This window comes from Setaria viridis, chromosome 3, assembly GCF_005286985.2.
Source record: "Setaria viridis chromosome 3, Setaria_viridis_v4.0, whole genome shotgun sequence".
NCBI lineage: Eukaryota > Viridiplantae > Streptophyta > Magnoliopsida > Poales > Poaceae > Setaria > Setaria viridis.
This window is the reverse complement of record NC_048265.2, coordinates 43825280-43889741: the sequence shown is the minus strand read 5'-3', so window position 1 is coordinate 43889741 and position 64462 is coordinate 43825280. Positions and strand designations below refer to the sequence as shown.

At 42.9% G+C, this 64462-nt stretch overlaps 5 protein-coding genes across 5 annotated transcripts; 4 read left to right on the top strand and 1 right to left on the bottom strand.

The window, feature by feature from the left end:
* The first annotated feature begins 4325 nt into the window (after positions 1-4325).
* LOC117847533 (glutaredoxin-C15) lies at positions 4326-5054 on the top strand. The gene has a single exon (XM_034728748.2). The coding sequence runs from the start codon at positions 4461-4463 to the stop codon at positions 4773-4775; it is 315 nt and encodes a 104-aa protein (XP_034584639.1). The 5' UTR covers positions 4326-4460; the 3' UTR covers positions 4776-5054.
* Positions 5055-21955: 16901 nt separating this feature from the next.
* On the top strand, positions 21956-22810 carry LOC117847807 (putative glutaredoxin-C14). Its single transcript, XM_034729093.2, has one exon. The coding sequence runs from the start codon at positions 22091-22093 to the stop codon at positions 22406-22408; it is 318 nt and encodes a 105-aa protein (XP_034584984.1). The 5' UTR covers positions 21956-22090; the 3' UTR covers positions 22409-22810.
* A 5962-nt stretch (positions 22811-28772) lies between these two features.
* Positions 28773-29597, top strand: LOC117847435 (glutaredoxin-C15). The gene has a single exon (XM_034728650.2). It carries the CDS (start codon positions 28874-28876, stop codon positions 29186-29188), a length of 315 nt encoding a protein of 104 aa, XP_034584541.1. The 5' UTR covers positions 28773-28873; the 3' UTR covers positions 29189-29597.
* Positions 29598-49459: 19862 nt separating this feature from the next.
* On the top strand, positions 49460-55066 carry LOC117847445 (uncharacterized). Its single transcript, XM_034728661.2, has 17 exons — positions 49460-49799; positions 50316-50430; positions 50969-51047; positions 51142-51300; positions 51393-51470; positions 51559-51663; positions 52022-52088; positions 52169-52230; positions 52311-52450; positions 52609-52735; positions 52820-52934; positions 53071-53159; positions 53364-53447; positions 53678-54040; positions 54112-54549; positions 54627-54686; positions 54796-55066. Exons 2-17 carry the CDS (start codon positions 50393-50395, stop codon positions 54877-54879), a joined length of 2088 nt encoding a protein of 695 aa, XP_034584552.1. The 5' UTR covers positions 49460-49799; positions 50316-50392; the 3' UTR covers positions 54880-55066.
* A 342-nt stretch (positions 55067-55408) lies between these two features.
* LOC117847444 (golgin candidate 6) lies at positions 55409-62133 on the bottom strand. Its single transcript, XM_034728660.2, has 18 exons — positions 61823-62133; positions 61512-61564; positions 61246-61373; positions 60952-61151; positions 60790-60863; positions 60636-60705; positions 60078-60131; positions 59892-59987; positions 59697-59747; positions 59519-59608; positions 59285-59398; positions 59130-59201; positions 58835-59020; positions 58331-58428; positions 58032-58080; positions 57856-57921; positions 56663-57421; positions 55409-56103 (listed from the first exon to the last, which is right to left on the bottom strand). Exons 1-18 carry the CDS (start codon positions 61877-61879, stop codon positions 55549-55551), a joined length of 2772 nt encoding a protein of 923 aa, XP_034584551.1. The 5' UTR covers positions 61880-62133; the 3' UTR covers positions 55409-55548.
* Between the last annotated feature and the right edge of the window lie 2329 nt (positions 62134-64462).

Sequence of the window (64462 nt, the reverse complement as noted above, 5' to 3'; positions counted from 1 at the left end):
ACGTATAACTAACCTATGGTTCTTGCTGCTGTTTGACATCAAATGCATTATGTGGTGATAGTTCTTCGTTAGCTAAATTGGTCTTGCTCATTAAAATACACACGACTGGTTATATATCTCTATGCTTGCATTTTGATTACTAGTGCTTAGGGTGTAGCAAGCGTGCATACCCATCCCTATCACTTGTGCTGATCAAGTGAGGTCGTCCTTTGCTTGCTACTCTCGGTGATCTGCCTGATTGCATCCCTAGATGGCTTGCATTGGTGGCGGTGTTGATTCTTCGTAACCTTTCAAGGAGGTGCTTTGTGGAAGTACCATGAAGTGTTGTGCTCAATCGGTTTGGAATCCGCTGATCCAGTGTGGAGAAAAGATTATCACTAGAGATTACTTGGTCCTCTTGTGGACCATGATGGAGTGATACACTTCTGCAGGTAGTCCAAGTAGAACCTTGAGATTTTTTTTGGATTTTCTAACCCTCTCTTTACACTACTAAAAAAGATTTGTAGGGCTGATTGAAATGGCATTTGCAGGGGTGGATGTGTCACCCACTCTTACTTTTCGCAGCTACAAATAGTTGTTTACAAAAGTGGGTAACAAGTAGCTAGAAAGAGAGAGATGCAAGCAATCATCTAGTAGTGGCTAGCCCTCTGAGAAGACACCAATGCATTGTACAGGTTATCTTCTCCCAATGACGGTGTTGTCTATTCAAGTGCACGCTCATGATTTGTTGTAGCGATGCTCCTTTTGATGAGGAAAAATTCAGCAATGATGCGCAAACCTGGCTTGCACGCGCACAGCCCATACCGAGCCACACCCGCCACTGGACATAGTGCCAACCATGATGTGTTGTGTCTGCTGCTGGAGCCGACCTGCTAGTCTCGCTGACCGCCACGCCCTAACCGATCGAAAGACGAGATTGAGAGAGAGGGAGGAGATACGAGAGTCAATGAGAGAGAGGTAGTTCGAATAAGGATGCCTGCCATTTTTACACTACAACCCTTAATAGAGATAGAAATCAACGAGAGGTCTTTTAGATCAACAAGAAGGTAGGAAATAATTAAAATAAAAATGTAACATTACATATACTCCTTCTGACATGATTGTATTCTCCTACACGGCATACATCAACAAAATAGTATACTCCTTTATGTATCCATGCATGAATTAAATATATATAGTTTGCAGGAAGCATATAGACAAACCATTGTATGAACTATATGTTTTGCTGTCGCACTATGTTTTGCTATCTGTGCGACGTGGTTACGCGTGCCCTTAGTAGTGTTAAGCTCATTTATTAAAAGTCACTTGTTGATACTCCTGCCATCCACGAATATAAGAATTTCTAATGATCTTCATTTGTTCATGAATATAAGCACCTCTACAAACTAAACTCCCAAACAATAATTATTCCTATGGAATTTTGTCTAGTTAAGCCAATCAACTGTGCTCCCTTCTTGATGTAAATTGTACATCATATTTAAACAACCTATTAGTGTTGTGGAAAAGCCCAAAAGGTGGCTAGAAATACGGCAATTTGGAGTGCTTTTGCTTGTTTAATAAGGGGTATAATAGATTTTCTCCTTGTTGCTTAATTAGTTTGCCTAAAATTGCTAGAAATTCTTATATATTTGTGGATAGAGGGAGCTGAGTAAGCTACTTGGTTGGTAATAAAACTTGAATCCATTAACGCAAACAAAAGGCAAGCACACAAGTTATGCATGAATGATTATTCTGTCTCATAATTGTAACGTCCAAAAGAATGAGGTTGTCCAATCTAGTGAAGCTATTTTACGTTGAAAAGCATGACAGTTCTTTTGCCCAACAGCTAGGGGGCTTTTCGTTATGACCAGGGCAGCCGATTAATTTGATATTGTACCGTGATATTTGTGTATTGCATATATGTTAGTAAGGGAAAAATGTTTGCTATTATCCAAATCAAAACAAACTAAGAAATTCAAGAATAAAGAAAGAAAGGGATACTACTATTATATGGAAAGTAACCTTTATTTATTTCTTGATTAAGACCTTAAAATAAATAATTAATGGGTGCCTATAGTCTTTATTCCCTGATTTGGTTCCTCTAATCACATATGCATAAAGCACTTCCCACAAATGGAACTAAAGTCCCATGGCAGGATCTTTCTGTTATGTTGGATCAGATGGTAATAATTAATTATCGCTCCACTAGGTAAGAATAATCATAGCGTGATTGCTGAATTATATACTCATGCTCACAAGTTATAATATATTTAACAAAATCCTAGTCAAATCAAAATGTGATTTGATGATTACTTTTAGCAAAAGAAAACTTCATCATTTAAAAAGGCCTAATTTAATAAGAATGTCTTTGGGCCGCGATTAATTGGATGAAAGCTGACAAGACATAATGTTTATATGTATATTGCTACAATTTACACAAAGTGGTGTATTGCAGGCTTTGAAATTTTGAAATGTAGATAAGAAAAATGAGCTGGACATATACATGCAACTACAACTTTAGATAGCTCTACCGGTGACAGTGGATAAAAAGATGACACATGCGTGCATGGATATGTGATAGGTCGACTGCAATCAGCAGCCTAGCTCGGATCGCAGCATCACACGCATATATACGTACGCACTAAAACCTTGTGAGGTCAGAGAGATGCCTCTACCTAGCTACTTGGTGACTACACACTTTATCTTTTTAATTGCAACACGGTGGCTTTGTTTTTCCAGATTCCAAAACCACACTGGGATGTTGTGAAGATCAGAGCAAGCTAGCCAAAGGTGACGACGTGGCCTGTTGGATGCCACATTGTGATCGAGCTATGGGAGCGAGAGTCCAAATTCCAATATGGTTTGGTAGGACCGATCCGCTAGTGTGGAATAATACCTTTAGCTTTGACTTTTGTATTTTTTTTTCTTTTTATCATTTTGTTGCAGAAAACCTATTTTTTAAGAGATGCACATAATCTAAATTGATTCTATTATGTAATACATGCGATGACTGTTTGAGCAGTCAGTACTAATGTTGAAGTGCAGTGGTACACATGTACTCGATTCTCATGTCGTGTTATGCGCATGTACAATCGAATCCATGGTTCAACTATGTAGTAGATATCACTGTCACGGATAATATCTATATGTGTTTTTTAGTTTGGTTTTATATTTCATATTATTATTATATGCATAATTACTATACTAAATAGGGTGCATGTGTGCGTATTTTGTACAAATTGAACATAGCTACTATAGTACTATGTGAACAAAATTAGATTGGAATATAAATTTAATTTAATATAGCAAGGAACAAATTCTTCACAGTACTGTGAGCATAAAAGTGAAAGAAAATTGCCAAAGTTTGGTCTAAAAAATGTTTTATGGACGCAAGATGAGATGTATTATAAATTGAGTTTGTTAGATATACATAGACAAATCTTTATATATACTACACTGCAGTGAGAACAACGTTAATAAATTGAATTTGTTAGGTATGCACAAATGGATCGATACATATACTACACTGTGGTGACAACAAGCTAGTAATAGTTTATTCATGAGTTCTAGTTTGCCCTTTAATTTCATCTTCATTTGTGTATATAAACATAATGACACAATATATATTTGTAAATATCTTTTCAAAAAAGTAAATTCCACATGCATTTTTATATTAGGTACATTTTAATATTTAGCATAATAAGAACCTGATTGCATAACCTAATAATATCCAAGTGATCGATCTAACTGATGAACACTTTCTTTTAATTATGATTTAATGCGAGATCTAGGTATAAACATTATACAAACTGATCATTATGATGAGTATTGACTAAAGAATAGGTAAACACAAATAGTGATGAATTGAGTCGCAGATTACCACATCATGGTCTCATTTTTTTTCATTTCATCACTCTACTGTTCAAGAATGCTATTAGCTTAGAATTGATTTGCATGCATAGCTTAGCTCTTTGGCTCACCTTGTTTTTGATTCGTGCCTTCACAATTGTCAACACACACATGCACACATTACAAAATTAGCCAATTGCAAGATTAATGGGCTGTGCAAGACATAATACAATTGGCCACTAATTTAAAAAAAATACAAAATCAAGCGTACAAAAATTAATGAAAAAGAAACTAAACGACAGAGACAGTATTATGCCTTATAGCACTGCTTATTCAGAGCGTGCAACACACACGTTGAAGATTCTTATGCCCATTATCTACAACATCTCTCTCTAGATTTTTCTCTCTTTTCTGCGAATCTCTGTACTCTATCTCTATACAAGCACCCACTGTTCTCCTCTTCCTCCATCCGGTGAATACTATAAAAGGGCATCACACCCTACACTCCCAAAGCACACAACCAGAGACACTTCAGCGCATAGCCAAACACTTCACACGCTAGCAAGCTAAGCATCCTCCTAGCTCATTCTCACTCCGTTCCAAGCTCGATCTAGAAGTACAGAAGAGCGGCGATGGCGGAGAGGGTGTCGAGGCTGTCAACGGAGAAGGCGGTGGTGATCTTCACGACGAGCCAGTGCCCGATGTGCCACACGGTGTCGAGCCTCTTCTCCGAGCTCGGCGTGTGCGCGGCGGTGCACGAGCTGGACAAGGACCCCCGCGGCCGCGAGATGGAGCGGGAGCTAGCACGCCGCCTTGGTCGTGTGCCGCCTGTCCCCGCCGTCTTCATCGGCGGCAAGCTCGTCGGCTCCACTGACAGGGTTATGTCTCTTCACCTCGCCGGCAATCTTGTGCCCATGCTCAAAGGCGCCGGCGCCATATGGCTCTGAATCCATCCACCCATCGGCGCAGCGACTATATATTTAATCACTCACAACCCTGATTTTGCTGGGTTTATATATAAATTTGCACCTTTTGCACGGATGCAAATTAATCAAACTGCAGGGTGCATCCAACAAGAATATTCGAAAAGTTTTGTTTTGCGGCTAGAGTAACCTCGCAGATGAAAAGAGTGAGCGAGGAATGTGTAGCGCTTGTCATTGAATGTAAATGGACATGTAATCCTGTCTTTTCCAGTATTTCAATGGGATATGAATTTTGATATTTTATTTCTTTGCAGCTCAGACTCAGACTCAGACATTCACATTTACACATATACAGTTCACTCCAATAAACACACGTACACATATTTTTATTCCCAAAGACTAGACCAACCAATCTTTAAGATTAATGATGGGCACTTTATATACCATGGTAAGATGTGCGGTGTTTAGAACTTAAACTTTGGTGGACAAGTTCCATCGTAAGAAACCTAAACAACAACTGAGTCTCTCCTATTATTTTGACATTGTGCTTTGATACTGAGGACAGGGTTGATGCATCATTTTGTTCATAAAAAAATATATCTATCTACCAAGAAGCCTAAATGACTGATACTTGTAAAGGTGAAAAACAAGGATATTCTTTCGTTTACCCTATAAATTGAATTAAATCAGCATAGTATGTGCTTGTTCTGAACAAGTTTCTACTTCTTATTGTTCTTTTCAAGAACGCTAATTCCACGAGTTTGTTCCCACATCTTAAATTTGATGAGTTTTTCCTCATCACAGAAGAGGAAGTAGTCAGTCATACCCACAAACTAAACATCTCTTTCTGGCATCCCAGTATTGACCTTGCGTCCTTTTCACCAACCATCACCACAACACATCAACACCTTCAATGTATCCACATGTCCAAAGACAGAATGCCCTGGTATAGCAACATATGCCAGCTAGGGTTTTTGGGAGCCTTGATTGAAAGTTGTAGCTAGGGTTCCAGGTGACGTATTTGTTGCAGTCACAGCCCCCATAATATAGACTCCACTAACGGGCGCTGCCACATTGGAGGCTAGTTAGTTCTCTAATTCCTCAAGGATCATTCATTACTGCACAAATGCTCAAATTGAACCTTTCTTTGTCACGGTCTGCCTACAACTGTGAAAGATGTTTTTTTTTCATAATCCGTAATACCAGCCATGGAAGATAATTTATTTGTCATAAATCTATTTCGCCATACTTATTTTTGATTATATATCATCCCTGGCAAAAGAAAAAGTGAAGTACCTTTCATGGTGATTTTCTAATTGTGAAAGATATCCAATGAGCGAGTTGTGGGGGAGGAACCAGAGATATAAATACAAGTATTAATCTCCGCGTACCAAAACAACCATTGGAGAATTACTCCTCCTCCTCCTACTACTACTACTACCTAGCATTTGACTCTCCTTGGCCTCTCCTTTGGCATTGCACAAAAAAACCTAGTCCTTCCATCCACCACCACTGCTGGGGAAAGTGTCTTCAGTATCGGTTTCTAACCCCCCTTTAGTACCAGTTGTGCAACTCGTATTGCTACTTCAGTACTAAAGGGGGAGCCTTTAGTACCGGATCAAATAACTGGTACTAAAGGGGGACCTTTAGTACCAGTTGGTATAAACAACAGGTACTAAAGGTCTTTTATCTATTTATTTTCTTATTTTCTTTTCTGTTTCTTTATTCTATATTAGTATTTCATATTTGTTTCCTTACGTATACTAGTTCTAATACGCTAATATATATAAAGTTGTATTTATCTATAATAGTACATTTGAGATAATATTATATATATAGACATATTGTACATACACATATATGAATAATATTAATTGCATCAACTTTCCAAGTTCAACATTTTGGATCAACTATTCTGAACCCGAGTCCCGACGGTGATGCAGATTTGATCCATCATTATGGAACTCCCCCACTAGATTTACTACCTTATCCAGAAGAAATCCACTGAGTTGTTCTTGAATTGCCCTGATTTTTTCGATCTCGAGGAGTGCTTCCTTCACGTCTCTTATCTGTGTCATTGGCAAATATTATTATATAGCAGATCAATGGGTCTGCACAACTAGAACTAATTTATTGTTAAGAAATTTGTATACGTACTCTGAATTAGTGGTCGGTTATATGCTTGGCACCTACAAAGACATGGATGAACTCACATGCGTAGTATTCGCATAAATTATTCCTTTAAGTCCATCTCAAACACTATATATATGGCAAAAGAAGTTATGAAATATTTGTTATGTTCAAGAAAGTGTCACGAGATGTGGAAATTCAACACAGACCAGGAATTCAGGCTTGAAATCAAGTTCCTCCTTGAATTCACTTGCGTGATGTCGACAAAAGCGAGCCCATGCTTTGTTAAGAATGTCTACGAGGTTTTTGTATTGATCTCTTGATTTCCTCAAAGAGTCCATGATATAGACCGCAATTCAATCAATCGCGATAACAAGGAGTATCCGGTGGAAGCTGTACAGATATGCATAGCCAAAGCTAGTTAGTCTTATGTTTAGCTGCTAGTTCAAAAAAGAAAAGAGATGGGAAACACGCTCCCTTGAAGTTGTATCGTAGAAGTATGTACTTCTTGTAATGTTGGTTGTCTAGGAACTTATATACGTTCTTCAAGATCTGATTTGGTCTATCTCTTAGAGTTGACCCGTTTATAATATCCGGGTCCATGAAGCCAATATCATAGTATCCTTTCCTCCAGCAAGTTTGAATCTCCATCCTGCATGATACAAAATCAAATAGGAGTTAAGACATCACACAATGACTAGAGCGCGGATTTTGAAATTAGAGCAAATTAAAACTTACAAAACCCAGGAACTGATGAGTGACTTGTTAAGCGCGTCTTGATTGTAAAGGAAATAGAGTTCCTCTAGCGGCACATTTATAATGTCTTCCCCACGGAAATAATGTTGATCTCCAATCCGAACTTCAAGCATGAGAAAACCGTTGGTGAAGCCTCCATGTACCATTGGTGCAATTTGTACATCTTCGTCAGAAGACAGTCTACCAACTGCAGCCACACAAGCAGTTTCCCTAACTCAAATTTCCATTTAGCCACCCCAGGGTGCTTTGGGACGTGATCCTCCCCTTGAAGTTGAGCTGGGATGAGATTTGTATCTTTGGTGAATAGAAGCATGTTCTTATCAAACTCTGAAAACACCTGGAGCAGGGCAATGGTTGGATTAGGTTCCGAGCTGTGGAATACTTGACCCACTTTTTTTTCTTCTTCTGAAAAGCCTTTGTTATTAAGCGGTTGTAGTCAGATAGCGGTGGTTTCTCTGCCTTTTTCTCTCCATGCTTCTAATGAAAGCCCATAATTTAACCTTATCAATTGGTGGATCTTTCTTCACGGGAGGCTTTGGTGTGAAGTGAGCTTTAACCTGAGCATCCACTACTGCATGGAGTTCCGCATCAGTCATATCATAAGGTTTATTTGGCTCTAGTTGCTTCTCCTTTGGCTTATTCTGCTTCTTCTTCGTAACCGCAGTAGGTGGAACTGAAGGCATCTTTCGTCGTGTAACCTTGCTCATGATAGGGGGAGGTGGACTCATGCTAGGATCCCTAGCTGGTAGAGAGTGTGGACTCGTGCTAGGATCCTTGTCAGCTGGTGGACTCATGCTAGGATCCATGTCTGGTAGTGGAGAGGGTGCCCTGGCAAATGGTGTAGGTGAGCTTGCCCTTGAGCCTTGAGGAGATGATCCCAAGGTCGGGGGATTCGGCTGCGTAATCCTTATGTAGCACTTGGGCCATAGAATCCAACCATGGATGGCTTCTCCTAGATTCTTTTCCTTATCACGTTCAGGGATCTCTAGTTCTAGGTCATCCCAACCGTCGACCACTCGGTCCACCCCAACTTTGGCATAACTGCGAGCTAGAATCTCCACACCATGAATTGTTTGGGCTTGTGCCAGTTGTTCAGCCACACCATAAGCCACCACGATGAGCTTGGTTTTCATGGGAGTAACAAGCTCACAAGGCGCTCTCCCAGTGATGTCGTCCACGGGGTGGTGTTGGTTGTCGTCAAATATGTTAGAAGATTCTCAAGCTGGGGCTTCCGTGGAAGCGACGTTGCTTCGTCGTTGAGAGGGGCTTACGTCAACATTAGCCCCTGATGATGCAGCTGCTTGTTCAGTGGCTTGTTTGCTAATAACTAGAGCCACACGCCGGTCGATTGCTTCCTCCATTCTTGCCTGTGTCAAAGCTATATATTCTTGCAACTCTCACAGCTGTCGTGGGTGTTCAGCCTTACTTCTTTGGCGACTTCTGTAGGAATTAATATGCTCACAAAAGGCAAACTTCCATGGAATTACTCCTTTGCCTCGGTAACATCCAGGGTGTTCTGGATTACCTAGTGCCGTAGTTAGCTCGTCCTTCTCTTGATCAAGCATGGAAGATCTTCGATCGTTGCCTTTATTAACTCAACAAGCCTCATAGCCACTTCTCTTAATTCTTGGCTGAACACAAATGATCCATCTTCAAGATTGAGCGTGCCACCATGAGCATAATACCAATGCTTTGCTCACTCCAGCCATTTGAGAGTTTGCGGTACTATTCCCCTAGCAATTATGTCATATTCCATCCTCTGCCATTTTATGATCCCCTTCTTGTAACCTCCTAGCCCAAGATGACGAAAGTATTTCTTCTTCTTAGCATTGTCGGTGTTGATTTTAGTTTCCTTAGTGCTCTTATGCGACTACTTGACCTGCACAAATGAATTCCAGTGATCTCTTAACTTTGGGTGCTTCGTGAAATCTGGTGTAAGACCTTTCTTTATGTAGTCTTTGTTCAGATTCTTCTTGTACATCTGAAAAGCAATTGCACCCTTTCGAAAGCTCGAATATTTCACTTTTGCTTCATCTACACCTTCGAATGTGAAGTTTTATTTTATCTATTCCCATATCATTTCCTTCTCTCGCTCAGGGACCACGCTTATGAAGACCATGCTTGTGGAAGCGATGCTCTCATCGATTTCAGGGCTTTTCAAATTTTGAAAACATATTGGGATATTATCTCTAACAAGAAACCCAATTTGATTCACCAATTTGATCTTAGCATTGTGTGGAGCAATTGGTTCACCATCTTCATCGATTTCCATGATGATGATATGACCCTCTAACTTCTTGCCTCGTTTTCATTTAGGCCTCCTGCTCAATCCATATGGCTGAAAAATGAAAGAACTATTAATTCCCAATAATCTTGATAAGTAGAGAATTCAAATCATGTTTACATATAATAATTAATATACCTCACCTTGTTGCCCATCATTGCCTTGCTCGCCAATTGGTTCCTCCTCATTGCCATCACCAGATGTGTTGAGTTAGATGTCAGTCTGGCTATGATCGACCTCTTCATTTGGTTGATCGTCTGTGCCACCTTGAGCAATCAAGTCCATTAGGTATCCCACGTCCATTCGAACCTGCTCGTCCTCTTATCGTGCCATTGTAACTAATATAATATAAAAGGAATTATTCTAAGAAATAGTAGGCATCAACAATAAAAAGAATGACTAAAAAAAGAATTAAACACTTGTACAATTTGTTACAGTGAATTGCTCGTAATTCACAACCATCATTAAAAATTTTGTAACTAATATAATATAAAAAAGAATGACTACAAAAATGAATGACTAATAGTTCTACATTTTGTAGCAATAAATGACTAAAAAAATAATGAAACAATTATACAATTTGTAACAATAAATGACTAAAAAAAGAATAAAACAATTATACAATTTGTTACAATAAATGGCTGAAAAATATTTATAGTGAATTGCTAGTCATTCACAACAATCATAAAATTTATTGTAAATAATATAATATAAAAAGAATTATTCAAAGAATTAGTAGGATTCAACAAATTTCTAATATTTTATACATATTTGTAGCACTACTTATAAATTGGGTAACAACAAATGACTAACACAATTTGTAGCAACAAAAAACAAATGACTAAGGTAATTTGTAACAACAAATGACTAAGGCATCATAACTAATATAATATAAAAAGAATTATTCTACTAAGTAGTAGGAATTTTACAATTTCTAGCACTATTTATATATTTTATAGCACTATTCCACTAATTTCTTGCGCTAATAAAACAATGCATGTCAATAATGTACAATTCCTAGCGCTATTTATAAATTTTCTAATTTTTACAATGAATTGCTAGTCATTGACAACCATCATCAAATATCTAAGAAATAATATAAAAAGAATTACTCAAAGAATTTCTAGTAGGCTTCAACAAATTTCTAATATTTTATGCACATTTCTAGCAATACTTTGTCGTAACCACAAACTTGTTACAATAAATGACTACAGCAATATTTACTCTGAATTGCTAGTAAATGACAACAAAAAAGAATGACTAAATAAAACTTATACATTTTGTAACAATAATTGACTACGGAATTAATGACTAATATTTATACATTTTGTAACAATAATTGACCCCAAAGAACAATGGCTACAACTTATACATTTTGTAAAAAAATAACTAAAAAAATGACTAATACTTATACAATTTTTTATAATAAATGTCTAATAAATGTTGTACATTGTTCAAATTACAATTAATAGGCATTTCCAACCATTTTTCTATAATTTCTAGCTAATTCAAAAAATTTATGCACATTTCTATAATTCATTGAACTATACTATTGCTCAATTTGTGGCATAAAAAAATAATTATTCTACGTAGTAGGCTTTTTAAAATTAATAGCACTATTTATATATTTTCTACTACTATTCCACTAATAAAACAATGCATGGCAATAATGTACATTAACTTCCTAGGACTTTCATAACACAATTTCTATACTCACCATTTCCATACTAATAATTTTAACATTTTTTCTACAATTTCTAGCTATGTTAAAAAAATTCTCTAATTTCTAGCTATTTTAACTTATTACAAAATAACTAGAATTAAAAATAAATAATAAGAAAAAAATGACATCAGCACAGCCGCAAGCTTACGTTAGCAGACAAGACGATGAGTACGCGGCCACGTGCGCTGTCTCGGGAGGTCGCCGGGGAGGAGTGCCAGCAGGGCATGTTACAATCGCCGACGGGTTGGGGATGTCGGGGTCGGCGGTGGCACGGCAGAGATGACGTCGGGGGCGGACGAGGTGGCACAGCAGAGACGGCGACGCCGGGGGTGTGAACGGCGCCGGGTTGGGGCAGGAAGAGCACGTCAGAGCGGGTCTGGGCGCGTCAGCATCGCGAGGAGGAGGGCAGGCAGAGGGGCGGCAACATTGGGGAGGAGGAGGGTCGCGGAGGGGCGGGCATCGTTGGGCCAAGGAGGGCCGGTGGAGGAGCGTCGGTGGAGTGGGGGTGGGGCGCGGCGGCGTCGTGGGGAGGAGGGGCGACGTCGCGGGGATCGGAGGAGGGTCGGTATCCCTTGTTTGTCTATCCGAACAGATTACCAAGCGACAGCCAATCGTTGATGGTTACGAACAACAATACTCGTAGATTAAAAGTCTCCTTTTGGTCCTCATCCCACACACATACACCTTCTTCCTTCGATATAGTAAAAGTTCATTAACCAATGGTTTTAGGTAAACATCAATGTCGATGCTAGGTTGTTTTAGGCCTTGGATAATTACCGGCATGATAATGAACTTCCGCTTCATGCACATCCAAGGCGGAAGGTTGAACATACATAAGGTCACAAGGCAAATGCTATGACCACTACTGAACTCATCGAATGGATTGAATCCATCTGTACTTAAACCAAACCATATGTTCCTTGCATCCTTTTCAAACTCGGGAAATTCTCTATCAATTGTTCTCCATTAGGACCCATCAGCGGGGTGTCTGGTCATTTCATCTTGCTTATATTCTTCTTTGTGCCAACGCGTCAACTTTGCATGTGCCTTGTTTCTGAACAAACACTTCAAACGTGGTACTATAGGGAAATACCACATTACCTTCATAGGAACTTTCTTCTTGTTGGCTTGCCCCTGAACAATACCGGGATCATCTCGCCTAATCTTATAACGCAGTGCTTCGCACACAGGACAAGCCTCCAATTTCTTATATTCCTCACCGCGATAGAGGATACAGTCCTTAGGACATGCATGTATGTTTTGTACCTCCAAACCCATAGGGCAAACAACCTTTTTTTTGCTACGTACGTTGAGGACGACAATTCGTTCCCCTCAGGAAGCATGTTCTTTATGATTTTCATTAACTCATCAAAACTCTTGTCAAAAACTCCATTTTGTGCCTTCCATTGCAGCATTTCCAGTGTAGTACCCAACTTTTTGTGCCCCTATTTGCAATCTGGGTACAACAATTTCTTATAATCATCTAACATATGCTCGAACTTTTTTGACTCCTTCACATTCTCACAGTCTTCCTTTGCATATCGCAACACCTGACCTAGATCATCGATAGGACCTTCTGCCTCGTCCATCTCTTCTTCAGCCTCGCCCATTGGAGCATCTGCAAAGGCACCTCCTTGAATCCAGTCAGGAATGTTGTCATCTTTTTCTTCATCATCATCTTCCATCATATCTCTTTTCCCATTCTTGGTCCAAACAAAATAGTTAGGCATGAATCAAGAACTGTATGTGTGGGCATGAATAGTCTTTCTAGATGAGTAATCCTTCTCTTTTTGCAATTCCTGTATGGAACAAATAAAATCGGACAGCGGTTTGTTGGATTCTGCTAGATCAAGAAAACCACACAAGACATTAACGTACTTCATGGAGCGTTTGTCTGCATTGTACATCCATTGCCGATTCATCTACAAAGTATTACCGAACCAAAGATATTCTGATCATCCATAAAATTATACGTGAAACATAGCAAACATGATACAAATACCATTAAACTCAAATGTTGCTAGAAGTTTAGATAGAAATACATAAATTTAAATTTCAGACCCAAACAACATGATACACTACGACAAACTCAAATGTTGCTGAAAGTTTAGATAGATATACACAAATTTAAATTTCAGACCCAAACAACATGATACACTACGACAAACCATCCACTGAGTACTATCTAGGAGAACTTTAAGCATACTTGGGCAGCGAAGATGAAAGTTTCATTGACCCAGCCTCATCCGTACCTCCTACAACGGTAGTACTAAGTGGACCTGAAACACCCGGGACTAGCGGTGGAGTATAACGACCACCAAAAGGAGGTTCTTGACCGTCACAACAGCATCTTCATGACATCTTTGCAAATAATGAAGTATTGCTCTCTCCCACGCGCTCATTTTCTTCGGCTTATCATGAGAGCCAACTATGGTTTTCCCTTTGCCACAAGAGGAACGACGATCGCCCCCACCATCGCCACTACCTCTAGCAGCAGCAGCCATCTCTATGTATTACAATTTTTTTAGCTCATATTTGCAAATCACTAAACTATGAACAAATTATATTTTTTCCTACAATTTATTTAGCTCAAACATAACATATAAATGAAAAGCTTCTTCATTGTACATTATTCTAAAAATGACTAATTGTGTACCTCTATTTCATCTTATTATCTCTATGTACCACAATTTATCTATCTCATATTTGCAAATGACTAAAATATGAACAAATTATATTTTTTTCCATAATTTATTTAGCTCATATTTGTAAAGGACTAAACTATGAAATTATTCCTCTAACCCATATCAATTTCTTTGACTAATACGAAACATAGCATCCAAAAAATTGTAGCTTATTCTAAAAATCACAAATATGAGCTCTAAACAACACATGCATATAAATGAAAATTTTCTCCACTGTACCTTATTCCAAAAATCACAAATTACTCTAACTCTAAAGCATAAAACTTAGTATACTAACCATGTATTAAGGGAGGATGAAGTTTCTAACCTTTTAGAACACTTGAATGAGTGAAATCCCCATGAAATGGTCTTCAATTCGGCAGCACCTCCCCTATGGCTCCATGGATATGATGAAGCCCGAGCTATGGTGAATGGCTCGGGCAGGAGGAAGAAAATAGTGGATTTATAGGAGGGAAGTTTGTACCGGTTTGGAGGCTTCACCCAAAGTTGCACATTAGTACTGGGTGGAGCCTCCACCTGGTAATAATGGGTGATCTGTACCAGTTGGAGCTCCCAACCGGTACTAAAAGGGGTCACGGGGGGCTCCTAGGGAACTAACCGTTAGACCCGGTACTAATGCTCACATTAGTACCGGGTCAAAAACTAATCGATACTAAGGGATAGGACCAATGCTCAGTTTTCCAGTATTGCACCGTTCTCACCACCTTCATCTGTAGGCAGTTCATGGCCATGCATCACCTCATGTTGTATGCAAAAGGTCTTCACCGCCTCTCGCTAGTTCAACAAATATAAGGAAAGAGGGGCGGTGGAGCCCTACATGGACCAAAAAAAAAAACAATAGTCCTGGTATGTGGCTTCAATCAGTAGTGATGGTCTCTCCCATAGCTCACAATGTGGCATCCAACAGCACACAAGGTAGCGATCTAGAATTACTCATTAGGTACAGTTACATCGATCCCTAATGTTGCATCATTAAAGGTGGATAGCTATTGTGCCACAACATCTTTTTATATTATTTGCTCTAAGCTTCCTAGCTTTAGCTGTTATAAGAGTTCTGCTGGGATGGATTCAGTGAGGATATGAAAAAGCAATATCGCGCCGTCGGATCGTGGCATCGCACAGCACCTCCTATCTGATAAGGTCAGGCTGGTTTACAAAGTAGGGCAGCACAATCTGCTGAAAAAAGCCGTGTGCAAGTTGTTCAGATTCCATGCCACAGATAAGGCCAGGCGATGAGGGCCGGCTGGCTGTTTTGGATGCTATTCTGAAACCTGCTGAGGGGATTGATCCATGGCTCCGATCCATTGAAACCAGCTCGATCAGCCGGTCGGAATCAGTTCCATGTGTCGTATGACGAAGCACTGGCCGTACTATACTGGTATTCCCCATCGTTGTCGGCATGTGGAAGGTGTGGAGAATGCTGGAACTTCCCATGACAATTTGCTGTCCCTACTGTTAAAGAACAATTTGCTATCCCAGTATATATACAACCTTTAGAATTGTAGTCTATGCAAGGCTATGCATCCATATGCAGAAATATTGTTTCGACCGGCAGAATTCATATGTTCCAAACAGGCCCTAATTGGTAATTATTGTTTAGAATGACGATTTATTTGAGAACCTTGCCAGCTCCACCGCTTTGCATAACCAAAGATATAAATAAACCAATCTGCCGTAGAGTTTCTTGGCGGAATTGATTTCCTATTGGCTTAAGAATAATACCAGCGGTGATCAGGTTATGGGATTCTAGTGAAGGTGAAGACCACATGAGATTGACTGATTGAGCATCTGTACATGTCACGTCCTGTACATTATCCTCTGCTGCTATGGATTATATATATTCCAGCCACTGCAATCTAACCTGCACTGCAATTATACTTTATCTAACACTTTAATGCACTTGTCATTTGTCAGATGTGAAGATATCTGAGGTATCACAATCTAGGGGATCAAATCTCAGCAGTAACACTTCCTAGAAAAATCCAAGTGGTTACCGGCTGGTTACCAGCGGAAACCGGGGACCCCGGTGGTACCAGAGGAAGTGATCCTGATTAGATCAGGATGTAATTTTGAGCTATATATCCTTCATCGCAAATAGTTAGGATAATTTGAAGCTAAAGTTAGGCCCCATTTGCTTCCACGGACTTATTTTTAGCACCCGTCACATCGAATGTTTAGATACTAATTAGGAGTATTAAACGTAGACTATTTACAAAACCCATTACATAAGTGGAGGCTAAACGGCGAGACGAATCTATTAAGCCTAATTAGTCCATGATTTGACAATGTATTGCTACAGTAAACATTTGCTAATGATGGATTAATTAGGCTTAATAGATTCGTCTCGCCGTTTAGCCTCCACTTATGTAATGGGTTTTCTAAATAGTCTACATTAATACTCCTAATTAGTATCTAAACATTCGATGTGACACGTGCTAAAAATAAGTCAGTGGAAGCAAACGCCCCCTTAGTCACATCTAAGTTTCAGAAATATATGAGATCAAATGCGAGGATGATCCAACAAGGAATCGTGTGGTTAGAGGCCCTGAGTAGCACCCAGCAGACTCAGGTTCGACTCCCAGTGGGAGCGAATTAAATAAGTCTGGAATAAAAAAATTATAAAAAAAATAGGTAGGGTTCCCCTGGAACAGCTAAAACTGCAAGGTATGCAAAAAATTATAAAGAAAATATGTAGAATTCCCTGCTGAAGGAACAACTAAAAGGCCGCGCGCCGCCCACGCTAGCCCTGCGGGAGAGGGAAGGCTGGGGGAGGGGGTGGCGGGAGAGGCAGGGGAGGGGGCGGCGGTGGCGGTGGCGGGATGGAGGGGGAGGGGGCGGCGAGCGGGAGGGAGGGAGCCGGGAGGGAGAGGAGGAAGATAAGGGAGACCGGGAGAGAGAAGAGATAAGCTAAGGGAGAGGAGTAAAGATAAGGTGGAGGCCAGGAGAGAGGGGGCGCATGCATGTGTGCATTTTATCCCGGTTGGTGTTTCAGACTGGTACAAATCGTCCCCTCATTCCACTAGCTGTTACAACTAGGACTAAAGGGGGGCTTTAGTCCTAGTTTGTTTTTACAACTGGGACTAAAGCTCCCCCGTTGGTAGCCTTCGGTGGTTCATTTTTTATCCGGGACTAAAGGCACTTTAGTCCCTTTAGTCCCGGGTCCAAAGTCAACCGGGACAAAAGCTCCTAGATGGAAGGTCAGTTCTCTACTAGTGAATGTTTCTTAATTTAATTGTGTACTAATCATTCTTATACCCCAACTTATAAATTGGTTACTGCATTTATAGCTACTAACTGACAAACATAGTGCACAGGAACATATATGGTGTTGTAGGTGTTGACACTAGTTTTTTTTACCAGAATCAACCGATGAAGATAAGGTCGTGAGAGCTGATGGAATCGGGAAAGAGTCCAAGACAAGCACGGCGTCTCCACCAAATAGAGGACAAAATAGAGATTACCTTATTCATTTTTTATTCTTATTTATCTTCTTAGACCAATTGATCAACTTGATAAACGATGGGCGCATGAGATTTGCACAAATCACAGGTGGCATCTGCAACCGTGCAGCAACAGCAAGCTAAAAGCGACATAGTCAAATCATATCATCCTCAGATATTCTTCCGAAGTTCCTGCTAGTCATCTGTATTAGTCTCAGGATTAGTAGGTTAATATAGTTATCATCACAGTTTAGTATTTTAAGCAATAAAAGATGCATAAGTTAATAAAAAACTAATTCACCTTAACGCAATGAAGAGAAGCGCAGGTGCCCATCTACTAACAAGATGGTTGAAACACCTGGAGACCTATACCTGTACAAATGAAAGCAAGTCTGAGTACACTTATGAATGGTATTCAACAAATTCCAACGTTGAAATTATATTAAATGCAAGAGATAATCAAGGAAAGGGTGCGAGGTTCGATTTATTAATAAACCTATCTTATGCAAGGTGAGGTGATTTTGGAAAAGGAAGAAAAAATAAGAATATTTTAAGTTGTTGGCCCTGGAGGGGGAATGTTACCTCCCCTACCAGTTTTAGAGAGCGCCAGAGGCCGCCAGGGTCCTTCTAGGCCGGCTTACGCCTCATTCCAGTATTACTCTCATTAGGCCTCATCCTTTCTCACCATTCCTAAGTTATGATTGCTAATCGACGGGAGCTTTAACTAAGTGGGCTAGTAACCGTGAGCCTCGGCTATCCAGATAGATTTATAACTCTGCGCAGAGGTATAAACTTTACCCATACGTCCGGTCAGCCCATATCTTCACGAAAGGCGATACTGACCTACGAGATCCATACCCGCTCGTGCCTATCTCTAAGCAGCATTTCTTAGGTCCATCCATGGATATGCTACGGTCCAAACAAGGACCGCTACACGGATATCAACTTGGGGAAAATGTGCACAAAGTAAGCAGGGCCTTTGCCCTTAGAGTCTCTGACCCTCTCAGTCAACCCGTGCCGACCAAACCTGGGACTATGCGAAGGTCCTTCTCCAGCATCTTCGTTGCCTACCGTGGCCCCTTGGGATGGATTTCTAGGTGCAGCTAGCGGGGTGTGAACCAAGGCCTCACATAAACAGGCACTTTCTAGGGTTTTCCATAAAACATAATGATTGTGTCATTCTTAAAGAATTCTATTTCTAAATGATGCTCGGTCTAGTCGTACCGGGGTCATTAATGGGATTTCTAGTTAGAAATGGCTTCAAGTCAAGGCGAGAGAGGGAATAGAGCTGGGTTGCTCCTATAACCTTACAAAATATGTAGGTCAAGTTATTATCTTCGTAGATTTTATCATTTCTATACATATAGTATAAAATATGATCAAGGAGGTTGGTGCTAGGACTTGCCTTCATTGACACTCTTTAACGCTTCCTAGGGTGACCAGGTCTTCGGTTTCACATCCTTCTCGATCCTAGTTGTCTTCCAGCTAAAGGCATATAAAATATCAATTAATAAAATAATACACCAATCAAAACCTAAGGAATTACAGCATATAAAATATCAATTAATAAAATAATACACCAATCAAAACCTAAGGAATGGAAAGGAGCATGATGGATATTTTAGGAATTATCTGGCATTTAAAGGTGAATTCTTGGATAAAGGATGAATGGTTTATTAATTATTTAGAAATAAGTTTCTAAATGATTAATGGATAGAATGGTTGGATTTTCAAAAGAATTCTAAAAAAATATGAGCGGATTTCCTAGGGTTTTGGACGGGCAGCATAACAGCTAGGTTTGGACGATAATTTGAGATTTTGGATGGACGGCACCACAGCTTGATGGGGTTGAGGATTAGGGTTTTGGGATGATATTTGGGGGTTTCAATTGGGTAGCATAATGGCTATACTTGGAGGAGGATTGGGTTTCTAGTTGGGCATAACGGCTATGTGGCCGTGGAACGGACCGGAGGTTTGAGTAGATCCTTAGAGGGTTGGGGTCACTAGGGAATTGTGGAATAATACTTGAGATCTTGTGTGACAGTTAGTCTATCCTGGCACCAGGGGATAGTACACATGGCGATAGACGCAGTCGGGTAAGATCAAGTGGGATAGAAACTAGACAGCTTGTACGATGGACACCACTTTGTCCTGGTGCTAGGGGATAGCACTAATGGTGACAGAGGGGACGGTACAAGATAAGGCAGATGCATGGCAGAGATAGGGGTTAGCAGCAATAATAGGATAGCGAGGAACAGCCAGTTGAGTGTTGTTACAGTCGCAGGTAATAATAGTGGCTAATGTAGGGATTAGAAATATTAGAAAAAGAATCATGGAGGATGAAGAATGGGTAAGGAAGGTATGGATAGGATTAGAATCTTTCCTAGTATTTTTGGAGAATTTTTAGGAATTTTTGGTGAAGAGGAAGGGCTCTAAGTAGGAATTGGGGTACACTCTCTAGGTGTACGCAGCAGTTTTGCATAGGCTGGTGCAAAGGGGTGGGGGCGTCCGGTTACTGTGGTGTGAGCCGGCGCTGTGGACTTTGTGGACCGATGGGCAGAAGGGGGTTGGTCCACTGGACCATGTCTAGGGAGGAGAGGCGCGGGGGGTGTGACGGTGAGGTGGACGGCCAAATCATATCATCCACAGATATTCCTTTTCTTCCCCCACTCCCTTTATTTTCATCTGTTAAAAGTTTGATGATGAGATAATCGATCGATTGATTCTTTGTGATCAATTTAAATGTGAAAACAAGAGACGTACTAATGCCGTGGCCCTATCTATCTCTGAAGAATCTTTGGTTGTGCTTGCTTTCAATCTATCCCATAGCTGTTGCTAGAATTGGCTAAGCTAGCAGTAGGCACATCTGGAGGTGACAAGAAAAATCGACTTATATATAAATTCATATTCCTGTATCCTAAATGAATCCTCTCTATTAGACTAACTTTCAAGTACATAATTAATTCAGATAGTAACAACAAGTAGCACAATGCAAACAGGTTTTTGGGATGCATGGAAATTAATAAGGTTTCTGGAAGTGACACACATGGGTGAAGGGAGGCAAGGGTTGAGGGGAGCTAAGTGCCCCCTATGCTTAGTGAACCCTGCTTATGTAAACAAATTTTTACCTTATGCACCATTAATAGGATTATACTGAATGCTAATGTTGAAGTTGTTTCTAATATGTTTTAAAATTAGAAACAACTTCAACATTAGCATGGATCACCAATGTGCCCCTTTTTTGCTACTACCGTTTGCCTTTTAGCTCCTAAAACATAGAAAAAGGGAGAGGTGATAGAGCTGTTGTTCTGGATGGTCAGTCGATCGAGATGACCTCGCCCCCTCCACTCTCCATTCTTCTTACATACACCCATTGTTGAATAAGATCGTCCCGTGGTCAGTAACATCACTTTTGGGTTGGTGGTCGGCTTGGTGAACCTAGATTCTAACCCATTCAAACATGTCTTATGTTTCATGCCATGGTTACTTGAGAAAGAAATACCTTCTGGCATAGGCTAATATTTTTTAGGACATGAATTGAAGTTGCAATATAATCCAACTGACTTTGCAGGAACTTTGAATAATGAATATGAGATAGCAAATCTAAGAGAGAGAGAAATGATATGCATACATATGAGATTCTCAGTAGGTCACTACAACATAACCTTCAAAATTAATATATTTCTTGGGTCCTATTGAAAATACGGCTTATGTATATTTTATCCAAAATATTTTGATCTCATGCATGCCAACCATATCCTTTTCAAGAAAGCATGCCAAATGAGCAAACCAACGGAGCTTTTTGGACCCAAATCTACAAATATGGTACCTTGAGCGCCACATGGGTGTACTATGTTGTTACTTCCAGCTTATATAGATTCCATGGAACATTTTGTTTATTTTTTCCACAAACTCCAAAAGATCAACTCTTTCACTCATTATCATAGTAAACTAGATCGTGATGATGGACTGTCCGAAAAAATTCATGAATTCCCTGCTCGATCTTACTTGCAACTCTAGCAAAAGAATAACTAGGGCAAACAAGCTTGCAAGCTAGCTTGATGCGTTGTAACACTAGCTGACTTGCAAATTCATGACCCGGACCCGGCCCGTTATGGAAACCCTAGCTGCCTGCCAACTCTATAAAAGGCAGCCACCCCTATGCTCCCAAACCATATCCATCCCTACACATTCTTCTCCACGTGCCTCAACAACAGCTTGACAGAGAGATCTCGAGAGCCAGCGAGAGATAGAGAGAATTGTGCAAGCTCACGAACTGTGAATCTGTGATCACCAAATTAATGGCCGACCGCGTGATGAAGCTGGCGTCGGAGCGTGCGGTGGTTGTGTTCACGCTGAGCTCCTGCTGCATGTGCCACACGGTGACGAAGCTGATGCAGGACCTGAGCGTGAACGCCCTGGTTCACGAGCTGGACAGTGATCCCAGGGGCAAGGAGATGGAGCGCGCCCTGCTCAAGATGCTCGGCGGTAGGGGCCCCGCCGTCCCCGCCGTCTTCATCGGCGGTAAGCTCGTCGGCGGCACCAACAGGATCATGTCCCTCCACCTCGCCGGCGAGCTCAAGCCCATGCTCATTAACGCCGGCGCGCTCTGGGTTTAATTTAGACTATACGACTACAAGTCACGTACATGGGTGGGTGGCCATGCATATCAATATGCATGCAAGGAAAAAATAAAGTGGTCATGCTCATGCATACCAAGGATTATGAGTTGTGTGTGTGTGTGTGTGTCAAAGGCAGTTTTTTATTCCCGTCCTGTTCTTTTGAGAGTTCTGAAAAGAATAACTGAGGCAAACTAGGTTGCAAGCTAGCTTCATGCCTTGTAGGAGCTAGCTAGTGAGCAAGAGAGACGGCCTTGCTTCTAATTTCCTCTTCTTTTGCTTCTTCTTCCTTTTCTTTTTGATGTTTTTGTTGTAACTTGCAATGGTGAGTGCCATGCGTGTACCGATCGGTCACCCTTTTTCGATGGGCTTATGAATATACACATGAGAGTTAAATAATAAGTAATCAGTGGTAACATATCTTATGAATGTATACAGTCTGCATACCATGCATTTTCTTGGTTTGATCATCATCTAGTTGTATTGGGTTGTCTTCTAATTATTCATGCTGAAGGAGGAATCTTCTTTATATTGTGATCTCTTCTAGTTAGTCACACTGGGTTTTTGAGTAAAAATATTGATAAGGTTAAGCTCACTTAGTTCTTGCTGTTGTTTGCCCTCAGAGGCTGTGTTAATTAATATATGAAGTTATTTTTAAAACCATAATCAATCTAAATAGTGAAGCTATACTTTATTACATTGAAAAGAGCAAGCAGGCAGACCTTATTTTTCCCCCCCAATAAGAGCAACTGTAATTTTCATTATAAACCAGAACGAGCTACAGACTAATCTGATATGGGGCCATGACATGTATATGTTAGTAGGGAAAACATTGATTGCTTCTATGACTTAAGAAAGTCTAGAATAAAAAAATAAAGGATAGGTGCATAGTCTTTATCCTTGATTATAAAACATGAAAATAAATTAATAGGTGCATAGTCTTTATTCTGTTAAAGTACTTCCCTCAAATGGAATTAAAGTTCAATTGGCAAGATCTTTCTGTTACGTCGGGCCAACGTTAATAATTATATGCCCACTAGCTAGCTGAGAATCATAGATCATAGCATGATCGTCAACCTTATATACTCATTTTCACAAGTCGCAATGTAAAGTTAACAAAATCTTTGTCAGATCAAAGTGTGATTTTATTATCATCTAGAAAAAAAGAATAATATGTTACTAAGAATGGATGTAAACCACATGTTGATTAATCGACTAAAACCCAAGCAGACATAATTTTTATACTCATATATATTGCCGAAATTGACTCTACACTTTACCATAAATTAATTGATCTACATGTGTGTATATATGCAACTACTATACAACTTAGATAGATCTACTAGCAGTGGCAGATGGATATAAAGGTGTCGTGCATGCATGCATGGCATATATAATAGATTGCAATCGGTCTCGGATCGCGGCATCACAAAATGCACCGTGTATACGCACTCAAACCTGGTGAGGTAATAGTGATGAGAGATAGAGAGAGATGCCTCTAGCTACCTACCTGGTGACTATACTTTTTATATCTTTTCATTTGCATCAATACTTTATATTTTTCAGATTCCAAAACCACAACAGGATGCGAAGATCAGAGCAAGCCAGCCAAAGGCATGGCTTGTGGGGTGCCACATTGTGAGCTATGAGAGCTCAATTCCTCTATGGTAGGTAGGGCTCGTCGAATCCTCTACCGTGGAATCACTTTAGTTTTGACTTTTGAATTTTCATTTTTATTTTATTTTTTTCTTTTTCTCGTGGAATCTAAATTGATTCTATAAATTCTTGTACATGCAACGGCCGGTTGATCAGTGGGGAGTGATAGCGAAGTGGTACATATACTAGATTGTTGTGTTGTGTTACGCGTGTGTGTACGATCGAATCCACGCTTCAACTCATTGGTGGATGTCGTTTTCATTGTTCATCTCTATGTGTTTTAGTTTCAGTTTTTTAATGATTTTTTCAAGATGAGCATAAGTACTACGCTAACATGGCTATATATATTTTTTACAAACTGAACTGCTGTTTGAGCCAAATTAGAATTCATCACAACTACTATGGGAGGAAAAGGATGTTGTTACAGAAAATAAACGCAGAAAAAATGGTAATGTTTTGTCTAGGAAAGTTTCATTTACACACGAAGTCCCACCAGCTTGTTCTAATTAAGGATTAATGTATTGTTGATAAATTTTTTATTGGCTCAACAAACACATATTTGATAGTACACTGTGACAACAAGGTATAACCAGTTTTATTTGTTACTACAAACAAAGAGTTTCTTGTCATGGCTATGGTTTAATAGGATTGGAAACAAGAAGCAGATGCAATTCTCTGAACTAAACATTAGGCATTCCAACTTTGGGAAGCCGCACGATGGGTAGTTTTCCTTCTTTTCTAAGACGCATATGTGCATGCATATATCACTACATTGAATATTTTGCCGACAGGGGCCGTGGGTCTATTTCCATCCTTTCGTTTTCTGATATCTTTTACAGGTGAAACTATTTGGTGTTCACTACTGCAATAAGCATTTTCAGGACCGGCCCTACGAATAGTATGTACAAAATAGTACAAAATAATGCATTTTTAGGACCGGTTCCATGTCCAACGATGAAAATGCATCTTCAAGAATGGTCCACTCAGCACAACCGGTCCTAGAAATTTGTTCCAATAAAAAAAATTAAAAAAATGTAAAGATGTGCCACTACAAGAAAATATGAACTTTTGCATTGTGACAAATTCCTCATGACAATTGATCAAAACGCTATAAGATGTTTCCATTTTTTTTATATGGTGAACCAAATCTTCACAGTGGTCCTAGTCATCACCATGTCACATGGTAGAAAAATTTTATGACATTTTCTATCATACGTGCAGTGCCACTTGTGTAGTCATCCACACTATGGTTTTTATGATGTTTTCTAGGCTTGATAAGGAGGAAAAATGAGCGCCCTAAATCAACGATGAAAGAAGGACCATCACTCGATCAATGACGTAAAAACACGTTTTCATCACATTACATTATTAGAGTTGCAGGATATATGAAAAATGAATTTTCATCATTGGAGCGTTACAGATTCTGAGTTGTAACATAATTTTCAGCTTTTATGACTCAAATAAATTATCAGCTATCATAATATTTCTTGTAGGGATGTTCACCACGCTGTGGCCACCACATCCTGTCCACTCGCAAGTGCCGTGGCCGCTCGGCCTGCAGCCCTATAGTACCGGTTGGAAACCCCCTTAGTATCGGTTGCGCAACTGATATTGCTAATTCGGTACTAGGGGGCCTTTAGTATCGGTTGAAATAACCGGTACTAAAGAGGTATTAAAAAAATCCCGCTGCCCTCACCCTCCCGCCGCCGCCCTTGCCCGCCCACGTTCCCACCCTCCACCTGCACTCCTGCCTACGTGCGTTGCGCCTCGCCTGTGTGGGAGAAGAGAGAAGTGTGAGAGAAAGAGATAAGGTACCTGTGAGAGAGAAGAGAGAAGAGAGAAGAGAGAAAGGGGGAGAGGAGAGACGTGAGGAGTACTCGTGGCCCCTTTAGTACTGGGTGGAGCCTCCACCCGGTACTAATGGGTGACCTTTAGTACCGGGTGGAGCTTCCAACCAATACTAAAGGGGGTTCCGGTACTAATGCTCAAAACCAATCAGTACTAATGCAGTGGACGAAAGGTCCGTTCCCTAGTAGTGAAGGGGAGGAGGAAGGCAGGAAAGAGATAATTGAGAGAGAGAGATGGAAGAAGAGGAAAGAGGTAAAGGAGAGGGAGGGAAGAGCTGACCCATATTGTATCTTTCCATTCGCCTTTCAATTAGTCCGCTGCCCGCATGTTGAAAATTTCAGCATTTCTAGGGCCGGACTGCTTAGGCGAACAGTCCTAAAAATCATATGTATTTCTAGGTCCGCTTAGATGAGTGCCGCTGAAAATAGGCATCTACAGGGGTGGTCGCCTAAGCACAGCGGCTCTAGGAATAGGGGAGATTTTGAAGTCCGTACGTCTAAGAGGAGTCATCTTTGGGGGGGGGGGGGGGGGGGGGGGGGGTTCTCTAAAAATCATTTTTCTAGGTACCGGTTGTTACCATATGACCTTTCAATTAATTGGCCTCAAAATCCATATGGACCAACAATAGCTAGGATATGCACATAAAATCTGGCAGTGACATATGGCTAGTGCTAGCTAGTACAGCCGGCTCCTAATAACCTCATACGTGTCGGCTCCTAACCCTCATTTGTGCTGGCTATCCAGTTGTTCAGTGTATCCATGTTGGCTGCCCATGCTAGCACGAATGCGACTGTCCATGCTGGCTAGCCTATCACAGTCAGCACAAATAGTCAAAACAAAAATTGGCAAACAAAAATTATTTTTCTAGACCCGGAAGGCCACCCCTAAGCCACCCTCATGTCTTTGGCACGAGTCACAAGTTAGGTGTTTTCACACGAATTGCGCGCACGCGAGGTATCTAGCCTTTGAACTGATGATTTCCCCGTAACGTGATCCCTCCCTACCATTCCATTTATACTTGGTTGCTATATGCAATAGGAAGTTCTACTCCTTTTGACCCTTGCTGTCTAAAGCTTTGGTTCATTATTTAGACATCTGTGGTTTGAAATAAAAAAAATCAACTACAAAATTGTAGATCTCGATAACGTATAATTTTCATATAAAGTTTGTCTCCATCCGAGTCCTTATGAAAAAGTTAAAGATTTTTTAATACAACATGAAATCAAAATTGCAAAGGCCAAAACTTATCTGTGCCAGCTCCGGCATAGATGAGCCAATACGGCTGAGTATTTCTCTAATAGTATCCATATATATAAATCTCTTCGAACAAAGGTGAAATTGCTCACCTTATTCTCCTCCGATAAAATTGCTAGATAAAAGGGTGAACATGCTGGTGTTCATAAGTTAAAATTAGTTCATGGTTTGTATATTGCTGAAGTAACCAACGAACCATTGGGATACATCAGCATCCAATACTTTCGTATATGTGGCCGGTGGCCTGGTCTTGGAAGAGAGATGGCAGATTCAAACCTTATCATAAACTTGGGGATCTTTCACGCTTTAGAAAGATTCTATATTTTTGCAGTGGTTAGCATCAGAAAAAAATATTCAAATATTCCACATAATCTTGCCATGCATGAAGTCGTTTTGAACATTATCTGCTAAGCATGTTCCATCAGCTAGGAACTTTTACCAAATGAACATGGACACATGCATGTATGAAGAACTATGCGTCTATGGCAACATTTATTATCTGGTGATTACATAATGTAACAGTTTTAGAGCAACCCCAACAAATTAAGAAAATCAATCCCCTTTCCCTATATTCTTGGTTAAAGGGGATTGAGGGGGAAAACATAGCTCCAACAGATTGAGAAAAGAATTCCCTTATTTTTCTATAATTTTTTCTCAATTGAGAAAACCAACCCCCTCTCCCCTTTAGAAAGGGGATTCTACCCACTCCCCTTTCCTTATCCCCTTTCCTTCTTTCTCTCCCCACCGCAAGATGCCCTACCAGCGAGTCCTCCTGGCCAAACGATGTCGCCACCCCAGGCCACCTCGCCGGTCTGCCATGCCGGCCTCCTGTGCCTCCCCTTCGCGCCGGTGTGCCGCCATGGCTGCCCCCTCCTGTCGCGCCATGGGAAAGGGAAAAGGAAATAGAGAAAGGGGGTTTGTTGTGGTACTTATCCCTTTTATGTTGAAAATATGTTTTCAATCCCTTTTAACTAGTATAAGGAAATGAGATTTTCTCAATCTGTTGGAGTTGCTCTCACTATCTTTTAGGTTAGGGGCAGTGTTAACACTTAGTAGGACACTATTCTGGATTGATCTGACCCGTGAACATTGTCCGTTAACAATTGAAATTTTAGTGCAAAATCTAGGTCTCAACAGTGATACCAAATTGATTAAGTTATGACTAAAGAAAACTAAACACAAAGACGGATCAACTCTATCACAATTTACCACACATGCTGATGGTTCCAACTTTTGCATTTCATCGCCCTCTTATAAGAATATTATCAGTGCATCACTGCGGACTCCCGTGTGTGGAGTGTGCAAGTAAAATTCAAACCCGACACGTCAAAAAAGAACAAAATAACATAATGAAAAAACAACATTCTCGAAAAACAAATGAAAAGCAGCTAAACGACGACAGAGACAGCATTATGCCCTATAGCACGCTCTAACGGTCGTTTTGAGGGAGCATACGTGTGCAATCCACACGTCCAAGATTCTTATGCTTATTGCCCAAATGGCCACGACCTCGCGAATCTTTGTCCTCTCTCCCTATCTCCTACAAGCACCCACTATTTCTCCTCTTCCTCTATCGGATCGGATGAACTCTATAAAAGGGCATCACACCCTGCACTCGCAAAGCACACAAAGACACAAATTAACATCAACATTGTTTGCTAGCAAGTTCGAGTTAGCTTAGAGAAATCAAGAAAGACGGCGGCGGCAATGGCGGAGAGGGTGTCGAGGCTGTCGACGGAGAAGGCGGTGGTGATCTTCACGCGAAGCCAGTGCCCGATGTGCCACACGGTGTTGAGCCTCTTCTCCGAGCTCGGCGTGTGCGCGGCGGTGCACGAGCTCGACAAGGACCCCCGCGGCCGCGACATGGAGCGGGAGCTCGCCCGCCGCCTCGGCCGTGCGCCGCCCGTCCCCGCCGTCTTCGTCGGCAGCAAGCTCGTCGGCTCCACCGACACGATCATGTCGCTGCACCTCGCCGGCAAGCTCGTGCCCATGCTCAAGGCCGCCGGCGCCATATGGCTCTGAATCCCTGCATCCACCGGCGACAGCAACTATAATCACTCACAAGTCACACCCCTAAATTTTGTACCTTGCGTGCATGCACCTGACCAATTGCAGGCACGTAAATTAAGAGCTATGTATACACATGCACATATTTGCATGGGTATAAGTATACACGATTATAGAGTGTGTTCACTAGTCAAGGATAAGAATAAGATGCACACCTGTCAGGACCGTCCGATCGTAATGGATGGCTAGGATATAAGCCAGTGATAGGGCAAGTTCTAACGTGAAGGTAACAGAGTCAAATGAACATGTGAGAGGTTTTGTTTAGCTGCTAATGTGTAACCTAGCAGTGCTGAAAAGGGTGTAAGGGACTTGTTTGTAACCTCCCCCTTTGAAGTTTCTCCAATGAGATACGAATTTTGGACTAGCGCTCTTCCTGTTCTTGGATTGTTTTCTTTCATATATATGATCAGCGGAGGACATGCCATTTTGTCTAAAAAGTAAATAAACATTTGAAAGTATAAATGACTACTTGCAAAAGATGAAAAACAAGCATATTCTTTTTGTTTGACAGTATGGATCGTGCAATGGAAATTCTATTAAATGCACACTACTAAGCTTGTATGGAGTCTTTTGCTTCTCATACTTGTTAAAGAGAGTTGAAAAGTAAAGAGCGACTCTAAGGAATATTAGTTACAGAAACCTTTCTTTCCTTTTGCTACTTGCCCTCCAATGATGCCTCTGTCTTTTACTGCTGCTCTGTCTTCATTTTCTTTTCTACACAAAACAATTCAAATGAAACTTTGTTACTCAACTTCGACATCACGACATCACGATAAGCTTCTGCATCATCTTTGTTACTCAACTTGCTAGGCTTGTGGTGTGGCTAACTTCAACCCTTTCCTTTTCCCAAAAGTACGATGTTATTGCAGAGGTAGCCACTGAATTGACGTACGACATCGAGCACTTCCAGCACCTAACTAATCATCGGCACGAGATGCTGTACAGGAGGGCCTTGGGCGCCTGCAATAGGTTCCTGAGGGTTGTCAGCTGCCGTGACGGTCGTGGGGACGTCGTGCTTCCACCATGGGTTGCCTAACCCCATTCATCCTCTCCACCTCCTACCCACCAAGCCAGTACGTCCTCTCAGCCACCCGTTCATCCGCTGTACTCGGACCCCTATACTGCACCACAGGCACATGCACCAGTGGCCGGGACGTCCTAGGGCACACCGGCACCACCACCGTTTTGGCATGCCGCTGCCGGTCCGTCCACTCTTCCGCAAAACGTGACCCCGACAGGTATGTGAATGTTATTTTGTCATACACCATTAACGAAATGTTGTCCAATTCACCTTACTAACCAATAATTTCTTAACACAGCCCCACAGATGTACGGAGCTTACAGTGGCGTGAGCTCTTTTCAACTGCACTAGGCACAGAGCTACACCACTACGGTAGGTGAAGAATACATGTTTTCTATTCCATTTTAAATACGCAGCTAAACTAACAATTCCATTTCCTTCGTTGCATAACAGGGTTCGTAGACCGTGGGGGGGCTTCGGAGGACTCCGTCAAGGAGGAGGGACAGAGATCCAGCGTCCATGCATGGGTGGACAAAATTTTCAGACCCGAGCCTGACGTGATCGGTGCCTCACAGTTGCATGACGCCCCGGAGGATCCTACACAGGACACGACCCAGGACCTCGCGACACCACCTACGGCCGCAACAGGACGTCCGCCTCGCAATGTTGCCCCACGGGAGCCCTTAACATACGACCTGCAGCAGACCAAAGCAGCGCAGCGAGCAGCGAGGCGTGGTGGTGGTCGCGGTGAGCCTCATTTCAAGCGAGGACACATTTAGTGCGTAGGACCTCTTTTATCTTTTGTACGCCGGTTCAGGCTATCATGTGTACGATTGTATAGCGTATAATGTGTGGTCATCCGCAGACTACTCTATCTAGGCCGGGAGTTAAATCATTTTCAATTATTTCATTCAATCACTCTACCTCTCTCAAAAATGTCATAAAAAATTAAAGGAACCATATTCAAAATAGAGGTATAGCCTCAAATTACGAAGTTACGTATTGCAATGGAACTACATAATTGAAATAATTGATAAAAATGAAGGAAAAATAATTGATAAAATCAACAAAAATGAAGGAAAAATAATTGAAACGAGTGCTTATAGCCGTTTCAACCAGCTATAACGTCGCCAACCCGGCGGGGGCTCTTACCGCCAGCTAAAACGGCGGAAGAGCCCTTACCACCATTTTGTATGGTGGTAAGGGCCATTCCACCGTTTCAGCCGGCAAGACAGGCCCGCACGTGGCAGCCAGCACCCTTCCACCGTTTCAACTGGCGAAAGAAGCCCTACCGCCGTTTGGTCTAGCGGCATACATCTATTTTTACAAATTTTTTATTCAACTATTTATTTCTACAAAATCATAAAAAAATAAAAAAAATAAAAAAAAGTGCAACAGCCACAGCCAGCCCCAATATTTCCGTGCAGTTTCTCTTTTCTTTTATCAAAACAATATTTGGGCAAAGATGATGATGGTTCTAGTGTGGGGAAAGGAAAGAGTTTACTTTTGCCTTGTGTTTGCGTTCCATTTTTTGTTATCACCAAACAAAGAGATGATTTACAGTCGCATTATTTTCAGGGGAACAAGGTGATGCTCTACTAAGTACTAATACACAAAAGATGCTAGGAAGATGAATTTTCTAGAAAAATGGCATCATCTTCAAAATAATCCGTATGCTCTGTTTGAAAAGAGAGCCAATCACTGGTAGCTGACATCATATTCTTCTTACGAAAGATAAACTCGATCTTCTCGCTCTCGTTTCACTAACCACTAAAGTAACAGTAAACATCAACATGATAAGCATGCATTTGTCGATGAAAAAGATAAAATGAATTCTCTATTGAGTTGCGAAACCATCACACTAGATAAGCATGCATTTGTCGATGAAAAAGATAAAATGAATTCTCTATTGAGTTGCGAAACCATCACACTAAGGGACCACGACACCCTAAGAGGGGGTGAATTGGGTGTTCTAAAGGCTCCAAGCACATATAAAAAACTATTACAATTTCTATCTAGATGTGCAGTAGGTTTTTCTATGTATTGCTATCTCTACTGCAAAAGAGTTTTGCACCCTAGGTTCCAATCCTATAAACTACACATGGCAATTCTAGGAAAGATAAACACGGCATATAAGTGCAATAAGAAATGTGAAAGTAAATGAGGTAGAGAAGTCAAACTCCCGGTGTGGAGACACGGCGATTTTTACCGAGGTATCGGAAACCAAAACTTTCCACTCGTCCTCATTGTTGGAGCCCCTCTCAAGGGAATGCCCACAAGGGCATAACCTTCCCGGTCAAGTAACTTCGTAGGATAGCCGACGGGCCTTCCCCACGCGCAAGTGGATCTCCGCCTAGCCTCTCCCGGATGCTCCTTGCCGCTCTTCACTAGGTAGAGCTTCGGAAAAATGCCTAGAGCCTCTCCTCCCTATCACAGGCACCGGCGGCCACTCCACAAACGCAGTTGGAGGGTCTCGCAAGGCGTACAATCCCCAGATTTACAACTCTTGGTGCGTGCAAACACCGATACAAAGGAGGAGTGCAAACCTCACCTAACTCTAGGCTATTCCCTAAAGCAATGCGCTAATAGGCCTAAACTAGCACTAATCAAGACCTAAGCCTTATGCTAATTGCCTTAATCTTCTCTTTAGCGCTTTGGTGCATAGAGCACTTGTGTGTATGTGAGAACCAAGCCTATAGCTTCTCCAAGCTCTAACACACCTCAAATGGCCGGGCGATGGGGTATATATAGCCCCAACTCCAAGAACTAGCCGTTACATAGCCGTTGTAACTTTCTGCATATCAACGACTCATTCGTTGCCCTAGTCACTGTAGCCACCGTATGAATCGGTGAGGCCCAATTATACTCCAAAACTTCCAAAGCCGATTTTGAGCCGATCTGAGCCGAGCCGACGATCGCTGACTGATTTGGTGATGGTTACTATTACCAGAGTATGAATCGGTGGCAATAGTGCACGCACCTACCTTGGCCCTGCCTGTGGTCACCGACTGATTCGGTGACGGTTACTATTACCAGAGTATGAATCGGTGGTAACGGTGCACGCGCCTACCTTTATCCTATGGTCACCGACTGAATCGGTGATGATTATTGTTACCAGAGTATGAGTCAGTGGAATGTGTCGGTGTATATTTTCAGTAGGATTCGCTTCAAATCTTCACGTGTCTTTCTCCCGACTTCATTACCATCATTTCTAAGCCTTAGAATAAGACTATTTCTAGATTTCTTTACTATCATTTGGATGTTGTAGAATTCTTCTAAGTCTTTCTTTTTCTTCTCATTTTGATGGTTTTGTAATTCATCCTTGGGACCTATAAAACACCTACTAGGTACATCTTGCAAACGCATTAGTCCCAATGACTATATTGTCACTAATCACCAAAATCATTATAGCCTAGGGCTATTTTCCTTACATTGCCAATCTGTCAATCATCTACATCCATGCGCTAAGATGCATTTGAAAATGTGGGTGAATCCGTAGCCCTTGATTTCTTTTTTTCGAACAATATCGGGGGAAGATCCCCACCTACTTTCCATTGATCGAGGAGTTGTTTTTACAACAAAAATTCCCAGCATACTAGGAAGAAATTACAGAGGCCGAGAGGTGGGAGGCCTCAAGAGGTTAGCAACAAGAGAAGAGGAAATCCCGCCATGCTAGCGCATGCGGGGTCATTCTTCAGTCACGGCAGCTCCGTATGTCCAGGTCCCGTGCCGACCCGACAGATCAATTCTTGAGGGGAGATATCCAGCTGCTCAAAAATCTTTGCATTTCATGCCTCCCAAATATGCCAGAGGAGAAGGAGTGCAATGTCAGTGCGGGTGTGATCAGGCAACGGCAGAGTACAACCGATGAGCCAGGGAGTTTTGTGTGACCCTTCCCCTGCAACGATGTTCAGCCTCGACCAGGTGTCTTGCGCGCACAGGCAGTGGACAAAGATGTGATCATCCATTTCCAGGATACCTTGGCAAACCTCACAGTAGGACTCCTCTAGCGGCCGGATATGTTTGTGGAAGAGATTGGCTCTGGTGTTCAGGAGGCCATGATAGAGCAGCCAGCCAAAGAACTTTACCTTCGCAGGAAGCTTAGTGTTCCAGATTCGAGCAGCATCAGGGTCCGGATTGTCATTGGCATGGAGCGTAAGGTAAGCGCCTCTCGTACTAAACTCGGCATTGGGCTTGCCATCAAGAAGACGGCTGGGCTTGCCACCAAGAAGACGGCGATCGTCCCGGTCATTGAGAGTGGTGAACTGGAGACAGCTGCGAAGTATGTCTAGTTCTTTCGTCGCCGCCCACGTCAAGCGCGGTCTGAGGTCGCGAGAAAGATTTCCAGTCATTAAGGCAGACACCGATCCATCTACCTGTGTGTAGTGTGAGAACAAAGCAGGGAAGGTATCAGCTAGGGGGTTCCGAAGAGCCACTGATCATGCCAAAAGGAGGTGAACTTGCCGTTTCCAATTTGAACCGTTGTAAGAGAGCGATAGCGGGGCAGCTTGGCTCGCACCACCCGACCAAGGAAAGAATCGTCATCTCCTGCGGTGTGCCTAAGGAACCAGTCTTTCCAAGGCAGAGGGAGTGGGTCATGGAGCTTGTGGACGAATTTCAGGAGACAATGATTTTGATTTTCAAGATTCTTAATCCCCAGCCCTCCACAATCTTAGTGCAAACCCTCTCCCAGTTTAGTAGGCACTGCGAGCCATTGCATTTGTCCTCTCCCGTCCAAAGGAAAGCTCAACGTCTAGCATCCAGAATTTCTCTCACAGTTTTCAGGAGGAGGTGAGAAGACATGAAGTAAATGGTGAGCCCTCCAAGAACTGCATTGACAACGATAAGCCAGCCGCCTGTGCTCAACAATTTAGCTTTCCAGCCAGAGAGGTAGCGGTCGAAGCTGTCAATCAAAGGTTTGTAGTCAATCACTTTGAGCTTGTGAGGGGAGAGAGGTAAGCCAAGATATGTTTGGGGGAAACTAGAAATTGAGCAGCCTAGAATGGACGCAATGTTCTCAGCTTCAGCCGACGGCACATGCATTGGAACAAGAGTAGATTTGTGAAAGTTAATAGCAAGACCAGTGGCGTCAGAGAAGTCATCCAAAATGGACTTAAGAACAAACATTGAGATGGCGTCTCCTCTAATAATGATCAAGGTATCATCGGCGTACTGAACAACAGGGCAAACACGAGATTGGTCGATCAGGTGACACAGCTCACCTCTGGTTGAAGCACGTTTTATGAGGCGTTGAAGAACGTCAGCCACCACAATGAATACGTTGGGGGAGATGGGGTCCCCTTGCCGAAGTCCGCGGCAACAGGTGATCCTATTAGGATTGATCTCTTTCCGGATTTAGTCCAACGGCCAAATCCGAGAAGGATCCCAGTCAGCGCCCTGATCGGGGGCGTCCCAACCATATATGGTTGGTGGGCCCCGTCGCGCAGCGCTATATAAAGAGATGGCAGCCGGGGCACGCGAACCAACGTTCGTCGTGCCACCAAGCCATCGACACCCAAACCCTAGACCGATCTAGAGGGAGGCGCTGAGAGCGACGGGAAGCTCACTGCCACACCCGCCACTCTCCTCACCGACAGACTGCGCTTCGCTACGCACCTCTCCTACCCCGACAACGCCCAATGGCGTCCTCGACGACCACTTCACTCAAGACCGACGGTCAGTGTCTCTTTCTCTCTGTCCAGGATGTCACTGTGTAGATCTAGTACATCATGTTGTTTATCTAAATCAAGTAGTAGACCCGCTAGATTAGCACCTAGAAGTTCCTGTTAATTCTATCAGATCCAGCACCCAGGGACGCCGTTGAGCATGACAACTGTTCGACCACTCGACAAGATCTCGCCAATCCAACCACACCACAGTTCGTCGAAACCATGGGATTGTAGAATAGCGTCAAGGCTGCTCCATTCGATTGAATCAAAGGCTTTTTTGAAATCAAGTTTGAGCACATTTGTGACAGCAACTAAGGAGATTCACAGCATATATGAAGTTTTCGGCAATGCTGCGTCCATGGATGAAGCCAGTTTGGTCCGCATCCACAATTGTCGGAATAGCCGTTCGGATCCGGTTCGCCAGTACTTTGGTGAAGAGTTTCATTGGACAGTTTTGAAGAGAGATCGGCCTAAACGCGTCCACCATGCATGCGCTATCTTTTTTGGGCAGAAGAACAAGGTGTGCACGGTTGAGGCCATCCAAATCCAAGGTGCCATCATGGAAACAGCTAAACAGATGTAGCCCGTCCTCACGGATTGCAGCCCAGAACTGTTTGTAGAAAGAGGGCCCAAAACCGTCCGGACCTGGGTTTGCATTCATGTCCATGGCAAAGAGGCTTGCGAGATTTCCTCAGAAGAGAACGGCATGGAGAGGAACAGCCCAGCAACAGTCATTGTCGGATAAAGATCAGAGAGATTGAAGCGCCATTCTACCTCCCGCTTGGATCCCAGAAGCTCTTTGATAATTATACAGGATCAGGCTCTTAGCATGTGGGCAAGAAAGGTCTGCCCATCATGCTCCAGGCAGTGTATCAGATTTTTGCACCGGCGCCCGGAGGCAGCAGTATGGAAGCGTGAATTTTCATCCCATTCCATCGCCAGACGGACGTTGAATTGTTGGTGCCAAAAGGCAAGGCACTCGGTGTTGATGGACTGTAGAGCCTGAGCAGCAATACATCGTAGGGCACCTTCACTGGAGCTGAGCGTGCGTATTTCCTCCAGAAGATCAAGGGCATTAACTAGAATCCTTGTCATTTTCCCTTTGGTCCAGAGGCCTCAGACGGAGGGACCAAGCACGGCACTCCCGGCGGCAATTCTTAATGCGTTTAGAGAAGGCTTTAGCACCATCCCCGTGAACAGGTTACTCAATAGCCGCCGTCACGGCAGCTTTAAAGTTGGGCTGTTGCATCCAGGAATTCTCAAAGCGAAAGCAAGAACTGCGGGGAATCTTCGTTGATGCAGACACAACCAGTGGCACATGATCTGAAACGTAACGCGCCCTGGATGACAGAATGGTGTTTGGGAAGGCAGCATCCCAAGCCGTGTTGACAAGGCACCGATCAAGCCGCACCAGGGTTGGATCCTCTCAACGATTACTCCAGGTGTAAGCACAATCCACCAAAGGAATCTGAATGAGAGCCAAGTCATTAATCAGTGAGTTAAACATAGCGGCTTCAGTGTTGTTGAAAGCATCGTTGTTCTTATCTTCAGGAGCACGGGTGAGGTTAAAGTTGCCGAGGATGATCCATGGACCAACAACCGTTTCAGCCACCGTCGCAGGCTCTAAAGTTCTCTTTCTCATGTCACGAGGTTGGAGCATATACGTTGGTGAGGGTAAGCTCTGTGCCATCAGCATATAGTAGAAAGCTGGTGGAGAGGAAGAAATTCTGCTCTACCACATACGCAGTGAGGCCCCAACCGCCCCCCCCCCCCCCCCCCCCCCCCCCCCCCTCCCCAGACACACCATTGGAATGGTGAGCAGTGTAGGAGGATAAGCACATATGGAGAAAAGATCTCTGTTTGGCCGTAGAGATTTGTTCGAGCTTCGTTTCCTGGATACAAGGAAAGGTGGGACGAGCAGAAATAAGCTCAGAGAGAACATCATCGAACCATCGTGTTTGTCCTAAACCACGGACGTAGAAGAATGAGATGAGCTTATTTAACATAGAAACAAAGCACCACGTCACAAAACAAACTTAACATTAATGATGGCACAAACGTGAGAGTGTACAAGTTACACCGGCCACCTCTAAACCGGGACCCCAACCACAACACATAACAACCTAACACAAGACACCCTAAGAACAAGGACCTAAACAATGAACAAAGCACCCCAGACCCGGGGGGGGGCGGGGCGGGGGGATGAGTACCAGCACAAACATCGAACACAAGCTAGTGACAGACACATCGCTCATCTAGGGAGTGCAACATCACACACATGAAGTCACCTCATCTTCCACCTCAGAGAGGTGTGGAAGACCGCAAACACACCCCAGGAACCCCAGCTTGGACGAGGAGATGGGGGCGATTGGAGGGCGTTCCAGAACGCCAGAGTGAGCCAGCGTCGTCTTCATGCGCTCCGACGCCTTGGCGAGGTCAAGCTGCACTGCCTTCACCTTGGAGGCCTTGGAAGTAGCGTCAGTGTAGTAGGGCACTGAAGGGTACTGCGGGACCCCCAGAGCACGGCATGTGCCCTTCCCCCCGCAGGCATCCTGCCACATGCTCCGAAGCACGGGAACGTTGAACGAGCACTGGAGCCCGGCCTGGCGTCGAGGCCAGACCAAGCCGGGGAGAAGCCATCACGTTGTGGGGCGCCATCGTCGACAAAGGCGGGTGCAAGATTTGGATCATGGGTATTCAAAATTCCAGATGGCAAAAAAAATTAACAGTCTAAATTATAGTTTTATAACACAGAATTAAGTGGTAGAATCATTGATTAATAAAATTGATCACAACTTGAAATTGTCCAGCTACTAATGATCAACGTATCAAAGTGGCAACATGTGAAATAAATAGAGGATAAAACAGCAAAATGGTAACAAGGCTTACAACTTACAAGCTACAGGACAACTTTCCGATCCTTAATGCTTTGAAAATGAGTGATGATGTCCTTACCCTTAACTTGCAAGAAGAATTCCCTTTCAATCAATGTGACCAAGTAACCATTCAAATATTTCTGACCCATCTTGCTTCTTCTCTAGTTCTTTATCAAATTCGTTATAGAAAAGATCCTCTCAACACCAGTAGTTGCAACAGAGAGAACAAGCATCAATTTGAGAAGTTTATAAACAATTGCATACTAAGGAACCTTTCCCTGTTTAACTAGCATCATAGACAACTCTGCTAGACTTCTCAAATTTTTGAAGTTTTCATCATTTCTGACATCATTGATATAGTGGTGTGGCTGAAAATGAAGCTGGTTCATTTCTTCAAATTCAAAGTCATGTGGATAGAACCCAGCAAGCTTAACCAAGTTCTCAACGTTAAAAGTAGAAAAGGAATTGGCTGGACTGAATGATGTCATGCATCTAAGTAGCTCTGTGTTTACCTCATCAAACTTATTATTAAGCTCTTGAACATGCCTATCAATGACACCCAAAAATATATCAGCATGAAACCGGTGATAATTAATGGCACCTCTGTAGAACTGCTTTGATCTTTGCATAGGAATATACTTCCCATTCATGTCAACAACTTTAACATTGTGCTTCTCACAAAAAGAAGTGACCTTAGTAAGGAATTATTGCCATCCAGAATCTTGTCTCAAAACATCCAGTTCTACCTTTGTGAACTCCAGAAGATCCATTGCATTTACGATATCTTGCTCCCTCTTTTGCAAAGCATTGCACAAGTCATTTGTGTATCCAAATATTTCATTCATCAAGTGTAGTAGGAAAACAAACTCAAAGGACTTAAATACGGTGAGCATAGTTTGAGCTCCATTAGCCTTAGCCCCTTTACTTTCATTCCCAATCCTAAAGAGAACATTCTTGATTGAAGGATACAAGAACATAACATGCATTATAGTTCTGTAGCCATCGTGTATCACCTAGCCTTGCTAAGCCCATCTCTTGATTCAAACCTTGCCCGGTTTCAATTTCACCCAATTTCAATGCTTCAATCATGTATTCAGCTTGAGCAATGCGAAGCATGCAGATCTTTTTACAAGACATTCCTAGAACATTCAACAAATATGAAAGTTGCCCAAAGAACCAATCACAATCAATATTCTCCTTAGCAATTGCTACAAGTGTTAGTTGAAGTTGATGGGCGAAGCAATGAACATAATAAGCAGAAGGGGACTCATCCATAATTAGTTTCTTCAAACCATTAACATGACCCTTCGTATTACTAGCTCCATCGTACCCTTGACCACGTACCTTAGATAGGGGCAATTGATATTTGATAAGCAAGGACTGAATTGCTTCTTTAAGAGTCAATGATGTAGTATCTTCAACTTGGACAAGACCTAGAAACCGTTCAACTGGTTCTCTTGTTTTATTGACAAAACGCAAACAAAGAGCCAATTGTTCTTGTAGGTATGCATCACTTGACTCATTGGCAAGAATTGCAAAACACTCATCACCAAGTTCGTCTATGATAAATTTGGTTGTTTCATGAGGACAAACATCAATGAGTTATTTCTGGATCTTATGGTCTATCATCTAACAGTTTTGTGGTGCATTCCCTAGTACCACCAGATTAACCTCTTCAAAGTTTCCTGCCAGCCATGCTAAAAGTTACCAAAAATTCTCTTTGCTGAGTGAATCCTTTATTTCATCATGACCACAAAAATCCAACCCTTGACGCAATAGAAATATTATGCACTTAAGTGACCATGTCAAGCGAGCTAGATACTTAACCATGAACTGTGCAGTGTTTGATGCAATGGATTCATGGATTGATGCCTTAGGTCTTATGAACAATCTATATTTCTCTTCAGCTTCACTATAAGCACTATCGATAGCACCAACATGCTTACGAATTCTCCTTTTCATATTCCAATTTCTAAACCCTTCATCAACAAAAGCATCTCCACTAGCAAACTTACAACTATCCTTGAATAAATAGCAAACAAAGCAATATGCAACATCTTTTTGCACGCTATACTCAATCCACTTGAATTCAGCAAACCACTTATGTTGGAAGCGGCGCATACGTCCACACATATATTGCGGAAAATTCTGCATCATCATGTTTGGTTAACATCACCCCATTGCAATGTATACTCTTCTAACTGAATCTTGGTCATTGATAAGATAGCTTGAGATAGGAGCCCTTAGTCCAGGATCATGCTCAAGGTCATAGTCATCATTGTCTTCATCACTGGATTCCAATTCATCAACTTCTATTATTGGGGGGCTCTCCTAGCTGTCGTTGCGTAGCTCTCAATGGTTCAAGTGGTATTGTGCTTGTTCCACTATCAAAGGTTTGTCCATTACCACTCTGCCCTTGGAATATCACCATCTGCATCTGGCTTTCATTGCAAGACTGAGGAACACTCTCAAGTTCAAGTTGTCTCTTCTTTGCAATAGCTCTTTCCAAGAAAGCTCTCAAATCAGTAGTGGCACTATTCTTCCTCTTCATGTTTCAGACCTAAAATTAAAATCACATAAGTATCAATGCTACTGCTGACTGCTGTGACATACTCACATTGTCATGAATTTACAAGCATTGGCAAATTGCAATAACAAATCAACCAATTTAACAATTTCTATGCAATCCCAATTCCCAATTTTACAGACAACAAAAAATGCTCACCTATATCTTGTTGTAGTCCGAGGCTTGAATGCTTGATAGAGTGCTCCCTGCTCGGCTGCTCCCATGCTCCGGCACCAACCACCCACTGCCCAGATCGGCAGACCACTGCCCCGCCGCTCCGTCGGCTACTATGGCACTGCGCGCGCGGACCACCATGCGTAGTGCACCTGCGCCAAGAGCGCCGTCGTGGCGCCGCGCCTCCGCCTCCATTGTCACCGACCGCCGCCAGCTCGTAGTCCAACCTCCCCGCTGCTGTCGGCCTGGCACCGTTAGGGTCACAGTGGAGAGTGCGTTGAATCAATTGAGGAATGAGGAAGAGGAGGACTGAACAAGCAGCTCTGTGCTCTAAGAGGAGGGAGTTGGCCGACTGGGCCAATTGGGTTGTTGGGCTAGCGCGGGGTACAGGGAAGGAAGAGCGGTCCAGGACTCCAGGTGGATTGAATTTGTTTTTACTTTTTTATGCATATACATAGGATACACTATATATAAAAAAATTGCAAAAATAATGGGTATTCAGTTGCATACCCTTGAATACATGTGGGCCCGCCCCTGGTCGTCGACATCGTTGGAGAAGTCGTGGTCATCGGGCTCCAGAGCATTAGCGGGATGGTCCCACTGACCCACCACCCGTAACTTGGTAATACCGGGCAATCTCGCCCTAGGGGTTGCGGATGAGGAGCGGTGTGACCTTCCGATCGTCATCGAGGAGAACAAGCGCCCGGACAACCAAGTAGTTGGCGATGTCATAGTCATGGTGCTCGTTCACCTCTCGCGGTAGCTCTTGTTAACGCAGCACACCTGGCCAAACACCCGGAACACGGTCTCGATGCCCATCTTGTTCCAATGCTTGGGGGGAGTTGGTGGCGGCAATCTCCACCAGGTGCTAGTAGGGACACACAACGTTGAATTCCATCTCCTCATGGCAAACGAGGCTCAGCTGGAAGCCCCTAATATTGATGGGCCCCCGACGGATTGTCACCTCCTGGAAGAAGGGGTGCCTGAACACCACCATCATGGCCCCATGTGATGAGGCAGCCAGTCAAATAGGAGGATCGCCGCCACACTGCTCGAGGGAAAGGCGGATGAAGAGCCCAAGGTCGGGGCAAGCTGGCTCCACAAAACCGTAGGTGAGGCGCCTGCCGGACTCCATGTCCACGAAGGGCATGTAGACCTCGGTGATGTTGTGTTGATGAAGGGTAGCATCGGCAGGTGGTGGAGAAGCACGAGCGGGGAGGAATGGGGTGGCAGCGCACCAAGCATGGGGGTGGTGACTGGTTGTGGTGGTAGAAAAAATGGGGGTGGGGTGAAAGTGGACAGTAGAGGAGCGATTTCGTGCAAGGCGGGGGGTGGGTGAGCGAGAGCGTTGGTGAACGAGTGACGCGAGGTGTAGGCACCTGTCGATGGTGGGCGAGTGCCAAGATGCGATGTCATAGGACGGCGAGCGGGGTGTATGGCGGGGCAACGACGCTGAGCCTTCATCACCTGATAAGCGACTAGTGGTCCTCGACCAGAGCAAGCGTGAGAATGGGCCCGCCATCGAGCAGGAGATGCTTTGGTGGCCGTTGCGGAGACACGTCCGGCACCGAACGAGATCCCGGCAATCGGCGATGAGGTGATCAGTGGTAAGCACCTAAAGCACTAGGTGTGGAGAGAGGGGAATGATTGAGCATGTCAAAGCTTGTGTTCTCTTGTCGTCTTTATAGGGGTGGGAGCAGCGAAGAGTAGTGCATGAAGGTATGGTCGTGCTGCGTACAGATGTGATGGATGAAAGGAAATGGCGACGGGCGTCGTGTGCATGCCGGCCTAACTCTGACCACCGTTCGACGCGCGAAGTGACATGGCACATCTGCGCGATGAATGCACTTAGGCGTCAGCGTCAGTGAACTCCCTGCAAGGTGGTTAGAGGTGGTTAGAGGCTTGAGAGATCATGTGGGGACTGTTGACATGAATAGTGCTATCATCCTACGCAGGGAGAGCATATGGGTAGAAGGGGGAGAGGAAGAGGAGTGGGGAGAGAGGGGCATCTGGGAAAGCCACCCTAATTTCGGCGGTCGGCCCATGATAATGGGATGGGCCGGCCTGGTTGCCGTGCTCAGCCGTTTGAAATTTGAATTGCCCCGCTATGATGTCAGCGCTTATGTCATGCTGGTTGGAGTTCTTCTCGCCGGCAGCCATGGCTGCGGCGAGCGAGGAGAAGAGGAGGAGGGATACTCTTCCAAGACGACATCACCCCCTAGTCATGATGAATCTATCAATGTTCCCACTAGCTACCACAGTCGAGAAAACTTCAGGACTGACCTGACGAACCTCGAAGCGGAAAGGGGGACAGAGAAACAAAAATTCAACACGTTCTTGACCTCACAAATAGAAGCATAGTGCAAGTCCGGAGCCAGCCGTAACCAAAAGACCGCATCCTCGCTAAGCTTGGCATTGCGAGTTGCTGAGACAACGAGGGCGTGGAAGTTCAGCAAAGCCGAGCTGCAAAAGTACACACCTGAAGCAGTAAAGGCGAGATATGGTCGCGGAGGCGTAGGCCTACGCCCCACGGCAGAGAGGTTACAAGCATCTGTGCCCGTGGTTGTGGTCTAGGAGGCGTCCGCCATTCAGCACTAGCACACGTCGCCGAGCCTTTCTTGGAGATGGACGCCTGCTTCAGGTGGTGCCGACATGGGACCGGAACGTTGGCAGCCAGCGGGGTGAAGCAGGGGAGGATGTCGCTGAGAAGCCAAAGGAGAGACAGGAGCTTGGATGCGAGGCGGGGATACGCGACGTCGGCATATTCCTTGGACGGAGGGGAGGAAGGGATACGCGGCGTTGACGTATCCCTTGATTTCTTTTGAACTTTCAAAGATTATATGGTGGTCTTATTGCTGCCAAAAGATGTTGATCTTGTTTAGTGGGAAAAGGAAATAAAGGTGTAAACATTGTTCCGGCGAACGAGAGAAAACTTCATGTGGGAGCATGTTTGTAAAAGTTGGAAAAGGGAAAGGAAAATTTTGACCCTCACTGGCCACGGCGGGGATTTCTATATACCTTCCGTAAGGTAGATAAGCAAAAATCTTCTCTAAAACCTATATTTTAAACCTATGTACAATATTTTTTTTAACATCCATCAATATTTGTTGATATTCCTCAATATTTTTTTTAAAAATCTGACTTAATTGTTACCGACATTACGTTAGCCAACATTTTTTTACACTTTGTCTTTAACTATTTTTTACGTACCAACATTGCTACCAACATTTCTTGACGTAGCAACATTTTTTCTTTAACTTTTTTACACTCACCAACATTATTGCTCAACAATTTTTTACGTGCACCAATTTTTTGTTTGCATTTACCAACATTTTTTTCCTTAATATTTTTTTGATATTCATCAACTTTTTAATGTAAAAAATGTTGAGATGGTTCATCTAAAATGTTGAAATAGTTTGTTGGGTTGTTGTGGGCCAATTATTGGGCTAATGCTAGGTTATAGATGTTTTGTTACCTGTCTACGAGAAGACGGAAGATATAAGAAACCGGGCCACGGCCCCTATACGAATAGGCCCAGTAGACTGACTGGCCCATGCGAGCAAGAATTTAGTCTGCAAACCGATGGGCCGATGGCCCAAAGGAGAGAGTTGAATACCCATTTTGTTCAACAGGCACAGCCAGCCCCCAAATTTTTTTTCTTTTTTTGAAACGAAAGCCCCAATATTTCGGTGCAGTTTCTCTTTCCATATCAAACAATATTTGGGAAAAGATGATTCTAGCGTGAAAAAGGAAAACGCTTACTTTTGCCTTAGCTTGTGTTGACGCGTTCTATTGTTTTATCACCAAACATAAAGATGATTTACAGTCGCATTATTTCCAGGGGAACAAGATGGTGCTACTAATATAAAAGATGCTAGTAAGATGAATTTTCTAGAAAAATGGCATCATCTTCAAAAAAAAAAAGGACACGTTCTCTGTTTCGAAAGCTAGCCAACTACTCGCTAGGATAAACTTATCTCGCTCTTGATCGTTTCACCAACCATTTCAGTAACAGTAAACGTCAACTTGATATGAATTTTTTGTCGACAAAAAATTAAAATGAGTTTTATCATTGAGTTGCAAACCATCACACTCCACGCCAGCCTGTCAATCATCTCCATCCATGCACTAAGATGCATCTGACACTGTGGCTGAATCAGAACCTTCTACCCCAGCAAGAATCCAGAATGATAAAAAAAAAACGTGCAGAAAACAGGTGAGGCAGCTCACATACGCATATACAATCTCAAGTAACATGCAACCGCCCACCTCAATTTGGAGACCATCCATGTGAGTTGGTAGTACGTGAGTGCTGTCACACAATCCAGTACAGAGAGTGAAGCAGTGAGTGAACCACACATTATTGAACAATGTCAGTAGCCCATGCATGCCCAGATCCAGATGGGCCAACAGAGACCTAAATTTAGACGGCACAGCAGCTACCCTAGCACCATACACAAGAATGCAATGGTCCATCATCAACCAACTCAATTCGTTGGGCCGTCGGATCTTCGATCGGACGGTTCTGTGAGAGGTTGAGGATGCATATGGGCACTGCATTTCGTTCTGATCGTTGTATTCATTGGCACCGAATGGTACGTACAGTGTTACTGTGCTATGGTCATGCTTGGAGGGAGTTTCTGGACCATATGTGCTTGCACATCGTGCCATGGGTCATATGGCATTGAATTAGTAGGCTGGCGCCCTGGCCCATCCTTCATTATTGTGATAGTAACCTCAGTTTGATAATTGATTGTACTTGTGTCATTGTGTGATGATCTAATATACATGCGCATGCTTTGTGATTATTTATGCATGATTTAGCATGTGGATTGTGGTGTCGTCATCGGTGGAAGTGCTCATGTATGATTGTAGAACAAGTATTTTTGGGGTTGTAAGGAGATTTTGTGATATAGGTACAGGTTCATGTATGATTTGACTTATGGTTGATGTGGCTACACATGTAGGTGCACTTAATGCCATTTTTCCTTTATGTGACTAACAACAAATGGTGGTGAAAGCTGTTGAGAAGGAGAATGCCGGAGTTGGAAAGCATGTCTTCTTGGCACATGCATAAACACCTATTCCCCACGCCTGTCACTATTAGAGCAACTCCAAGAAATTGATTTTCCCCTTTCTTTCCTTATAGGGAATCCCCTTTCATAATTTTCTTATTTTGAAGATGAGTGCTACAGCTGATCCCCTTTCCCATTTCTATCCCCCTAACATGTGGGACCCCGATGTCAATGAGAAAATCAATCTTCCTCCTCCTCCTCCTCCTTCTCCTCCTCTCTCTCTCTCTCTCTCTCTCTCTCTCTTCCCTGTACTCTCATGGCAGGATTGCAGCGGCGCTTGATGGGGCAGACGGTGGCAGGTGAGCAATTGGCCAGCACATGGGCGGCCAGCACACGAGCGCGACCCGCTGGCGTGCAAGTGAACGCAGTGGCAGCCAAGGCCGAGCTCGCGTAATCCAGCCTTGTGGCGCGTGGCGTCCAACCGTGGAGGTCCCAACTACGTCAGCACGGGAGGTGGTCCTCCGGTGGAGTTGGGCTGGGAGGCGTCGGGCGCGCGGGAGAGGAGGCGTCGGGTGCACAGGAGAGAGGAGCGGGAGGATAAAGGGGAAGAAAAGGGAGAGGAAGGGGAGAGGAGTATTTCCCATTTAGAAAGGGGAGAGATGAGTTGCCACCTGCCAGCAGCTCGCCGGCTAGGCAACACCATCCAATCCCAATCCCAGGAATCCAACGCTTGAGATTGCTACCTAAGCCAGGCAGCTGAGAAGGATCTCAAGCAAACAAGTTCTAGAGGGGACTGAGAAAAAATAAAGTGAAATGGAAAGGGGATCTGTTGGAGGGAGGGTTTTTCCCTCCAAAATCTATTTATGGCTAAACAGTGGAAAGGAGATCTTTTTTAAGTTGCTCTTAGGCCAACAGGCACTAGTGCCTATGCCCCACCATGTCAACCGAGTAGCCAGGCATGAGCGTGTGCTAGAGGAAAAAGTGCCAGCGTGGATAAGCACAGGTACTTGGACTATCTATGATGGCACTAATGCGGGTCAGCGTTGATACTTTTTCATGCCAACCCACTTTAAGAGCATAAGCCTAAAAGGATTTTGAGGTAGCGTAAGGGGTGAATAAGCTTTTATGAGAAAAAACAACTCCTATGAAAATTAAATCGATCAATAAATAAATATTACAAAGATCACTCGTGAAAAAATATTATAAAATATTTCAATACATGAATATCAATCAATAAATAAAAATATCTACATCAACATAAATAAAATAAAAGCATATAAGTATTTTAAATTAATAAATTTAAATTAAATAAGTATTTGAAAATAATTAACATTACTAGATATATCAGTTTGAAACTAAAAAATATATTTATAGGATGGTTTAATAGGTGTTTATTTTATACGAATACGATATCGGATACTAACCATTTCCATATTTATTTCGAATACAAATTCGAATCCGAATTCAGGTCATGAAAAAATGAATTCGAATACATCCACGTTAGCTACTAAATTAAAAGTGGATGCATACTTAAGTATCCATATTTACATTTTAGTGGATACAGATATTCGATAATTTGGATATCTACACACCACTTTCCACCCCTACGGAAAAGTTAAGTGCTACCGCTACTTTAGGTAACACGCAGGGGCGGATCCAGTATGGGGTTGCCCCCCCACCCCCACACACAAAAAAAATTAGCCATGGATGAAAAGGAGGAAGAAGAAAATGAGGAGGAGGAAGGAGAGAAAGAGAGGAGGAAGGGGGAAGAAGGGGAAAATAAGCCCCCTCCCTTCCAATCCTAGATCCGCCACTAGTAACACAGTGATACTTTAACCTGGGTAACACGAGAGATGTACTCTGCAGGCAACCAGAACTTTCATGGATACTATTTCCTCCGTGCCAAAAAAAAAATGCAACTCTCGCATAATGAGAAGTCAACTAATTTTAAATTTGACCATATTTGTACAAAATTACTAATATTTATGGTACTAAATATATTTGGAGACGTGAATGTTAGTATTTTTTATAAATTTGGTCAAATTTAAATGATTTGACTCCTCGAGAAGTGAGAGTTCGGGAGAGTTGCATTCTTGGGAGTACCCCGCACAGAAGATCCGGATTGGCCGCATACGGTTGGCATGACTGCGCGTGCGTAGTCCGCAGGCAGGATTTGCGCCCGCCAGTTTGCTACGCTCCAAGATCCTCACTGAAAACGTCGCAGGTCGCACCCACTCTTGTCTCCATTGCAAGAAAGGAGACGAGTCAAACAGATTAGCCCAAAGAGGTTCAGGTGATATGTTTCAAAAAAAAAGTTCAGATAGACAAGATTATCGTGTACAAAATGTGCTTAAGATGCCCTGGGTGATAAACCATATACCGCACTTAGGATAAGGTCCCGATCCTACGCCTATAGTCAAGATTTTAACAATTCAATCTTAATTTACACATTATACCATATAAATTTGATATAATTGGATCACTTCAACCTTACAGTTATACACATTATATAATATATTTAAGATATCGATAGTTAAAATATGATATGAAAAATGTCAAACCGTGTTGAGACGCGGCCTAAACACTTAGATATCGATACAACACCTATTAACAATTTATAGCTTCGTGCAACTAATTCATTCAAACGATTGTTCGTAATCCGAGTGCCAAAATTACCAAAGTTGAGAAACGTAAATGCGTTTTCGCACGGAGTAGAACTGTAGAAGAAGACTTTACGGCCACCTTCTAGAAACTGTCAACGGAGTCGAAATGCGTTGTGAATTGCATTCGTTCATGATTCCTTCATCCCACGGTCCACGGATGAGACTATTGACTGTGAAGCGGTGAACAGGAGTGAGTGACTGACTAGCGAGGAAGGAACAAAACCGGCCACCTCAGCTGACAAGCTCCCCTGTTCATCCCCCGGCCCGGCCAGAGAGGACGAAAAGGCTGCCTGCCTGCCGCCGCCGCCGCTGCTGCAGATCGCACAGCCTTTTCGCAGCCTTTCTGTCTGCAGCCTCTCTCTCTCGCCCACAGACACACTTCCACTCCCTCTCTCTCGGGCCACGCCGCCGTGTTGCAGCGTGGTGCTGCTTCTGGGAATCTTGGTGAGCAGTAGTAGGCGCTGAATCCTGAGAGAGCGAGAGGTGGAAGGGGGGTCGCATCGCATCCATCGTTTTCGCTGCAGATTTTGGCTGCGGCTCTGCCCCCCGTGCTCCGCCACCAACCCAACCCAATCCCAAGAGGTACGGCTCCTCATCTTCTTCCCCGTCTTCCTCTCGAGATCGTTCTCGATTTCTTCTCCGATTTCTCCGCCATTGCTGGTGGCTGGTTGCTGGCACTACGACGCGATCCGTGTGGTTTTCGTAAGCGGATTCCTCGGTTTAGGGGGCAAAAGAAAAAAAAAAAAGAGTCAGCATTTTCTCTGAATTCTTTCTACTGCCCGTCTGGGATTCTGTCTTGTTGGGAATGCTGCTTCTTGGATTCCGGAAAATGCGAAATGCGTCGCTTCCTCCCGAACAAGAGCCTTGATTTCTCCTCGATTCCTGCCCCATGTCTTCATTTTTGAGCTTTTTTACTCCCCTTTGCGGTTTCTTGGTCTTCTTCCCCTGCTTGGTGGCGTTTTGGGGACGGATTTTTTCCGCTGGATTTATCTGCGCTTCTTGTTCTCAATCCCCTGTCTTTCGCCATGATTCGGTCTCTCCACCAACTCCACGTACTTTTTTCGAACTGAGTTTCGCATTGACTTGACTTGTTTGCAGCTGACACAGGATGATGTCCTGTCCGGCGGTTCGATTCTGAGTTGAACGGAACTGGAGAGAGAAGCGCAGTACTGAATATGTTTGGTTTCTCGCGGCGCCGGGTGAAACTTGGAAGGTGAATCTTATGCCCAAAAATTCTTTTATTTCATCGTGTGATGTTTCCTTTTCCTTGTCCACCTTTTGTACTCTTTTGTACCTGCTGTGCTGTGTGATGAACTGATGATGACAGGGGGAGGGGGAGCTTTTTAACCCTGAAACTTGCTTTCTTGTGTACTTGAATATTAATAAATCAATTTTGTTTGGGCACTTAAATCAGCACCTTTACCTGAACTGCTATGTTTGATACATATCGTCTTCATGATTATCAGTACATCTTGTGAGCATTTCATTCTTTTGGTAGGCTGTTAGTTGATTTGGTTTTACTGGCTACCAAACTGCTATCTTCAGAGTAGTACTGTAGAAAAAAATTGATGGGATACATTTTAAGTTCATGAAGTCATACAGCTTCCATATTCTTTTAGCATTGCACCCAATGAACGTCAAATTTCCTTGTTAAATTTAATTATAATCAGTCCTATTTCCACATTTGCTTCTATTGCTTTATCCTTTGTCTTGATTGTTTTAACCGTTGGGAATTTGATTTTCTTTTCCAGGTTGAAGGGTGACCAGAGTGATCCTTTGAACAGCTCCAGGAGTACTACTGGTCCTGCGAAACAGCTCAGCTTGCCCAATGTAAGCTTTTGTGACTGAAGCAATTGTATCTAGTATTGACTTTCTTGGATTTTGGGCACATCTGGACTGTTAGCTACTGGAATTTTCTTTTCAGGGGGATGATGCTGTTACGACATCAGTGAGCGGCCGTGCAGATGACCTTTCCTACCGCTGCTCTTCTGATACTTTTGATCTCGATGGTCGTTCTTTCAATATTTCTGAAAATTGGACTGTGTTGTCTACAGAGGGAGAGAAACCTATTCCTCGTTTCTATGTAATCCACTGAAAATATAACTAGAATAAGTTATATGTCTTGATAAAATTTCTATGTTTTTAATTAACACATCTATAAATTTGTTTGAACAGCATGCGGCGGCAATTGTAAGTAGCAAGATGGTAGTGTTTGGTGGTGATTCTGGTCATCACTTGTTAGATGATACAAAGGTAGTGGGATTGTTTCGATTGGAAGTCTGCACTGATTATCATGTTATTGTCAATCATTTTTTGTTAATTTACTGTTCATGTTAATTAGATACTGAATTTAGAGAAGCTTATCTGGGATCCTGCACCACCTAAAGTCCGCCCATCACCAAACGGACATTCTGCGAAGTTGCCAGCCTGTAAAGGTCATTGTCTGGTATAGTTCTTGCAAATCACTGCTGTTGTGCGGTTCTCAAAACCGAAGTTACTGATATGGTCATTCCTTCAAGAAGAAAATTTACCTGTATAACATTTTCAGTTATATTTTACTTGTCCTCTAGTATTTTTGGTATGCATTTATATTATCAGACAATGTAGCCATTGTGATATACTTTGCTGAAATTTTTACACTGGATGCTATAACTTGCACTTGACATCATCTGAGACTCGAAATTTGGAGCACTGGTTAGGGATCGATTATCCAAAGAAACAAAGGATTGTTCTGAATGATACATTGCCGTACTCACTCATTTTAACACTGTAAGAAACATTTATACATGTTATGTGATATACAGGTTCCATGGGGAAATAGTGTCATTCTTGTCGGAGGTAAAACTGAGCCTGCTTCTGATCGTTTATCAGGTTTGCAGACGCTAGATACATATAAGTATATGATGTCTTCCTCTACCAGATAATAATTAATAACTCTGTTTCTGCTGCAGTGTGGATTTTCAATACTGAAACAGAACTTTGGTCGCATGTTGAAGCCAAGGGTGACATCCCTGTAAGTTATTTGATATTGAGAGTTATGCTTTGGCAAAATTTCATGTTAATTGACGAATTATCTTCTGGTCCTGACTTAAGGCAGCAAGAAGTGGCCACACAGTGATCAGAGCTGGTGCTACATTGATACTTTTTGGAGGTGAGGACACAAAAGGAAAGAAACGGCATGACCTTCACATGTTTGACCTGAAGTCATCAACATGGCTTCCATTGAACTATAAGTAAGTCATCCTAGAGTTTTGGCCACTAAATTTTTTGTACCAATCTATCGTTGTCCCAACTCTCAACTCTCATCATCTACATGCATCTGATTTGTTTTCAATTTGTGGTTAGATTTAATTTGCATTTTTGGGTTACTGATTAAAGATCATTGTTGTAGAGGCGCTGGGCCTTCTCCGAGATCCAATCATGTCGCTGCACTGTATGATGATAGGATCCTTCTGATATTTGGAGGCCACTCAAAATCCAAGACCCTTAATGACTTGTATTCTTTAGATTTTGAGACAGTAAGTTCGTGAGCTTCTTTTATTCAGTTCATCTCAATAAATTTTCCATGTTGCAGGCTACTTATACTTTTCTCTTCCTAACAGATGGTATGGTCAAGAGTGAAGACTCATGGTCATCACCCATCACCCCGAGCAGGTTGCAGCGGAGCTCTGTGTGGAAATAAGTGGTACATAGCTGGTGGTGCGAGCAAGAAAAAACGTATGTCAGAAGCTCTCTACTTTGGATACAGTAACTGGAAAACGAGTTGGTGGTTTTATTTAGAAAAATGCATGTACTGTTAGGATGATGTCCTATCGCTTCTTTTGCGATTTCTAACAAGATATTAAATTCTCAGGACACGTGGAAACCTGGGTTTTTGATATCCTACAATATAAGTGGTCTGTTTGTGTAGTACCCCCTAGTTCATCAATAACTTCAAAGAAAGTAAGTCCAATTGGTTTCTGACTCTTATTTAATTTTGATAGTGTTAAAATATTTGAGGAGTACTAAATAGTGCAAAAAAAAGTTAACCTTCATGTTTGAATTCTTGCTGATAACAATCCAAAAGATTCACTTCAAAAGCCTTCTTTCATTTCCATTGCGCAAAGTGCGGTTCTAGTGTCTCACTACTTTGTTACATTATTTCAGGGTTTCAGCATGGTTCCTTTCTACCACAGGGACAAGATTGCTCTTATTGCTTTTGGTGGGAACAAAAAGGAGCCATGCAACAAGGTTAAACAAATGAACTTCTTTTAAAGAATGAATTGTCATTTTGAAAAAATAAAGAAATTGAAGTGTGGCTTCTCATGATTTTGGGATCTGAAAAAAATTGTCATTCCGTGTCTGGATCATTTATGATTTACGTTTTCCACTTCATCATGTGCAGTTAACTAAAAAAGGTTTTGAATGTCAAAGCTTCATATCAACTTGAATTGCATTGCTAACCATATGACCTTTTGCAGGTTGAAATATTAGTGGTACTGCAAAATGAGCATTCTTTTAGTTGGCGGTCAGCCCCAGAAGTAGACCGCGTGCTGTATGAGTATTCCCCAAGCAATAAGGAGCTTGTTGATCATCTCAACAAATGTGCCCCCTTGTACTCTAACAGTTCTGTCGCAAGGCATAGTCTCACTTCTGTGATAGAACACCCACCTAGAAGTGAACCCCTCTCTGAGTCATTGTTGAAGCAACCTGATTTGGGCACTTCACCCCATGGGCATTTGGATCAAGTAGAAGAGTGCAGCTTAGCTCAAAAACTGCAGAAACAGATCGATGATGACAGATATGATGATGGTGATGACTCTTCTTCCTGTCAAGAAAGCACTGTAAGTACTGCACCCACTAGTCACTTGACAAACATATTATGTGGTTCGTTGCATGATAGATTGTCTTACAGCCGAAAGGGCATCGGAGCACAAGGACTGGAGCTGGTATTCAGAATGACATGGCACAGGTAGGAACTATGGTGACTGGGGGATCAAATGTAAGAAGGATCGCTAGATGCTCTTCAGACGTGAGCCAGAGTCATCTATACAACACAAAGATAGCGGATTTGATACGAAGAAACGCCATGCTTGAAGACCAGCTTGTGACAGCATTGGCAAGCAAAGACCAGCTGGAGAAGAGCCTATCTTCGGTCATTCACAGCAGGGAGCAGCTGGAGAAGATGCTCGCCAGCAAGGATAAGGAGGCGGAGATCTTAAAAGAGAAGATAGCAGGCCTAGAGCTGGCACAGGAAGAATCGAACAGCCTCTCAAACACTGTCCATGCTGATAATGTGCGCCTTGAGCGTGAAGTGGCGTTCCTGAAGGCCGTCACAGATGAGACCCAGAAGGCAAGGGAACTTGATATTTACTTGTAATGTTTGGTTATCTTGTTGTGGTCTGTATTTAGTTGGTTTTGTTCTCGCAGGAGCTGCATTCCACTCGCAGAGTTTTGGTAGGAGAACAATCGCGCTCATTCCATCTTCAGGTAATCCATTTGAAACATATTTGACACACGCATTGAGAAGTTAAAACGTACCAAAATTGTTTGTCATGCAACTCAACAAATATACCAACATGCAAATTCCCTTTGCCAGGTTGAAGTGTTCCATCTCAAGCAAAGGCTGCAAATACTGGAGGGAAGATCAGGGACGCCCACTAAACAACCCCATAACATGTAGAGGTCACATCTCTACATTTGCAGACCGCAATCGTTGCGAGTCTGTAATATTGCTTTGTAAATCCTGTGTTTATGCGACAATAAGTTTCGATGTGCTACCTTGTTACATGAGTTGATATTGATATGTAATTCGCGGGGATAAGATAAAATTATAAATAGCTGATGGATTGAACGCAAGCTTTACTTGATGTTTCAAGTGTATATCGCATGAATTATACTCCTAAGGTATTACTATCATAACAGAATGACAGATAGATGGTATCTCCTTTCTCAAATCCCAGTTTAAATTAACGTTGTTTTTGCACCACGACGACACAACCCGTAATTCTGAATTTACATCTGTGTACAGTGTTCATTACCTGGACTAAATTCTAGTATTGTATCCGAAAAGGTGAAGAGAATTTTGTTGCATTATTGGGTGCTCGAGCAAATGCCCGACTACAATATCACAAACTGGTTTCAACAACCCTAACTATAAAATTGGCTTAGCTACTTGAGTAGATGCATTCAGAAAGAAGGCAAGTCAGCAATTTAATCCCATCCTCCACAAATAACTTAGAATGAAATGATGCCTTTGTCTACACATTATCCACTGTACATTTGCCATCACAACATCATGACCCAACATGAGGGCGAATTACACCTGGAGACCACAAAGTTACCCAAGCATCTATTCATCTTCATCTTCATCATCGTCATCTGGTATGGCTGTGTCATCGCCTATTCCTTGCAGCAGTGTATCCGCATCTTCGCCGAGCTCTGCCAACCTTGCACTTAGCTTCTCGACCTTAGTTTGTTCCTGGCCAAGGCAGACGAGAAGATCATTCAGTTCCGCCTCGCTGTCTTTCTCAGCCTCTTCCTTGGCTTGTGCTTTGATCGCTTCCACGTCAGGATAGGGCACACTGCCTCCCTGCCGCAAGGTTTTCACCTCGGCATCCAAGCGGTAGTTGGCCTGCTCTAGGCTGTTGTACGCGTCTGATAAGCTCTTGAGGTCAGACTCCACTTTTACTGCAAGGTTTCGTTGGTTGTTAGCTTCAGCTTCAATCTGGGACTTTTCAATTTTGAGTGCCTCTATCTGTCGTTTTGCTCCCTCAAGTTCTTGTCTGAGGGCTTCGATCTGGACCCTTTCTCGGCCACTGCTAGGTTTCTGGGCTGTATCTGCAGTGTTACCGCCACCAGTTTTCACTAACTCCTCTGCTAACATTGCATTTCGAGCCAGTAACTCCTGGAAATACAATTAACAATGTCATTGCTACCTTCTTACTTTATGACCATATATTGCCAGGTAGAGCAGTGTCTAAAAGCACCAGCAACATCAGTCGATCAGTTTCAGAAATCTGTCAATCTATATGCAACTATTTATAGCCATTTAAACAAGGATATTATACAATACAAGGATGGCCACTCAAAAGTTATATTGAAGACAACCATGCTCCTAAAATATTATCCAAAAAGAACTTTTTCAAATGTCAAGTTAACTTTGTTTGTAGGAACCAACTCTACCTAATTAGAATATTAAATTAAGAGTATTTTTACAACTTAGAACATAGTGAATAACCTAGTTTAAGAATCACATGCCAAAAGACCCTTCATGTTTGCTAACTGGCTCAATCTTTACTTTGGATTAATGAAATATAAACTATGTTCAGGAACCCCCAAAAAGTACTTTCATTTCCTTTTTATTGCGATGCACAAGAGATTATTTCTTATCTTCAAACTTTTGAAGTATTAAGTAAATGGGAAAGTTTTTTTTTTCTGAGAGCGCACAGCAAATGGAAACCTACCTGCATCTCATTGCACTGTTTCTCTACAAATGACTTCAATCGCTTGATATACTCTCCATCAACCTCCCCATTCTTCTGCTCCAACTCAGCAGGTAGAACTGCAGTTGCAGTTTTTGTCCGACTAAATATGTCCATTATGTTTTCTCTAATATCAGCCTCAAGCTTACTAAGGAAATTAACAAACTGTGGATCAAATATTTCTGAGAGGACAGGGTGTTGATCATCTTTATTTGTTTCATCCTCCTCAATCTCTTGGAAATCTGACATGCTATTTAAACTTGATCGAGAAAGCTCCTTGCGGTGCTGCTGCTCTGATGATGGATGTGCCAAGCTTTTTCGCAATTCATCAAACCTCAAAAAGTATGTTGTGAGGCCAATCTTTTGACTTATAGCATCTGCAACAGCAAAGGCATCACGGCCCTTCTCACGGCTAGCATTGTACAGGATGCAAGCACCTAGAACAACAGCAGCTAGTCCACGAACACAAGCAGTGTAACGTTTACTTGAAGCAAGCTCTAATACGTAGTTCAGATGCACTGCTGATTCCAAAAGGCAGTTGACAGCATTTGAACAATCAACAAGCCATACGATGAGTAGCCGAAGAATAACAGGTTGAATGTATGATTCTTCTGGGTGGCTACTTTGGTCGTTTTCTCCATCTGCAGAAGCTGCAATGGACAAACATGTAACAATGCGGTGCAGTAGCGGCTCCGTGCGTCCCAATGATGGTGTAGGTGTCTCAAGCTGGATTTGCAGTACCTGAAGAAATTTCAGCTATTACAAAACCTTCTGTCGTGTTATACAGACAAGGGATATAAAAGAAATATACATATCAGACATGCTATTGAATCTTGCCAGTTGGCATACAATTGGCAAAAACAGGCACTGACGCCCGCGAATAGTTTAGAGCAAGAAAAGTAACATGAGTAACTAGTAGTTACTTTAATATCAAGAAGAATCATAACATAGTAAGCAACAAATTTAGTAACTCTCAACAAAAGCAAGGAAGGATATCATAGTACTATGAACAACACTAGAAAAAAAAAATCATGTATCAACTTAGTCCAATATATTTTTTTTGAATATAAACAACAGTACTGAGTCACTCAATAGTAAACTTTTAGCAGTTGGGTAGTTGCCTCTCTACATACAGGTAGAATGACACTGAAAATAAAAGGTTGAAGGCTACATACACGATCCTTGCTTTGCAAGTTTTCCTTGATAATGTGAGAAAGAACGCTAGATGCTCTGCAACATGCCTGCATATTTTAGGTTCAAATGTCAGTGAAACTTGCTTACAACAAAGCTAAATAGAAACCACTTGTAGAAATTTCCTGTAAAGTCGAGTTTTTGGATTACAAGACTTCACCTCCATATCTCCATTAGCATCACTTGAAACCAGAGCTTGCAGAAGTATACTGTCATTAAATAGTAATGTAAGTCAATTTTGCAATTGATGAATGATGAGATCAATACTACAAAGAGTCACGTAAGTGCGGCAGAAGCAACAAGAGCATTGTCAGAATGGAATGACAAAATTATCTAATAGTGAAGATATATGTTACTCTACCCTTGGCCAGGCAGTAATTTATAAATATAACAAAAGGCAGCAAAGTGTAATGTTCCCTGTAATGTAAACTGCAACTTCTGTATAACCAAAAGACCAACCTTCCAAAAGGCATGTCAGTAGCAGGCCCGTGCGTATCTCCTTGATTCGGGTGTGGAACAATAGTTGATGCTAATAATGCCTGGCCATTGGGATTTTTCTGTTTCACAAATGGCAAAACCACAGATTGTTATGCACTTTGTCAAGGAAACAAACATTGAAGGCCAATAGTTTAACACGAATACTAGCCAACAATTTCATGTCAAGACTTTAGAAGCACAAATTATTATAAAACTTAACAAGTATTCCTTGATTACTAATAAAACAAAAGCATACCTTGTGTTAGTCATATTTCTAGTTTGTCTATAATGTTATGTAGTCTTATGCTAAGTCTTCCATTCCCACTTTTCATATTTTATTTCTGAAAATATATGTGCTAGCAACGACTACTTGTGATCATAATATCATAAAGTGAACATTTACTTCTATGATTCCCTGCCTTCTTAGTACTTGCTATAGTTTAGACATAATTAAAGAAGTCAGACAAATATCAGAAGAATAATCACCTCACAGAAACACTTGAATACATAATCAGCAGCAACAAATTCCTGTGCTATAGAGGTCCGCAAGACTATAGACAAGATTGCATTCAGTGCAGGCTGAACATGAGGCTCTTCTCCAACTTGCTTTTTCGCAAGGGAATCAAGATTCTGAGGATTTCTCAACACCAAATTGCCAATACATCGCAGTGCCTAGAAAAAATACATGGTCAGTGCCGAACAAGGTAGCATAATTCACAAGTTGGAAAAGACAAATACATGGACCAAATAGTAAGTAGGAATGCAGTCCTAAGAGAATTACCATACAGCGGAGAGCAACAGGGGCCCACTGACTCTCAACGCCCAATAACAGAAGATGGTCCAGAATATTTTTCTATCATTAAGGGGGATCCATATGAAGCTTAGTTCCAAGTCATATAGATGTCACATAAATAATATGAAGGGACAAAAGGATACCTGAGCCAATGCAGCTTGATTGGCGTTCTTGTTAGCATCTTTACCTGATTCGCCGGATGGGCCCCCCATCAAAAGCAATTCAACAGTATTTAAAGCACCAAGAAGATTTACTGTCTAAAGAGACACAGTTTATGGCTCAAGTAAATATGTAGCTAAAGCAAACTAAGACAGAACTTGACATATAATCCAAGAAATCTATCATCAAAAATAGATAGGTGAACCATAATATAATACCTTTTGTTGAGTAAAATTAAATGCACTGCCTCTCCTGATCTTTAGTATTGATATCAATGGGTCAAAGCCCATTGTCTCTTTTAAAAGCATCTGATTGTCGGCACGAAGTAAAGAAATGGTGTCAAAGAAAGATCTGAAGAGTTAAAACTTTTCAGAAAGGTTTTTGGGAAGGACGAACCTGGTTGGACGAACTGTGTCGAATTAAATTATTAAGCAATTCAAGGCAATCCTGCTCGAATAAGGAACATATTAGCACTCACTAAACTTTATATACCTATAGAAAATTAGAAATATCTCAACTGAACAAACAATGCAGCCAATTTCAGACAAACACCAATAAACAAATTTTCAAAAGGCCAATCAAGATAATGACCTGAACAACTACACCACCATCAGAATAGCCCTCCTCTCTTATAATGCTAAATATCTTCTCAAACACACCCTCAAATACAACAATTTTTTGAATTTCCTGGAAGAAAGAGAATTGATAGTCGATTTAGTTATACAAGTGTAGAGAAAATAATTAGTACCGTAACATCGAATATTAAAAAGGTTTAACCTCTGCATCCCGGGTCAGATAAGTAAGGAGCAACAGTGCTTCATTCCTTATGACCTGCAAAACATAACCAAAAATAGGAAACCATATGAGTAGCAAGATACCAAAAGGACTGGTGGTGCTTATTATTACAACAAACTTGGATCAAAAGGATAGAATAAAAAGTGCACCTCATTAGAAAGTAATACGCTGTTATCATTTACAAGATAACTGCATCTTTCAAAATACTATCCCATACTTGAGAGTCTATAACAGAATTAGCCGCAAGTAAATTAAATATTTTGCAGTATTAATGGAATGCCTGAGTGCACTAGACCTTTAGAAAAGGATATGTCAGACTAAATGACTGAATAGCATTGATTTAGGACCATTTTAGTCAGAGGCACGCAAATGATTTTTCATACAAAACAGCATACAGCCTTCCCACGGAGCTTTAGACTGTCCTAAGGCATATATACAAGGACAAATAATAAATAAAGCACATAAGGAATGTCATGAATGGCATGTGTTATTCCAAAGAGAATGTGAGAAAAAATGTGTAGGGGAAGTTACAGATGAGACCTCACGATCCATAAGCATGTCCATTAGAACTGTTATACCACGAGGAATCAATAGAATTGCCTCCTGTAATCTGAAACACCAAAAGAAAAGCAGTTACATGGGATTCTAATGTAGTCATGGCATCTCAACAGGACACAAAAGACTTACTGGGCACCTTTTCAGCGAGTTTGTAAGTAGAGCTGTTAAAAGCTGGATTGTGTAGTATCTCACATAAAAGTCTTCCTCTGACTTCAAACCAAATAGGAGAAGTCAGGACTCAGGACACATGAAAGGTGTTGCCAGTTATATACTTTGAAGGCAAAAGATGCTAACTCACCAGTAAGCTCAAAAGAAGAGAGATATTCTCTGTTTCTCGGGAAAGCAAATCGGAGTTGACAGACGCAGGTTGAACCTCAGTCTTGGGCCCTTGTGACGTCTCAATAGGAGTCAACGCGCTCACAAAGGTCTCCAAGGCACCTCTCACAAGCTCCACATCCTCCCGGCCCTCTTTCAAAACATTGAGGAGGATAGGAAAACCTATTTTGCGAATTAGATAGAAAATGTAATCATACGCCAATCCCATCAAAACATCTAGAGAACAGATAGCTTGGCTCTAACAGAAAGGAGGTACCCATTGCTCCAAACGACATCTGTGCAGAGCGGCTCTCTGCCACGAGCGACTGCAGCTCAGTCATAGCAGACCTCCGGTCGTCGGGTATCGTGCCATTGCTTATCCGGTCAAGATATTTCTCGACGTAGCTGCACCCACAGGGCACAATGATAAGATTAACTGGCAGTATAGGTGATGTACAGCAATCAAGTGCTACTTTCACTGGGTAACAACAGCCAGAACGAGTGAAGTAAAAAAGCAAACATGGAATTTGCAACTAAACCCACCTATCTTCCTTGGACTCGGGACCCTCATTGCCGAAAACGAATTTCCCCATGCCCTGCGAAGACACACGCCAACAGAAACCGGAGGTGAGCAAGCATCAGAACGGCTCGGCCAGCCACTAGGCACCGGGAGACTGAACTTGACTGTCACTACGACAGATCATCCCGTGCAAGAACTGAAAATTGGTGGCGCGGTGGCCAGCAAGGCAGTGACTCGTCCCCGCGGCCGCCGCAGCGGGGAACAGGTCGTCGCCGGGGGCCACCCCGGGGCGGGGTTCGGTTGAGGGGGGCGCGAGGGAGGCGGACGCGCGCACCTGCATGATGTTGCCGGCGCTCCCGGCGATGCCGCGGAAGTTGATCGACCGGTCCATGGATCGCCCCTTCTTCGGCCACGGCGGCGCGCCCTGCGTGGGGTTGGGGGAGCGACGAGGCCACGAGGGAGGGAACGAAGGGAAGGAACCGCTCGGGCGGCGGCGGATCAGCTGCCGCGGGGAAGGTGCTCGGCGGGAAGGGGGAGTCGCCGCCGCCGCCGCGCGGCGGAGGAGGAGATCGGAGCGGGGCGGTGGTGGGGTCGGATGCGGCGGAGGCGAGTCGGGGCAAGCTGGCTTGGCTCGGGGGAGACGAGGCGTGACGGTCGGGTTCACGGGGGGATTGACGTCTTTGCTTTGCTTGATTTGCTTAGCGGGATGACGTGGCGCCCTCGCTGTTTATGATTAGAGCAAATTGTAAATGCCTCCCTTCAAATCAAATGGTTTAATCTTTTATTTACTTTCTTACGGTTTAAAAATTACAAGTTTTCCTGATAGCGTTGACCGCCTGACAAGGCTCTCGCCAATCATCCGGAACTGCTCAAGTACCTAGCAATCCGATATACGGTTGACCTCAAGAAATTTGTGCATGGGAATGAGTTTTAAAACCCATAGTTGGAGAAGGTTTAGTTTTCTTCAACTGCCCTTTTCCTATCTTAAGTACATACTAGAGCATGTACGTTGATATCGTCTAATAGACGGTCTCATGCATTGACATGTAATCTTAAGATGACTCAACAGGTAACCCATATAATAGGTTATCCTATAACTTGTCTAGTAGAGTTATATAATTTCTTAATTTGTGCATATGAAAAAAGAAATATTACGAGTTGGATGTCAACAACAACTCGTATTGTTGAGTTGTCTTGTAGTCCTACAATTTAGCTTATGAGACTAAAACAATCTACGTAGCACTGCACCAGACGACCTATAAAGCGGGGGCGGAGGCATAGATTTGTAACATTTGATCGGATGTACTTGTTTTTGCTAAAAACGAAATAAAGAGATTAAAAAGCTCGCAAACAGGAGTAAGCCCATCATCAGGCTTTCCCGGCCCACAAGGCCACAGCATAAGCTTGTGCAAAGTCGAAGAACCTGATCGGTAATCTCCTCCAGTCCTCCTTTCCGGCCATCTCGTTGATATGGCATCCGCCGCCGCCGCCCGTTCGACCGCTGCCGTAGCCGCTCGGGCAGCCGCCGCCCGTCACGTTGCTTCGGGCACTGGCCGCTCCAGTCCTCTCTTTCCTCGACGTGGGTTCGCGGCCGTCACCACCACCACCACCCTCCCAGCCGCCTGGACTCGCCCGCTGCCGTCCCACGCCGCCGCCGCCGCCCCCATGCCGTCGGCCACCCGCCTTGTCCGGCGCGGCCTCGCGAAGATCTCCGACAACTACTTTTATCACGGATCCCTGAACTACGTGCCCCTTTGCTGGGTTGACCCCGATGCTCCAGGTAACCAACCACGCCTCCTCCGCGACCTCGCTCGGCCCTGCTTTCCTCCACATCGCATCACGAACGATCTAATAATCCTTGCTGCTTGTTGTGCGCCGCCGCGCCAAGGCAGTCGACCCGGCCACCCACTTCAGCCACGGCGAGGAGGACCTCGCGTCGGAGGAAGCCATGTGGGCGCTGTACGAGCGGTGGTGCGCCTTCTACGGCGTCAAGCGCAGCCGCGACGAACATGCTCCGGCGGTTCGGGGCCTTCAAGGAAATGGCGCGCCGCATCCACGAGTTCAACAAGTCCGGTGCGTCCTACACCATGAAGCTCGGCGAAAGAGCCGATCTCACGGCAGAGGAGCGAGACAGGTTCTACCGTCGTGGTCGAACTCTTTCTGAAGCTGGAGAAAATTCATCTTATCCTCACTAATCAGCCATTGCCATCGATCCAATGACTGATGCTAGAATAATAATCTTATGCGGTTATGTATCATCTCCATTGCTTTGGGTGCAGACTTAGCGTGTGTTTGGTTCGCTTGCCAAACGCCCTGCACGATGATGAACTATGTGCATGCTTTAGATGACTTAGCAAAATGTCAAAGATGCGCTTATTCCTTTGGAAAAAAATAATAATGGCACTTGTTTACTGTGTACAGTTGCCATGGACAATGGCACTGCATGGTCTTAACCCTGGCCCTATGTGCCTAATCATTATTACAGGTTTAGAAAATGTTCGAGTTCAAGGATCATTGGTTGATAAGGGGCTATCTGCCTAACCATTCTCCTCGAGATTTTTGCTCTTTGCAGCAGTGTTCGTTTACTACCACACTCATCATTTTCAGTGAGTTTAGGGTTAGGAAGTCGTCGGTTTCGTTGTTGTTTTGCATACAGACTGAAACATTTCAGCCCGGGCCCTAGGCTAATTCTGGGTCCACCCCTGGCATGAATGGTTGCCTAGAACTAGTTTGCATTATGCAAAAAAAAGGGATATCTGGGCTGTTTTTGTAGTGTGTGTGCTTTTTGTTATGCAACTGCACCAAAGGTGTTGGCGTCTGTTGACGGTGGGCGAGCGCCAAGACGCGATGTCAAAGGACGACGAGCTGGGTGTGCAGCGGGGTGGCAACGTTGAGCCTTCATCGTCCGATGAGCGACCGGTGGTCCTCGACAAGAGCGAGCACGAGAACGGGCCCGCCATCGAGCAGGGGACGC

Coding starts and splice junctions, on each gene's coding strand:
- LOC117847533 (XM_034728748.2), top strand. CDS start 4,461: ATGGCGGAGAGGGTGTCGAGGCTGTCAACGGAGAAGGCGGTGGTGATC.
- LOC117847807 (XM_034729093.2), top strand. CDS start 22,091: ATGGCCGACCGCGTGATGAAGCTGGCGTCGGAGCGTGCGGTGGTTGTG.
- LOC117847435 (XM_034728650.2), top strand. CDS start 28,874: ATGGCGGAGAGGGTGTCGAGGCTGTCGACGGAGAAGGCGGTGGTGATC.
- LOC117847445 (XM_034728661.2), top strand. CDS start 50,393: ATGTTTGGTTTCTCGCGGCGCCGGGTGAAACTTGGAAG. Junction 52,935..53,070: donor TGGTGCGAGCAAGAAAAAAC/GTATGTCAGAAG, acceptor TTAAATTCTCAG/GACACGTGGAAACCTGGGTT. Junction 53,448..53,677: donor AAAAGGAGCCATGCAACAAG/GTTAAACAAATG, acceptor GACCTTTTGCAG/GTTGAAATATTAGTGGTACT.
- LOC117847444 (XM_034728660.2), bottom strand. CDS start 61,879: ATGGACCGGTCGATCAACTTCCGCGGCATCGCCGGGAGCGCCGGCAAC. Junction 60,864..60,951: donor CTCTTCTTTTGAGCTTACTG/GTGAGTTAGCAT, acceptor TTTGGTTTGAAG/TCAGAGGAAGACTTTTATGT. Junction 59,988..60,077: donor ATCTGACCCGGGATGCAGAG/GTTAAACCTTTT, acceptor TCTTTCTTCCAG/GAAATTCAAAAAATTGTTGT.